General features: G+C 45.2%; 2 protein-coding genes across 2 annotated transcripts; one reads left to right on the top strand and one right to left on the bottom strand.

The window, feature by feature from the left end:
- Positions 1-28011: 28011 nt before the first annotated feature.
- On the bottom strand, positions 28012-52808 carry LOC139358900 (nephrin-like). The gene is given in 31 exon segments (XM_071080939.1): positions 28012-28291; positions 32478-32590; positions 32673-32766; positions 32916-32988; positions 33096-33120; positions 33235-33277; positions 33279-33355; positions 37259-37315; positions 40753-40934; positions 41022-41133; positions 42875-43026; positions 43296-43452; positions 43551-43718; positions 44608-44757; positions 45266-45406; positions 45482-45622; positions 46959-47125; positions 47251-47386; positions 47614-47800; positions 49015-49139; positions 49226-49370; positions 49607-49764; positions 49949-49965; positions 49967-50115; positions 50204-50331; positions 50518-50621; positions 51338-51419; positions 51934-52062; positions 52233-52355; positions 52428-52643; positions 52751-52808. Coding segments are annotated over 31 exon segments (3741 nt in total). The 3' UTR covers positions 28012-28159.
- Positions 52809-58140: 5332 nt separating this feature from the next.
- Positions 58141-62595, top strand: LOC139358378 (kin of IRRE-like protein 2). The gene is given in 10 exon segments (XM_071078916.1): positions 58141-58192; positions 58358-58507; positions 59403-59552; positions 59699-59859; positions 60473-60623; positions 61245-61350; positions 61465-61613; positions 61849-61976; positions 62063-62195; positions 62480-62595. Coding segments are annotated over 10 exon segments (1296 nt in total).
- The last annotated feature ends 9494 nt before the right edge of the window (positions 62596-72089 follow it).

Here is a 72089-nt window from a genome sequence, read left to right on the forward strand (position 1 = left end):
CTGATGATTTTCTTTCAAAAAAGAGAATAAGTATACTGACTGGCACAGTTGCCCTTGATAAAAAACAAAACAAAACAAAACAAAACAAACACATATGCACAATGGGCTTATTCAGACTAACAAAGACAAATTACACATGTAACAATTATGCATGTAATTAGTTCCCCATGACTAAAATAATGGAAATACTTTCAATTTTACCAAGTGTTGTGTACCCTTTTTCTATTTTTCTTTTTATAGTTTTGATCCAAACAGAGAAACTATAAGAAGGAAACACCATTGTGTCTTAAATGTTATATAAGAGTTTTGAAAATTCCTAAGGAGAAAAATTGAAGTACCCCTGAGGTATTGTTTTATTTGTTTGTTTTTGAAAACAGTATGGTAAGTGAAGTGTTGAAGATGGTATGGTAACACTTGTTAGACTTCTTTTCAGTTCTAATTGAGATAATACAACTGTACATACTTTTCCTGATCACAAAATTATTAGATTGACCCACATGAATACAGACATGTGTCCTGTATTATATTGGGCATACATCTATTACTGCATTTTTCAAAATAATTTATTCTCATAAGTAAATGAATAATCAAATGCTATATGATTGAAGAAGACTGATGGGGAAGGGGTTTATTAAAAAGAAGATACTCTTTTTTATTGACAGATGGAATAACCTTCAAATGTCATAAGAAATATTAAATGCACTTTGAAAGGTATACATTAATCAGTTCAAAATGTGGAACTAGAATGTCTCAGCAAGGTGAATTACTCATTTAAAGTACATTGTTCAGAAAAGAATAAATCATATTCAACAGAAGATGTATGATTCATTGTTACCATAGAAAATAATTTTGGTTGGTGTGAGTGGGCATATTCCATAGAATTCAAATGTGAGACAAGTAATCGAAGTTGGTCATTTTGAAGACAAAATATTATGGTCAGTCATCATTTATTGTGTGCTCACTTGGCTATGGCACATTTCTAATTCTTTTAATGTTTTAGCTAATTTAATTCTTCTAGGCATCCTAGCAGGCACTTATCCCTATTTCACAAAAGAGGTAGTAGAGAAAACCAACACCAGTGCTATTATTGCCTCCACAATGACATTACCTCCAGTACTACCACCACTATCACCCTGGCCTCCGACTACCCCATTCACTATCATTACTACGACCACATCCACAACTGCACTGCTCAATACTACTGCCATGATGACTAGCACTTCCACCCTAGCCCACTCCAACACCAACACCAGTCTGAATTAAGCCGTCATCAACTCTTCTTTGCGTACAACAGCTTTGCCCTAATTGGTCCTCCACCTGCTATTAATACTCTTTCAAATTATTTTGTACATAGAAACCAAGGAAATCTTCTAAAAGGTAAAACTGATCACCTAAGTGTCTCATTTAACAATCTAGTGACTTCCTATACTATTTAACAATAAATTCAAACTCCTCACCATGCTCTACAAACCCCCATATGATCTAGCTTTTGTCCACTTTTCCAAATTATATCTGGCCATCCTCACCTTCCTTTGCCTTACCAAATAATTTGTCTTTTCCACTTTGTCTCAAATACACAAAGCTCACCTTACACCTCGGGAACTTTCAAACTCATATTGTTCTGCCTGGAGTAATTTCTTTCCAACTTTTCCATGATTCTCTTTCACACTTTATCCAGGGATCTGTTAAAGATTCATGTCTGGCAGAATTCTTCCCTAAGCAAGTACAAAAACGATGTCCTTGTACCTGACCACGTGGCCTTCCTTTCCTCTTAATCCATGACCCTTTTAAATTTCCTATATAGTATTATAATACTATTATTTGAATAACTACATTGTGAGCTATTACATTGGACTAGGCTGTGGAGGTATAGCAATGAACAAATGAAAATAAAAGAAAAAAGATGCAAACTTTACCTTCACAAAGAATATATTCTAATCTCTAGAGAGAAAACAAGAACCAAAAATAATATTTAAAAATTCATGATGTCTTAGAAATGAAAGCAATTTCTATTTGGCATTGCAATTTATAAGAAATACTTCAAGTTTTCGTGGACCTATTGGGTCACTGGGGCAAGATCATAGAACTATTTGTGTTATGTATTTTAATTTGACTGACTTATTTTGCTTTGGAGTTCACTCAAAAGTGAAAGAGTCTAGGGTCACGAAGGAAAAGAATCTGAGCAGCACATTCCAGTGTGATATTTATTGCTTCCAAAGGTCAAAGAGGTCCATCAAGCATTGCTCCCCACTGTTCAAAAAGTAGTGCTACAGGATGTAAGAACTAATAAATTATCTTTTATCTGGAGTGGAATTCCTAAAACATTCCAACTGCTGAACACCCAGAAATGCAAAAGTGTAATATATCTGTCAGTCTCTGTCTTCTGTAGATTTTACCAAAATATATAGGGCACCCACTACTTGTTAACCTCATTTTATAATTAGCATGATACAATCACAGTAATAGGTGATCATGATACTCCATAGAATTATATGTATATATGTTTAACTCCTTATGGGCAAAACTGACATCTTACAATTTACATATTTCTGTGATTATATGGCAAAAAAACAAGGTCTTCTCGTATAAAAACTTTCAAAAATACTTTATTTGACTGTTGAAAAATAAATTCCTAGATAAGTATCTGTATACTATGTGCCAGATATATTTACTCAAACACACTGAAACATAGCTAAACACATATGGAGGAGGAGTTAAATATGTTTAAGAAGATCCAATAAACTTATTCAATTCTGTCTTTTGCAACGGCAAAAGAAAAATAACAATACATGATACACACTTTGCACATACCTGATAGTGGCACTGTTGGCTGAAGTTTTCTTAGACATTTAGGAGGAGTTTTCATTTACTATTTTGGTAGAAAAAGAGAGATTCCAGGGCTTCTACTTGACTCTCTCTAACCATGAATTAGAAAGGGAATGTGTAGATTCTGTAAGTTGCTAAGCAAAATAATTCTAGCTTTACATTCAGTAACTGAGTACATAAGCACAACATTCAGAATCAAGCGGATGCACCTTGAACTGGACTTGAAAGTTACATTAATTGCCAGAACCCTGTTAAACATCTCTATGGGCTGATTGACAGTGATATACCAGCTTCTCACATATTTGTGTTAGCTAGGGAGAGTTTCCAGTAATAATTGATTTTTCTAAGTAGTTCCCAATCTCCCATGTGTAATTACTATGACAATTGACCTTAGATATCTTTAAAGGCCAGAAGAAGTATTTCCAGCAGACCTCTCATGTTCTCACGTGATTCTTCCTAATGACAATATCCTTAAGTTTCATTCAGGAAGCTTTAGGACTACATAATAGTTGAAATCTAAGAACTGGGTGAGACACCATGGTGATAGTTCAAGTCTGGAATATCTTCCCAATGTAACTGCATATAAAGCCCCTTCCTCAATTATCCTTTGACACATAGTAGGGCCTTTGTAGTTAGCCTGGTAGTTTTTGAAAATCTGTCATCTATTCTTCCCAAAGTTTTTGAATGTCTTCTCAAGGAATACTTGTTATTTCAAACTTATTTAGCTTTTGTTTGCTCTGGGATAGGGCTTTCAATCAACCACACAGTAAATATAATTACTAGTAACGTATGAGCAACCATAGGGGTCAGCAAACTACAACCTGAATGTCAAACTCAGCCCACTCCCTGTTTTTATAAATAAAGTTTTATTGGACCTTACGGATAGCTTTATGTATTATCTATAACTCTTTTCTGACTACAATGGCAAGGTTGAATAGTTATGACAGGAATCATTTGGTGTCTAAAGCTTAAATATTTACTATGTGGCCTTTGGCAGAGAAGAATTATCCACCCCTTAAATAGTGCATTGAATTCAGAATGTCCAGTGTAATATGCATATCTCTTCTCATGCTATGTTTTATCTTTAAGGCTCTAAAACCCCCAGGATTTCTTCCCATAGACATTCTTGACATTTTTAGTAATATCATCTAGCAAAATCTTCCAATTATTTTGCCATGAGACATAATAATTCACATGTCTGCTCCACTTCAACTACTCTCAAGCAAACAGAAGCTAATTTGAGTCTAAAAGGAACCATGAAATGAGGCCATGGTGAGGGCTGAAGAGTAAGGACATGCCCAGCAAGTCCTTTCCCAAGGTGTGTTATTGTAGAGCATTTAAGCAACAGAGAAGCAGACACATGGGGAGTGGGAGAGGAATAACTATTGCTGGCAACAGAAATTCAGTGAGGTTTGGGGGTGGGCTCTATTCTGAATGGTCTACCTCCTATATCACTCCATTCCTATTCTCCAGGTCACACACTTTTACAATAATTCCCTGAGTTTCAAATAAAAGGTTGGTGAAGCTGACAATTCAAATAGCATTATAATTCAGCCACCTTTGGACCTGATTTGGGGCTACTTGTGGCACAGCTATGGACAATTCCTACTTATCCGATCATCCCAAGAGTTAAGAAATTAGGGAAAGCAGTCATTATCTTTCTCTAAGGCTGAGTACAATCAGAAGCAATCAGCTTATCCCACAGAGCTTTTCCTTATGCCAATGTCATAACTCTAGAAACTGTTAAGTATAGATGTATTACATCAGTGATCATAGTTGAAAATTTAAATAATCCTTTCATTACTGTCTGCCAGGGACAGCAAGAATCACATCTTTTCAATATAAGATGAATTCTTTTACCCTGGCAATATAATCAGACCAGATAACTAGCCCTGGATTTTTATTTCCTTGAGGCTCCATTGCCTGTAATTATGTTTGGCACCAATTTTTACACGATGAGGATTCTTTTGAAAAAACAAAAACAGAACAAAACAAAACAGGGTCTCACTCTGTTGCCCAGGCTGGAGTGCAGTGGCACAATCTGGGCTCACTACAACCTCTGCCTCCCCAGTTCAAGTGATTATCTTGCCTCGGCCTCCTGAATAGCTGGGATTACAGGCGTGCACCACCACACCTGGCTAATTTTTGTATTTTCGTAAAGATGGGATTATGCCATGTTGCCCAGGCTGGTCTCCAACTACTGACCTCAAAGTCATCCTCCCTCCTGGGCATCTGAAAGTGCTAGGATTATAGGCATGAGCCACTTCACCTGGTCTACCAAAAAATTTATTTAATGAAATTTTAAAAATAATGGAAAAAAGAGGAAACTAATTGAAGTAAAAATGGAGTCTACTAAAAGACATTTGGATCTTCGGGTGGGTCATGAAGTCAGTCACAGAAACTACTAAATGGCCACAGATCCCAACATGGGAATGTTCCAGTGAGGATCCTACAACTGGCAAGAAAACAATTACACTGGAGTCACCACAGCTCACCCTCATGATGCCGGCACTGGAGGTCAAAACGTTTTTCATGTCTGGCCTTGAAGTCCAGGTCATTCTGCCATCACTCTTACCAGACAAGATGGATATGTATGGAATTTGCCTCCTATATTGTTCTTTTCTGGATGAGAGTCCCATATTTACAATTTGAAAGACAACATTACTGCAAAATATTTTAGCTATTAAAAAAGAGGCTACAAAAGCAAATTTCTGACTTTTGCTTTGGTGAAAAATGTTATGACATGAGAATTTTTCCAAACATAAATAGGAAGTGTTCAAAATTTGCTGTGTAACTAAAGGTGTGACAAATTTCTCCCATGCCTTTTGGAGGAAAAAAAAAAGAAATGGGCAATAAAACAGAATTTTGACATCTTTAGAATTGTCTTAGTGTATTTACTCTAGAAACGATAACGTGTTTGCTACTGTTGGGTGAATCATAAAAACTCCACATCTGTTCCTTAAAGAATTTGACATGATCTGGTTCAGTAATTTTTACATAGTGATTGTTGTTCTTCTTTAAAACATCAGTGAGCATACTGAAATGCCAAAGTCACTGACTCTCTTTCTATGTTACAGAGTCACTTTGATTTCACATTTATTAGAAATAAGTGCTATATTTCCAGTTTCTGTATCAGGTTGTATTTACATTCATACAACCTGATATATTGTTCTGACAATACCCTATAATTACAAGATAGGGATGACTGGAGCCCCTTTACGTTGTTGGCAGTGATTTCAGTTTTGATAGTATTTAAGAATAATTTGGGGAGCAACTTGACAAAATATCCAAAAAGCCATATTATTACCAACTTTTAAAAATTATATATCCATTTTATTACTTTTGGGATATATTGTTGTTTATAGTGTGGTTATTTTGGAATTTTGTAAAGTTGTTCTACATATATATATTCCAAAACTATTTCATACATGTCTCTCTTTTTGTGCATGTATATATATTTCCAAGGTACAGTTACTATATATCCCTATATATCACATATATGTTTGTGTGTGTATATCTTCCCAAAACTATTGCTCAAGTGGATAAATATATTACATCGCAGTTTATTATTACAATGATGTCTTGCTAGTAATTAAAATAAGTAAATTTTTATATAACCTCATCAATTAAGTATGAAATACAGTGCTGTATGGAAAGAAAATCTCAACAATTTAGTTAGAATTAGATGTTGTACTTTTCAAGTCATACCGACTAGGGATCTGCCTTTGAGAAGGCAGGAGAAAGAGTAACAAGGATTAAACAATGCTAGATGTCAGCAACTTATCATAGAATTTTGGTCAAGGTACAGTTGACTGTTACATGTCAGCAGTAAGGAAAGGAGTAGAGGCCGTGTTCCACACCATCATTCAGTCCTTCGATCATGGGGTTCTGCAGCTTTTACAGTCTCCTACTCCTCTGTATTCAGTCAGTAAATGTTGGATAGAGAGTGTGGAGGGTTTTCTGTGATCTTCTCAATAGGCTTCATCTTAGGTGGTGCAGGTTGCTTTTGCTCACGTCATATCAGACATACTCAGTCTCATGAAAGCAGCTAAAGACAAGACTTGTGAATATAGTCAGGCACTAGGATTTGTAGGTAAAGGAAATAGATAAACTGTAAAATCTAATTACATAAAAATACAATTAAAGGTTTTTGCAAACATACATTTATAGTGGATGTATATTTGTTTTAGTTTCCTAGTGCTGCTATAAAAAATTAGCACAAACTTAGTGGATTAAAACAACACAAATATACTCTAATAGTTCTATAGGTTAGAAATCTCATTGTCCTTCAATCAGCGTTGGCAAAGCTGCATTCCTTTCTGGAAGAACAAATTCAGTTCTCTGCCTTTTCAAGCTTCTAAAGGCTGCCTATTTTCTTGACTTAACAGTCTTTCCCTCCATCTTTAAAGCCTACAGCATAGCATCTTCAAAAAAACCTATCTGACTCCTCTTCTGCCTCACTCTTACTTTAAAGGACACGTGTGATTGCAGTGGGCCCACTAGGATAACTCAAAGATAATCTTCCTATTTTAAGCTAATCATCTAATTTGCAAACTTATTTCCATCTACATCCGTAATTCAGCTTTACCACATAACACGATTTATCCATAGATTGTAGGGATTTGGGTCTGGCATCTTTGGGAGGGGACATTCTACTTATAACAATAGGTAGAAAATTACTGCCTAATGTAAACAAATTGTAATATTTATTGTCTCTCTCTGGATATATCCCTAAAGCACTTCATCTGTATCTGCAATCCTATGTTTATTTTTAAAATATAGCTGTGAATAAACATCACAAAATTATTGGTCAATTTCAGTGGTGCATTCATGTTTTGATATTAATCTTTATAATTTCCTGCATTTTAACTAGTGGAAATAAAAATACATCACATGTAAATAAATATGAATGCAGTGAAATTATTATAGAGAACTAGTTCAATGAAAACGAATAACTTATCTTTCTTTTAAGCATAACATCTATAAATTTAAGTGCAGTTTTAAAAGGGGAAAATGAGTAGAAAAAAATAAAAGAATTACGTAATGTACAACAATTATTAAGGAAAAAAGCCCATTTGTCAGAAAAGAGTAAGTTATATGCCATTAAAGAAATTAGAAAGTATCATTCAAATAAAAAAAAATGAGATCTACGTGAATGTAACTTGACAAAACAGCAAGAATTTCAGATATATTCAACATAGCCATGTACACAGAGAAACTTCTACCTTAACTTTGAAGTTCAAAGTTCCTCCTGAGCTTAGGGAGGGTGTTGTGCAGTTCCAGGGAAGAAACAAGTCCAATTACAATCTGTAAAGTTTTCCACTACCAACAGTAGGCTTTTGATCTGAGATTGCCACACATGGTTTATGTTCTGTGAAAGGCAGATGTACAAATAGGAAAGCTCTGTACTAAGTCTTGGCAAATGCCATCAAGAAGGTAGGAGGGCTGAGTAACAAGCGAAGTTGATACTATAAAGAAAGTATAAATTTATGTCTCTTTGTTCCAATGAAAACGGCCATATTGAAAAAGATGCAAACTATCGCAAGAACAGAAAACCAAATACTGCATGTTCTCATTCATAGGTGGGAACTGAACAATGAGATCACTTGGACACAGGAAGGGGATCATCACACACCGGGTCCTATTGTGGGGAGGTGGGGAGGAGGGATAGCATTAGGAGATACGCCTAATGTAAATGACGAGTTAATGGGTGCAGCACACCAACACGGAACATGTATTCATAAGTAACAAACCTGCACGTTGTGCACATGTACCATAGAACTAAAAGTATAATTTAAAAAAAATTTTTTTAATTTAAAAGAAAAGAAAAAGATGTAGAAATGCAAGGTGAAATGGAGAGGGGAGCAGTAGGAGACTCAATTGCAAATTAAATTACAATTATGTAAATTTTGAGATAACTGTAGCCTTTAAAATATTTGAATAAATATTTTTATCTCTAAATGAAATATTATTCAAAAATTTTTTTTCACAGATGTGTCATGGCATTTAGATATTTTGTAGTTAGTATTGCATGTCCAGAATAATTATAATTGCAACCACCTCACAGAACAAAGTAATTATAAAAAGTAGCATTGATTTTTCAGCCAAGAATTTTTAAGTGTCTTAAAACTCTTCATTGAAAAGCTACTTTCTTTGGTAAATTGATTAAGGTCACTCCAGTGACCTGTGAGACGTTTATTAAGCTGTACTATTCCAATGCTTTTTGAGGGTATGTGTACTGATACTCCTTAAATAGCCATGACTGTGGCAGTGAGATCTGGATCACGTTTGCAGGGTGTTTTCCTAAAAAGCATGTACGCCGGTTTTTTCCTCTTATTTCTCTTTAATTTTGGACATTTTCAATATCTTCATTGCTTTGAAAAGTCTAAATGACTGAGTATTAACATCAATTGAGAAAATTATTGTTTCTATAGAAAATGTATGTCACAGTGCAGCTCTTTAACCTTTCGTTTTTGGGTTGTTTAAAGGTAACATAATTTTAAAAACCAGGATGACTTATTTTTCTATGTGCAGGGAAAATATCAGAGCTAAAGGGTTAATGTGAATATTACATCTTTAAAGCCAAAAGGAAATTCAAGGAGGCCATCAAGTTGCTTTAGACTCAGCTATAGTTTCATTTCCCTTTTGTTTTAAATTTTGTTTTATACTCAGCAATATTACAGTTTATAGACAGATTTTAAATTTTACCTTATTTATTTTAAATTCTACTTAATGGCAGAAATTTTATTACTGGAATAAAATTGGACATTATTCTGCTTTTCAGAAAATAAGAAAAGATTCTTATGACACAACAATATGGTTAATTATTAACCTAAAGACAAAGTCAGAGAACATAAAAATGAAATAAAGCAACATAAACATGAAATTCTACAAATGGAGGGTGATACATGGAGAGAGCCAAGATTTATGCTGAGGCCTAAAAAAGATGAATAAAAATGACAGGAATTAATTAAGCGGTATGGATTCTCCCTTATGTTAGCTGCTATTTCTACTAATAATGAATAATCTTGTAATAAGTACTGTCACTTTCAACTGTGAGGTAAGTTACACTCATCATGGTTCACATTATTATTTTAATTCTTTATGTCCAAACACATCATTGTGGTTACCTCTCTCTTCCCATACTTCTATTATTGCTTTAACTTTTAGCACCACCAATCCATTCTGGATTGCTGGAGTGATCTTTTCAAAAATGTAATTTGGATTAAGTACTCCCTGACATAAAACAATTTAAGTTCATATTACATTATATTTGTGACTATGGGCATACTCAAAAACCAGATAAACATTTCAAGTTATTGTTAGGAAACAAAAGCTAAAACTATGAGTCTGCTTAATTTTCCTTCAAGGAATAGGTGTTGAGTTTTATTCCTGGTGGGTAAGTGGCCATGCACTGCAGAAAATTAAAACCAGGCTCACAACTCTAAATTCCTCACTGAATTGGCCTTTCTTGCACCCAGGAACAAAGACCCAGGAACAAAAACATCAGAAACGGAGCCCCGTGGCTGTGCCTTTTATAGATATTGCTCCCCTGTGATAGCGAGACAAAAAATGACAACCATTAAACTTTGTCTTGGGCTAGGCTACTTGAGACATGATCTCTCCCTAGTTACTGCTGAACAACAGCCCCAAGTTGCAGGACTCAGGGATGGGAACAGGCGACTATTAATTCATGGGTTGGGAAGAAGTGAACACAGATCTTAAAAAGTAACAGCCTTTCCCCCCACAATGTGGAAACTGAAACCTTCTGTAGTGAGTAATAAGCTGACAAATAAAGGTTTCAAAGTAAGTGAGAGAAAATAATGGTTTTAAAAAGCCCCAAAAGCTCTCATTAAGATAACTTACAGATCAATTCAACAATAGACTGTGTTTGCATGTGTGCGTGTGTGTGTGTGTGTGTGTGTGTGTATACACTATATTGTCCTCACTATGTTGCGCAGGCTGGAGTGCAGTGAAAATCTTCAATTTTACAGTGTTGAGAAGTGGGATGTTTAAGGGATGATTAGGTCATTAATAGAATGATGACAGTATCCTAGGAGTGGGTTAGTTATTCCAACAGTTGGTTCCCGATGAAAGAATAAATTTGGGCTTCTTCCACTCCCTCTCTCATGCACTCTTCCCATTCTGCTTACTGCTGTGGGAAGATGCAGAAAGAAGGCCCTTGCCAGATGCTGGTACCTTGATAAGAGACTCCAAAACTATGAGAAATACATTTATTTTCTTTAAAAATTACCCAGTAATTTTTAAATTTAAAAATTACCCAGTAATTTTTAAATTTAAAAATTACCCAGTCTGTGGAATTCTCTCATAGCAACATAAATGGAGTAAGACACTGGCCCAGCCAAGTTGGCATATAAAATTAACTATCACAATCACAATGACAAAATCACAGAGTAAGCTGGCAGAATACCAGAATACACAGAGGAAAACAAGGCTTGAGAGACCTTTTTTAAAATTATGTTTTTAAGATTGGAAAGAGTAACACCTTTTCTTTCACCCAATTATCTGCAAGATATTTCATGATCTAAAGTAGTAAAATTTGAAAAATTCTTAGAAAGCTACTTAAGAAGTCAAGAGGACAGAGATAATTCATCCTAAGAGATAATCAGTAAAGTGGTGTCTTGTTTGTGAAAACACATGATCTGTCTCTCTCTCTGAAAACTACATGGTGTGAAGACAGGGACTCTGTACGATATATCTACTGCTGTTTCCTCATAATATAATAGCATGTCATGTATATACAAGAGTTAAAAATGAAACAAAAAACCCCACAAAACCATAAATGAATGATATAAGAATGTATCGAAAGATAACAAGAAGATGTCCTCACTAAGGTAATACCATGTAATACAAAGGGTTAAAATTAAAATAAGTCTAACTATGATGCATGTGCATAGACCAATCAATACCTCCATGTAGAAATTCAAGGTATAGACCAATACTACATAAATATTAGACAAATAATGCTGATCAATAGAAAAAAGACTTTATCAAAAAGTTTTAAAATATTTTTAAATGCAGTTAATAAAATATTAATATAGCAATTCTAAGAAATTGTAAGAATAGCAATTGTAAGCAATTTCAATACATTTGAGCTTTTATATATTCAAGATGTCATGCTGGGCATTTTGCAAACTTAGTCCATTTATTTCTTTAAAATGTACCAGTATTTTACTAAGACAGATGACAAGGCTGCAAGTCCCTACCAAAGAATTTTGATTCATAGATTTGCTGTGGACTTGATAATATGCATTTCTAACAAGGGTCACATTTAAGAACCGCCGATCTATATACATTTTAACATATACATATATTTTTGAGACAGACTCTTGCTCTGTCACCCAGGCTGGAGTGCAGAGGCACCATCTCAGCTCACTGCAACCTCCACTTCCCAGGTTCAAGCGATTCTCCTGCCTCAGCTTCCCAAGTAGTGGGGATTACAGGTGCCTTCCACCACGCCTGGCTAATTTTTGTATTTTTAGTAAAGACGGGGTTTCGCCATGTTGGCCAGGCTGTTCTCGAACTCCCAACCTCAGGAGATCCACCTGCCTTGCCCTTCCAAAGTGCTGGGATTACAGGCACAAGCCACCACACCTGGCCAATACAACAATTTTTAAAGCTGCTTTAAGATAAATTTTAAAAACCACATTGCTTTCTTCCACAAAGTATGCTTAGTTTCAAGATATTATTAACAATTCTCAAAATATTCCATTCTATTTTATATCACCTAGGATTTTGGAAAAAGAAATCACTATTTCACATAAAAATCCATATTCACTTATTTTGCCTTTATTAATATTTTAAAATTAATTACACAAATCCATAATTGATTATTAGTTTTATGGTCTTATCAAGGCTTTTGTTTTCCCTATTGATAATGTGTTTTATTTGTGATACTCTATTTTATTATTCTTTGAATTAATTCTTAAATGTGGTCTTATTCCTTCTGGATATAAAACTGACACCCATACATGTTGGGAAATGGAGTAATTATTCTGTAAATTTTGTGGAAACATCTGTGTTTCTTTGAATGTTCACTACTTGTATCTAGTACTAGTTATTTGATTAACTGAAGAGACTACTTTCATTTTTTCTAAAAAGAGCAGCTTTTTAAAAGTTATTTACTATAGTGTACTAACATCTGATTTTCCCTCTGACACCAAAATTTATATGCAGTAATTTGTATTCACCATTTATAAATTAAATTTATATTATTACATATTCTTAAATAAATAACTATTTACTGGTAAATATAAACTGCAATATTACCTAGAGAGGGATGATAAATTATAAACTATTTGAAAGTAGTTTCTGAATAATTATGTTTGCTTCCTTTCCTACTTAAAACTATAAATGTATAAACCTTTCTGTAATTATTTAGTGATAATTAGGTGATTATCACAATTTTTCTATCAGAAGAAAAGGCAATACTATTAAACTTATAAAAGTTAATCTTAGTGGACAATATTTCGAATTTCAGATTTATAGTTCAAAGTTAACATATTATCCTGGAATATAATATGTTTGCCTCTAAATACGTGAAGAGTAAATATAGCAATAGTGTTTATGATTTAAAATAAATACTTTACATGCAACAGCTTAACCGTCATCAATATGCAAACTAATAAATATTTCTCAAGAAAGCATTCAAGACAAAAATATTTATATTTACTTGGCCATTGAGTTGTCAGACATCAAAAAGGGTTTTTTGGACACAAAGAGATAGAAGTAATTTAAAAAGGCCACAGAAACCTCAAAGCTGAAAAATGCAATGGATGAACTGAAAAATGCATGAGAGGGTCTCAACAGTAGAAATCTCAGCACAGTGGTATCCATATATGACAAAGCTCCTCGTCTAAGATCTGGAACAAGTGTGGCTACTTTTATCACTTTTATTCATCACAGTACTTGAAGTCCTAGCTAGAGGACTTAGGAGAATGAAATAAAAGGCTTCCAAATTGGAAATAAAAGGAAGTCAAATAGTCACTGTTTGCAGGTGACACGTCATATATATATGGAGAACCCTAAAGATTTCACAAAAAAACCTACTACAAATAATAAACATTTCACAAAGTTGCAAGATACAGTATCAATATATAAAAATGAATAGCACACCCATGTACCAATAGTGAAACACTTAAGAAAGGAAACAAGAAAGCAATTTCATTGCAGTAGTTACCCAATGCCCCCCAAAAAAGATACCTAGAGATAAACTTAACCAAAAAGGTGAAAGATCTCACAATTAAAACTATAAAACATATATGAAACATATTAAAGCAGACACAAGTAAATGTAAACATATCCCATGTCCAAGCACTAGAAGATTATTGTTAAAATATCTTTATCACCCTATGTGATCTACAGAATCAATGGAATCCATGTTAAATTAGGAAAGATATTCTTCATAGAAATAGAAAAGAAAAAAAAAAAAGAAAAAAAAAAAACGGCCGGGCACGGTGGCTCACGTTTGTAATCCCCAGCACTTTGGGAGGCTAAAGCACATGGATCACAAGGCCAGCAATTTGAGGCCAGCCTGAACAACATGGTGCAACCTTTTCTCTACTATATATACAAAAATTAGCTGGGCATAGTGGCACACGCCTGTAATCCCAGCTACTCAGGAGGCTGAAGCAGGAGAATCACTTGAACCCAGGAAGCAGAGTTTTCAGTGAGCCGAGATGATGCCAGTGCACTCCAGCCTCGGAGACAGAACAAGACTCCGTCTCAAAAAAAAAAAAAAAATTTCCTAAAATTCACATGGAAATGCAAAATACTTCAGATAGACAAAAGAATCTTGAATACAAAAAACAAAACTGGAGGCATCACACTACCTGATTTCAAAATATACCACAAATCTAGTAACCAAAACAGCATGGTAGTGGCAAAAAAAAAAAAAAAAAAAAAATTAGGGGAGAGACAGAAGAGAGACAGAGAGAACAGTGACAGACCGACATAGACAAATGAAGCAGAATAGAGAACTCAGAAATAAATTCAAGCTTTCACAGTCAACTCTTAACAAAAGCACCAAAAACACACATTGGGGAAGGACAATCTCTTCAATAAACTGTGCTAGGAAAACCCAAAATCCACATGTACAAGAATCCATCTAGGCTGTTATCTTATTCACAAAAGTTTACTCAAAATAAAGATTTAAATGTAGGATCTGAAACGATGAAACTACTAGAGAAGAAAACATAGGAAAATGCTTCGTGAAACTGGCTAGGGCAAGGGATTTCCAAATATGTACATCAAAAGCATAAGCAACAAAAAGCAAAAATAGACAAAATACAATTGCATTACACTCAAAAGCTTCTGTAAAGTAGCGGAAGCAATCAGTAGAATGAAGAAGCAATCCACAGAATGGAAGAAAGTCTTTGCAAACTATGCATCAGGCAAGGGGTTAATGCAACACAAAATATATAAAGTACTCAAACTACTCAAAGCAAAAATACAAATAACCTGATTTAAGAAATCAGAAAAAAGATCTACCCAAAAACTTTGTCCTCCACCTTCTTCTCCCAACCACCTTTGACCCCCTCCCTCTCGTCACCCTTTTTCTTCCTCCATCTACCCCAAAACTTTTTTCCCATTATTTTTCCCCACTGTCATTTTGCAAAGCCTTCTCTACTCTCCCGCTCACCACTCTTTATCATCCATCTACCCCAAAACATTTCCCCACTGTTTTCCCCCACTCACTGGACACCCTCTTTTTCTCCCTTCTGCTCTCATCCCCTTCTTTTGTTCCTCCATTTATCCAAAAACTTTCCCCTCGTCTTTTCCCAACGCCTTCTCCCCACTCCTGCTGCTCACCACCCTCTTTTCCAACCTCCATCTACCCAAAAACTGTTTTCCCCATCGTCTTTCCCCCCCGCTTCTTGCCACCCTCTTTCCATTCTCTATCTATGCAAAACGTCTCCCCACTGTCTTTTCAAAGCCTTCTCCCCACTCCTGCTCGCCACTCCTTCTTCCTCCACCTACCCCCCAAAATTTCACAAAGCCTTCCCCCACTTCCCACTCGCCCTCTTCTTTCCTTAAGCCTTACCCATCCTCTTTTTGCCCTCCATCTACCCCAAAACTATTTTCCCCATCGTCTTTTTCCCAAACCTCTTTCCCTGCTCCCTTTCACCACCCTCTTTTCTCCTCCCACTTGCCACCCTCTTTTCCCACTGCATCTACCCGCTTTTTACCCCCCGTTTCTGTCTTTTCTTTCCCCACCATCTGTCTTTTCTGCCCACTGTGTTTTGGCAAAACCCTGCCTCCCTCCCAGTTGCCACCCTCTTTTCCCCCTCCATATACCGAAAAACTTTTCTCTGCCCACTGCCTTTTCCTCATTGTCTTTTGGCAAAACCTTGTCTCTCTCCGACTTGCCATCCTCTTTTGCCCCTCCTGCTCACCACCCTCTTTTCCCACTCCGTCTACCAAAAACTTTCTTCCTCACTGTCTTCCCCCCCCACACCATCTCTTTGCAATCTCTTCTGCTCACCACCCTCTTTTCCCCACTCCTGCGCCTCCTCCTACATGCCACCTTCCCGTAGCCCTCCATCTACCCCAAAACTATTTTTCCATCGTCGTTTTCCCAACCCTCCTTCCACCCTCCCGCTTGCCATCCTCTTTCTGTCCTCCATCTACCCAAAAACTTCTCCCCCACTGTTTTTTCTCCCAATTGTCTTTTTGCAAAACTTCTCTTCCTCCTACTCGCCACCCTTTTTTCTTCTCCTGATCACCATCGTCTTTTTCCTCCATCGATCAAAAAAAAAATTGTCCCTACCATCTCTTCACAGAATCTTCTGTTTCCTGCTCACCAGCTTCTGTCCCTTCCCCTTCTCTCTCTGCACCCTCTCCTTCCTCCTCCCACATGCCACCCTCTTTTCCCCCTCCGTCTACCCAAAATCTTTTTACACATCATCCTTACTTTCCCCACTGTCTTTCTGTTTTCCTCACCGTGTTTCTCCTCACCATCTTTTTGCAAACTTTCCTTCCTACTTGCCAGTTCCCCCCCAACCCTCTCTTTCCTCCTCCCACTTGCCACCCTCTTTTCCCCCAATATCTACCCAAAAACTTTTTTTCCCAACCATCTTTTCCCCACCGTCTCTTTGCAATGCCTTTTCCTGATCGCCATCCTCTTCTTCCCTTTGCCGCTAACCACTCTCTTTAGCCCTCCACCTACCCCAAAAGTACTTATCGGCTCCTACTGCTCCCGCCGACCTTCCGTCTCTGTCACCAGCACCCACCACAGGGAGGCGAGCTGTGGTGCCGCTCCCACAGCTCCAGCCTCCAGCCGTGGCAAGTGACGACGACTTCTCCTGGTCCTCTAAGCCTTGCGCGGAGCAGCGCGGCAGGCAGCCATGTAAGAACCTGAAATGGTGGGATGCCCCCGCTGCATGCTTTATATACTGAGGTTATGCAAATGAGGTTCCTGGACTACATGTTCTGATTGGATGAGAGAAAACCTCTGGGCCTATTCTGATTGGACTTTACTTTCAAGCTGTGATTGGCTGTCCTAAGACTTGCTCTCATCCAATCAGAATTGAAGCTGGGAGCCCAGCTTAGAGAACCAGAAGTGGGATCCACATACCCAAAGCTGGAGGCTTGAGCGGGGCACCTAGGCTCGCTTCACTGCGGTTGGTGGAGGTGGTGGAGATTGCAGCTTGGCCAGCATGGTAGAAAGGTGTCAGGGTAGGTGAGCTCTCCAGGGAGGCACTACCCTGGGTAGGGGCCTATCAAGGTCATGTTGCGGGTGGGGGTGTGAGGGACGTGGGATGGCGGTGTTGGCTGTGCTATCGGGTGCTACACTGCCTGGTGGTGGGGGTGGTTGTGTGTGGTACTGCGGGCTGCACCACTAGCTGGGAAGAGGGTTAGGGGCGCTATCAGCTCCTATTCTGTTATGACGGGGGCAGGTTGGGAGCGCTATCTGGGCTGTCACTACCCCCAGCAAGGGATGGTTAGGGACATTATTCCTGGCTGCACAGATGGGGGCAGTGAGGCGGTTTGGGGGCACTATCAGGTTTACATGCCCTGTGGCATGGGGCGGGGGAGCGCTATTGGGGGTTGCACTACACTGCTGCTGCTAGCAGCGGTCTACAGAGGTGGCAGCCATAGCTGTGGCCTCCGAGGAAGGGGCCATTCTCCTCTTCCCAGACTCTAGATTCTAGAGGGCAACCTCCTTCTGCTCGTACTGGAGCGTGGCAGGCACGAAGTGTTTCCCTGGGAATCCTGAGCACAGTAAGGATCCCACATCCGCCATGGTTCCTGGGCCTGCACCTTCTCACTGTGTTGCAGAGACAACCTGTGACTCCTGGGTACGGAGTAGCGGGCACCACGGGGGAACAGGGCCCCGTGGGTGGAGGCATCAGAAACAGGAACTGGCACTTGGTTGGAGGGGGCTGGCTGGGTCTGAGTTTTTGCTTCTCCTGCTCACCGAGGAGTGCAGCCAGGGTGGGACCAGCAGTTCCTGGCCAGCTCTACCTAATCAGGGGCCGGTTTCAGCAAAGGCAGTAACACCCACCCTAGTTGTGCCTTCGCTGAAACCAGCCCCTGCCACCCACTGGCCAGCATGACAAGGTGAGCCTCTAACACAGTCACTCCTTGCATCCTTTTCTAGGCATATCTGGCTTTGACCACCCAGATGCTTTGAGCCAGGAGATAGAGGAGTCATCTGTTGCATGCTGGAGGCAGGAGCCTGCAGATAGTGTGGTTCTGTGGCTCGCCTCGCTGCAATTGGTGGCGGCGACAGAAACTGCAGCTCGACTGGAATGGTAGGAGATTGTCGGCGGGGGCCAGGTGGTAGGAAGCTTGTAGGGTGGGCTGGTGCATTGAGGGCAACAGCAGTAATATTAATAAAATTTCGGATATATAGAGTTAGAATCCAACAAATCTGGAGGAAAATTGTTATATTATATAGCTGTAGAGCAGGAAATGAAACCCAGGTTCCAAGCTCTAAGGGCCCACAAGCTACCATACAAGTGCGTCAGTGACTGGGCATAGAGTCAGCAGAATTACAGGATGGTTAAAAGAGAGAGCTGTGGAGTCTAACGCTATGTGAACATAAAATTTTAAACTGCATGGTGCCTCAGTTTATCTGCCTTTACAATGAAGATAGTACTGTTTTTCTTTTACTTCTTAGTTGTCTGAATTATTTTCCTAGTCTTGTTGCCACTCTCAGTGCCCACATGAGCGGATCTGAGATAATTTCTGACAGCCTGGGACTCCACGGGAAAAACAGAAGGTGCCATAGACCCCCTTTTAGGAGAAACTTCTCTTTTCCTCATGGAATCCCAAGAACTGTAAGCAGACAGGTCCCTCTCAAAATCTAAGGCTCTGCTGTTTCACCTTACATTACCTGATCTTTTTTGATTTGGGTAGGCATAAGAAATTAGTAGGGAGGAGTGATACAAAGAAAATTGTGGATATGAAGATGTGTTTATGGTTAGAAATGTTATGAAAAAAAGAAATTTTATATGAGAGAGGATCTTGTATGGCAAATTCTTAGAGTAAATTAGTCATCCTAAAGTAGAATGACTAATTATTTAGGAAATAGGGAAAGAGGAGAAGTCAGAAAGTTCAAGCATGTCATGGAAAGTCTCCCTCTGTCATCCAGGCTGGAATGCAGTGGCATGATCTTGACTCGCTGCAACCTCCACCTCCCAGGTTCAAACCATTCTCCTCCCTCAGCCTCCTGAGTAGCTGGATTACAGGCACCTGCCAACACACCTGGGTAAATTTTTTTGTATTTTTAGTAGAGAGCATTTCACTGTGTTGGCCAAGCTCATTTCGAACTCTTGACTTCAAGTGATCCAAACAGCTTCGGCCTCCCAAAGTGCTAGGATCCCAGTGAGAGCCACTATGCCTAGCCTCATCTATGATTTTATTTCAGCTTTCTTTCTCTTTTCCTTAGTCTAGTTAAAACTTGTCAATTTTTTTTTTCAAAATCCCCCAGCTCTCCATTGACTGTATTTTTTTGCATTTTGTGTTTTTTTTTCTGTTTTTAAAATTTCTTCTGTAATCTTTATGATATTCTTTCTACTAATTTTAACATTTGATTTTTTTGTTTTTCTTATTACTTGAGGTATACTGTCAGGTTGACTATTTGAGATCTTTTTGCTTTTCTGATGTAGGCATTTACAGCTATGCACTTTTCCTATTACACCTGTTTTTGCTGCATCCCACAGGTTTTGTTATGTTGTGTTTCTATTTTTATTTGTTTCAATAAATTTTTAATTTATTTTGTTATTTTTTATTGGTTGTTCATGAACATGTATTTTAATTTCCATATGTTTGTACAGTTTTTAAAGATCCTTCTGTTACTGATTTCTAACACTATTCCACTGTGATTAGAAAAGATGCTTGATACGAATTCAGTTTTAAAAAATGTGCTGTGACTTGTTATTTGGCCTAACACATAGTCTGTCCTGGAGAATGATCCATGTGCTGCTAAGTAGAATGTGCATTGCGCATTTGCAGAGTGGAAAGCTATGAAAAGTTAGGTCCATTCAGTAGAGATTACAGTTTAACTGGTTTTTTGTCGTTTGGATTATCTGTTCATTGATGATAGTGGGGTGTTGATTATAGTAGAGTGTTGAGGTGCTCTATTATTGCATTACAGTCCATCTGTCTCTTAAGATCTGTTAATATTTGCTTCTGTGTTTAGGTGCTCGAGTGTTGGTTGCATTTGCACTTATAATGGTGATACTGCTGTGTTGATTTGTTTCTCATTATACAATTGTGTTTCTGTTTTATCGAATATATGTATAGCTACTGTGCTTTTTTGTTTCCATTTGTATGGGATATCTTTTATCATCTCTTCATTTTCAGTCTATGTATATCTTCATATGTGAACTGAGTTTCTTGTAGGCAGTATATAGTTGGATCTTGTCTTTAAATCCGTTCGGCCACTCTGTCTCAATTGGAGAATTTAATTAATTTATATTCAAGGTTATTACTAACAGGTAAAAATGTACTACTGTCAGTTTTACTTGTTTTCTGGTCGTTTTGCTACTCTCTTTTGTCTTTTGTTATTTCTCTGCTCGTTTCTTCCTCTTTCTCTTCTCTCTCTCCTTCTTTCTTTCTTCCTTCCTTTTCTTCCCTCCTTCCCTTTCTTACTGTCTGTATTTATAGTGAGGTAATTTTCTCTGGTAGTGTGATTTAATTCCTTGCTTTTTAGGTGTCTGTTATTTTTAAGGTGTCTTATTACTGAATTTTGTTTTCCAGTTACCATGAGGCTAAGGAATATCATTGTAACAAGTGATTTTAAACTGAAGAAAACTTAACTTTGATTGCAAAGAACAAAAAAGAGAGAAATGAAAAGATATAAACATTTACCCCGTAACTCTATCCCCCTCAACACACCCACACATTTTGACATTTGGATCTTTTCAGTATCTTTTATATTGCCTCTCAATTTAAAAATTGTTAGGTTATTATTATTTTAATAATTTTGTATTTTAGCCTTTTGTTATTGTTAATTGCTGTTTGCACCATTGTTCAATCATGTCTTAATTTGTTCTAATAAGTACATGATACATATATATATACACACATATATATACAAATTTCTTAATGGCATGGGCATTTTCTTCAGCATTCTTTTTCCAGCCTCTAGTTCCTATTGCCTAGCAAGTAGAACACTTACACTAAATGCTTGTATGATGAGTAAAAGAGTTCTTTACAGTGAGTAGATCTTAACACGTTGCTATATGTAATTTGATTTGGAATAATTTTCCAAGAATTTAACTCATTTTGTTCTTTTTTAAGCTTCTATTTTTAGATCGGGGTACATGTGTAAGATATGCAGGTTTGTTACATAAGTAAACGTGCATTATGGGGGTGGATTGTACAGATTATTTCATCTCCCAGGTATTAAGCCTAGTGTCCGTTAGTTATGTTTCCTGCTTCTCTCCTTCCCCTAACCCTCCATCCTCTGATAGGCTCCAGTCTGTGTCGTTCCTCTCTATGTGGCCGTGTTCTCATCATTTAGCTTCCACTTAAAAGTGAGAACATGCAGTATTTGGTTTTCTGTTCCTGCTTTAGTTTGCTTAGAATAATGACCTCCAACTCCATCCATGTCCCTGCAAAGGACATTATCTCTTTTTTTTTTTTTTTTTTTTTTTTTTTTTTGTGGCTGCATGGTATTCCATGGTGTATATGTACCACATTTTCTTTATCCAGTCTATCATTGGTGGGCATTTGGATTAATTCCATGTGTTTGCTGTAGTGAATAGTGCTGCAAGGAACATATGCATGCATGTGTCTTTGCAGTAGAACAATTTATTATCCTTTAGGCATATACCCGTTAATGGGATTGCTGTGTGGAATGTTAATTCTGTCTTTGGGTCTTTGAGGAATCACCACACTGTCTTCCACAATGGTTGAACTAATTTACACTCCCACCAACCGTGTAAAGTGTTCCCTTTTCCCCACAATCTCACCAGCATCTGCTGTTCAACTTTTTAGTAATAGCCATTCTTACTGGCATCAGTTGGTATCTTACTGTGGTTTTGATTTGCATTTCTCTAATCAGCGATGTTGAACTTTTTAAATATGCTTGTTGACCGCATGTATGTCATATTTTGAGAAGTGTCTGTTCATGTCCTTTGCCCCCTTTTTAATGGCCTTTTTTTTTTTCTTGTAAATTTGGTTAAGTTCCTTGTATATGCTGGATGTTAGACTTTTGTCAGATGCATATTTTGCCAGAATTGTATCCCATTCTGTAGGTATCTGTTTGTTCTGATGATAGTTTGTTTTTTCTTTCTGCTGTGCAGAAGCTCTTTAATTTAATTAAATCCCATTTGTCAGTTTTTGCTTTTGTCACAATTGCTTTTGGTGTCTTTATCATGAAATCTTTGCCCATGCCTATGTTCTGAATGGTATAGCCTAGGTGGTCTTCCAAAGCTTTTACAGTCCACAAACCACTGCCCAAGGAAATCAGAGATGACACAAATATGAAAAACATGATGAGAAGAATCAATATGGTTAAAATGGTCATACTGCCCAAAACAATTTATACACTCAATGCTATTCCATTATACTACTACTGACATTCTTCACAGAACTAGAAACATCTATTTTAAAATTCATATGGACCCGTCAACGAGTCCAAATAGTCAAGGCAATCCTAAGCAAAAAGAATAAAGTGGGAGGCATCACACTACCCGACTTCAAACTATACTACAGGCCTACAGTAATCCTAACAGCATGGTATTTGTACAAGAACAGACACATAAACCAGTGGAACAGAACAGAGAATTTGGAATAAGACCACACATCTGTAAACATCTGATCTTTGACAAACCAGACAAAACCAAACAATGGGGAAAGGACTCCCTATTAAATAATTGATGCTGGGATAAGAGGCTAGCCATATAGAAAATTGAAACTGACCTCTTCTTTACATCATATACAAAAAAATTGACTCAAGATGAATTAAAGACTTAAATGTAAATTTAACTCATTTTGATATTGTTTCTTATGCATAAAAAATTTAATACCTCTTCAATGTACTATATCCATTTGCTTGCGTTTGTGATTATACTTCCATAGATCCAATCTCAGAAAAATTATTCTGTGTTCAATAAAGGCAATAAGATGGATGGATGATTTAGTTCGTACCTTCATTTTCCCTGTCTCGAGGTCACCGTCCTATCCTATCTGATGTTCACTGTCTGAAGACCATTGATACGTATATTTTATCAAAAATTTCTTAGTTTATTTAAGCCAAGAATGCAAACCTAGTCCTTATTGTGCCATGTGTCTGGAATAAGTTCCAGTGTTATAAAAAACATATGAAGTGTAATGTGAATACCAGTCAAAGTAGACTTCACAGGAAAATCAGTACAAAAGAGAAAGAGAAACATTTTATAATGATAAAATAATTGATTCATTTAAAAGACAAAACAATTTGAAATGCGTATGCTCTTAATAATATAACTTCAAATTATATAAAGTAAAATTTTATATATCTAGAAAGAACAGCCAAATTCATAATCTAATGATATCAAGTGGGTTTTATACCAGGGATGCAGGGATGGTTTAACATATACAAGTCATAAATGTGATACATCACATAAACATAATTAAAAACAAAAATTGTATGACCATCTCAATAGACACAGAAAAAACATTTGGCAAAATTCAGAATCCCTTTATGATTAAAATCCTCAGCAAAATTGGCATAGAAGGGGCATACCTCAAGGTGATACAAGCCATCTATAACAAACCCACCGTCAGTCAACATCATACTGAATAGGGAAAAGTTTAAAAGCATTCCCCCTGAGAATATGATGCCTGCTCACCACATCTATTAATCATAGTTCTGGAAGTCCTACCCAGAGCAATCAGACAAAAGAAAGAAAGGGCATCCAAATCAGTAAAGAGGAGGTCAAACTGTCACTGATTTCTAATGATAATATTATATCTAGATAACTCTGAAGACTTATCTAAAGAGCTCCTAGATATGATAAATTCAGTTAAGTTTCAGGACACAAAAATCAATGTACACAAATTATTAGCACTGCTATATACCAGCAACAACCAAGCTGAGAATCAAATCAAGAACTTAATCCTTTTTCCAACAACTGCCATATATTTATACATACATATATACATATATATGTGTGTGTGTATATATGTATATATATGCATATGCATGTGTGTGTGTATATATATGTGCGTGTGTGTGTATATATACGTGTATATATATACACTTGTAGTCCCAGCTACACAGGAGGCTGAGGTGGGAGGATCACTTGAGCCCAAGAGTTGGAGGCTGCAGTGAGACATCATCGCACCACTGCACTCCAGCCTGGGAGACAGAGCAAGACACCATATCAAAAAAAAAAAAAAGAAAAAGAAAAGAAAACAACATTATGAACATTCTCACCCCAAGCCTTCCTGGTGTCAGTTTCAATAACCATTCCCCTCTCTCCCAAAGGTAACCAGACTCTTTGTTTGTTTGTTGAGACAGGGTCTTGCTCTGTTGCCCAGGCTGGAGTGCAGTGGTGTGATTATGGCTCACTGCAGCCTTGAATTCCTGGGCTCAAGCAATCCTCCTGCCTCAGCCTCCTGAGTAGTTGAGACTACAGTTGCAAACCACCATGTGCAACTGATTTTTGTATTATTTTGTAGAAATGGGGTTTCACCAATTTGCCCAGTCTGCTCTCAAACTCCTGGTCTCAAGCAATCTACATATCTTGGCCTCCCAAAGTGCTGGGATTATAGGCATGAGCCTCCACACCCGGCTCAGGTTATGCACTTTTATAGTCAGTAGTATTAGTAACATGTGGTTGTATCCTTCTCCCTATTTTTTTTTTTTCTAAGACAGAGTCTCACTCTGTCCCCCAGGCTAGAGTGCAGTGGCATGGGTTCGGCTCACTGCAGCCTCTGCCTCCTGGGTTCAAGCAAGTCTCCCACTTCAGCCTCCCGAGTAGCTGGGATTATAGGCACGCGCCACCACGCCCAGCTAATTTTTATATTTTTAGTAGAGACGGGGTTTTGCCATGTTGATCAGGCTGGTCTTGAACTTCTGACCTCAGGTGATATGCCCACCTCGGCCTCCCAAAGTGCTGGGATTACAGGCATGAGCCACCATGCCCAGCCTTTTCTTTCTTTGTTTTTTTGAGACAGAATTTATCTCTGTCACCTAGGCTGGAGTTCAGTGGCACGATCTTGGCTCACTGCAACCCCCACCTCCTCGGTTAAAGCAATTTTTGAACCTTGGCCTCCCAAGTAGATGGAACTACAGGTGTGTGCCACCACACCCAGATAATTTTTGTATTTTTATTCTTTTTTATTTTATTTTATTTTATTTTTGAGACAGAGTCCACAGCCCAGGTTGGAGTGCAGTGGCGTTACTTCAGCTCACTGCATCCTCTGTATCCTGGTTCAAGAGATTCTCTTGCCTCAGCCTCCCGAGTAGCTGGGATTACAGGCATGCACCACCACGCCCAACTAATTTTTGTATTTTTAGTAGAGATGGGGTTTCGCCATGTTGGCCAGGCTGGTCTTGAACTCCTGACCACTTTGGGAGGATGAGGCAGGTGGATCACAAGGTCAGGAGTTCGAGACCTGCCTGATCAACATGGTGAAACCCCATCTCTACTAAAAATACAAAAAGTTAGCTAGGTGTGGTGGTGAGCACCTGTAGTCCCAGCTACTCGGGAGGCTGAGGCAGGAGAATCACTTGAAACAAGGAGGCAGAGGATGCAGTGAGCTGAGATCGCACCACTGCACTACCAGCCTGGGCGACAAAGTGAGACTCTGTCTCAAAAAAAATAATAATAAAATAAAAAAATGTTGTAGGTTTTTTTTTTGAAAAGGAAAATATACAATTACATGTTGTTGGCTGTGGATTTATTTGAAAAAAAAAAGAAAAAATATACAATTGGAAAAATTCTACTGTTAGGAATGAAGTCACCTCTTAGTTACAGGGAAATCATTTAGATCTTAATGTATTGTGTATTCCAGTGCTGTGGTGTAAAAACTTATTTTAGTCTGTGCTGATAAAAAATAGCATTGTCATTCAACAGTTGGGGTGTATTTGTAAAAAACAAAACCAAAGAAAAATAAATATATTGACAAAAACGTGAACTAGAAAATTTTGATAATATGGTTAATCAAGTAGAAGTGGTAGTGTGAAGAAAGTCCGTTCTTCATGGAAACAGGTAGACTTCTCAGCTATCCTGCTATTCAATAGAAAGATGGAGCCGGGAGTACTGGCTCATGCCTGTAATCTCAGCACTTTGGAAGGCCGAGGCGGGCAGATCACTTGAGGCCAGGAGTTTGAGGCCAGCCTGGCTAACTTGGTTGAAACCCCATCTCTACTAAAAATACAAAAAACTAGCTGAGCCTGGTGGCAGGCGCCTGCAATCCCAGCTACTCGAGAGGCTGAGACAAGAGAATTACTTGAACCTGGGAGGTGGAGGTTGCAGTGAGCTGAGATCATGCCATTGCACTCCTGGGTGACAAAGTGAGATAAGAAAGGAAGAGAAGAGAAAGTAAAGGGAGGGGAGAGAAGGGAAGGGAAGGGAGGGGAGGGAAGGGGAAAGAGAGAGAGATAGAGAGACGGGGGGGGAGAGAGAGAGACAGAAAGAGAGAGAAATAGAAAGAGAGAGAGAGACAGGAAAGAAAAGAAAAGGAAGGGAGGGAGGGAGGAAGGGAGGGAGGGAGGAATCCTCTTACTGGGCTTCTATTATGAAGCCTGTTTTTAAAATCACTTTTATTGAGACAGCATTTATGTACAATAAAAATGCACCCATCTTAAGTGTACAGTTCAATGAGTTTTGACAAATCTGTGCATCCATGCAACCACCACCACAATCGTGATATAGAATATTTCCATCACCTCAGAAAGTTCTCCCATGCCTTTTTGCAGTCAATCCTCCTCTCATGGCCCCAGGAAACCTCTGCTCTGCTCTCTGCCACCATAGATTAGTTTCACCTATTTTAGAATTTCTATAAATGAAAGCATACAGTATGTATTATTTTCCTCTAGCTTCTTTTGATTGTCTGTTTATTTTAATGATTATAGAGCAAACTTATGTTTACATGTGCCATAGTTTATGTCTCCTGTGTTAGATAACTGTGGGAAATAATAAAATAATAGGTAGGATACAACATGGGTTCATAAATTCTACTTCTTATTAGCTATTTTAGATGTCATGGAATGCAAAATGAACAGAGTTTTTAATATGTCTTTTCCCACTTCTGAAAACTTTACTTCATGAAGCACATAGGGACCCTCAGAATAGCATTTTATTTATTTATTTTTATTTTTTGAGACAGAATCTCACTCTGTCACCCAGGCTGCAGTGCAGTGGTATGATCTTGGCTCACTACAACCTCCACCTCTTGGGTTCAAGCGATTCTCGTGCCTCAGCCTCCCAAGTACGTGGGACTACAGGCATGCACCACTATTCCTAGCTAATTTTTTATATTTTTAGTAGAAATGGAGTTTCACTATGTTGGCCAGGTTGGTCTCAAACTCCTGACCTCAGGTGATCCACCTGCCTTGGCCTTCCAAAGTGCTGGGATTATAGGCGGGAGCCACCGCACCTGGCAGCATTTCATTTCTGAGATGCCATTTACGATCTGCCCTGTCCTTTTGGAAAAGTTTAGAATCTAAAGCCAACCCCAGGATATACCTTGTTTCTAGTCTGGTACCAGCTTCTGTCACTCAGCCCCTTCCATGTCCTCTCCTGACAAAGCCGAGTCCCTTTGCATTTTATAGAGCTCACCTAACCAGCTCGGCTCAGGCTGTAATGAAAGGGACCAGTGGAGTGTAAATTCCTGCAGGTGCAGGACAAGGGGGTTGAGAGGGCTCTCACACCAGATGTCCCCTCAGCTCGAAGGGCAGAGAATCAGGTTCCAGAGTGTCCAAGTCTCCTGCCACCCGGTCATAGATTCCTCTTGGATCCTGATATGCGTCTTCAGGCCAGCGGAGGTTCCAGAGGCCCTGACAGGCAAAAAGTGGAGTTAGAACCATGGAGAGATGCCCTGTAGGTCTTCATTGAAGATCTGGGGGATACACGCCCCTGCTTAACTTTCCAGACAAAAACTGTTTTAGCTTTTACTAAACCCCCAAAATATACAAAAAAGGAGTGCGTTATAATGAACGCCTATGATGAACCCCATGGGCTTATCGCCTGACTTCAATAATATCAGGCCAGGCACGGTGGCTCATGCCTGTAATTCCAGCACTTTGGGAGGCCAAAGCAGGAGGGTTTCTTGAGACCAGGAGTTCAAGACCAGCCTGGGCAACAGAGTGAGATCCTGCATCTACAAAAAATATATATATATTTTTTTCTTAGACAGGGTCTGGCTCTGTCACCCAGGCTGGAGTGCAATGGTTGCTCCCTGCAACCTCCACCTTCTGGGCTCAATCCATTCTCCTGCCTCAGCCTCCCAAGTAGCTGGGACTACAGGCACACACCACCACACCCAGCTAATTTTTGAATTTTTTTTTTTTTTCAGAGACGAGGCTTCCATTGTTGCCCAGGCTGGTCTTGTACTCCTAAGTTCAATTGATCCACCCGTCTCAGCCTCCCAAAGTGCTGGGATTATAACTGTGAGCCACTGCACCCAGCCTATAAAAAAGATTTTTTAAAAAATTAGCTAGGTGTGGTGGTGAGTGCCTATAGTCCTAGATACTCAGGAGGCTGAGGTAAGAGGATCGCTTGAGCCCAGGAGGTCAAGGCTGCAGTGAGCCGTGATTATGCCACTGTACTCCAGCCTGGTTGATAGAGTGAAACTGTCTCAAAAAAAGAAAAAAGAAAAAACCAGTAGCAATCCTTGCTCAATTGATTTATCTATATTTCTATCTTATTCCTCTCCCACACTAACTGGATTATTTTGAAGCAAGCCCAAGATATCCAAAGATTTCATGTTAGAAAAATAATGTAAATGTCAGAAATATAAAACCTTTAGGCTGAGGATGGTGACTCATGCCTGTAATGCTAGCATTTTGGGAGGCCAAGGCAGGCGGATCACTTGAGGTCAGGAGTTCAAGACCAGCCTGGGCAATGGGCAAAAAAACCCTGTCTCTACTAAGAATACAAAAATTAGCCAGGCATGATGGTGCATGCCTGTAATCCCAGCTACTTGGGAGGCTGAGGCAGGAGAATCGCTTGAACTTGGGAGGCAGAGGTTGCAGTGAGCTGAGATTGTGCTACTGCACTCCAGCCTGGGTTACAGAGCGAGCCTCCATTAAAATTTTTTAAAATGAACACTTTAAAAGTCCATGTTATCAGCTATGGCAACTATGGAATGTAAGTTATGATTCTATTGTCCTATGAATTTCCAAAACAGTTCCCTAATCATAATAGAAGAGAAAAACAAAACAAAACAAACAAACAAACCAAAAACATTAAAGGTGGCCCTAACTGGGGATGTGTTTTGTTCTAGGGCTGGGAGAAAATGATTATTTTAGTTCAGCAGACTTCAGAGCAAATTGGCCCATACTCCAAATATGGCCTGCCATCTGCTTTTTTTTTTACTGCCCAAGAGCTAAGAATGGTTTTCATTTATTTTTCTTTTTTTCTTTTCTTCTTTTTTTTTTTTTTTTTTTTTTTTGAGACAGAGTCTTTGTCTGTTGTCCAGGCTGGAGTGCAGTGGCGCAATCTTGGCTCACTGCAACCTCTGCCTCCTGGGTTTAAGCAATTCTTCTGCCTCAGCCTCCCGAGTGGCTGGGACTGCTGGCGCCCGCCACAACGCCCAGTTAACTTTTTGCATTTTTAGTAGAGATGGGGTTTCACCATGTTGGTCAGGTTGGTCTGAAACTCCTGGTCTCAAGTGATACGCCCGCCTCGGCCTCCCAAAGTGCTGGGATTACAGGAATGAGCCACCGTGCCCAGCCCTGTTTTTCATTTTTTAATTGTTGAGGAAAAATGAAAAAAGATAACATTTGTGACACAGAAAAATTACATGAAGTTCAGATTACAGTGTCCAAAAATAAAGTTTTGTAGGAACATAGCCACACTCATTCATTTATGCATCGTCTATGGCTGCTTTTACTTTACAGTGGCAGAGTTTGTGTAGAGTTTGAGGAAGACCGTATGTCTCACACAGCCCAAAGGGTTTACTATCTGGCCCTTTTCGAAAAAAGCCTGCAGCCTCCATCTGCGGATCTCTTAAAGAGAGCGCATATGGTCCAGCACCATGGACAGCGCTCTGCACCATGCTGGTGAGGAGCTAGGATCTGATAACAGTGCCTTGTATCGGAGGTCGTTCACAGAGACAGAAGGAAATCCTTGGACCAGAGGTGCCAGAGCATCAGCCAAGGCCACACAAGAAATCAGGGGTTCTGTCCCATCTCCCTAACTGTGCAGCAATGGGTGGGGGTTGGCTGGTGGTCAAAGTGCCTGTCTGTTGTTTTTGCCTGTACAGCCACCATCCTCACTTCCCTGCGAGCTCTCTGTCCCTCTCCCATTCTCAGCCCAGTGAACTGAGTGGGGCTGGCCCCTACTCCCTGATCGCATGGTGAACTGACCCAGGCCTCTCCTATTAGCATATTCCATCCCCTGACTCAGGGATGTGTTCAGGGATGAGAATGTGACCCAAACTAGACCAATAAGTGTCAGCATTGGGCATTTGGGGCCACTGGAAAATAGGCGTTCTCTTTCTTTGAAGATTTCTAATCTCGTAGGATACAAATCTAGATTTTCTAGGAACATTTTTTCCCTTTCTTTTTTGAAACATGGTCTCTCAGGCTGGAATGCAGTGGCCCAGTCAGGGCTCACGGCAGCCTCAACTTCCCTGGCTCAGGCGTTCCTCCTACCTCAGCCTCCTGAGTAGCTGGGACCACAGGCATGCATCACTATGCCCAGTTAGTTTTTTAAACTTTTTTTTTTTGACACAGAGTCTTGCTCTGTTGCCCAGGCTGGAGTGCAGTGGCATGATCTCTGCTCACTGCAACCTCCGCCTCTCAGGTTCAAGCAATTCTCCTGCGTCAGCCTCCCAAGTAGCTGGGATTACAAGTGTGTGCCACCACACCCAGATAATTTTTGCATGTTTTGTAGAAACAAGGTTTCACCATGTTAGCCAGACTGGTCTCGAACTCTTGACCTCAGGTAATCCACCCGCCTTGGCCTCCCAGAGTGTTGGGATTACAGGCGTGAGCCACCATGCTCGGCTTTTTTTTTTTTTTTCAAGATGGGGTCTTATTATGTTGCCCAGGCTGGTCTCCAACACCTGGGCTCAAGCAATCCACCTACCTCAGCCTGCTGAGATTAGAGATGTGAGCCGTGACCATGCCTAGCCATAATAGCATTTTTGGGGAGGAAAATTCTGGGCCCAGCTGGGCCTGATGACAATTGTATGCCTTGATTTTTCAGTTGAATGGGCCCCCAAACTTTCTCTTTCTCTCCCTTTAATCAGTGGAGTAGATACGGCTAATTATCTAAAAATATTCATGTCTACTTCCTTCCACAGCAGCAGAATTTCAGCAAGGCACATCACTGCCAAGCTAGACCGTATTTTACAGCCTCCTTTGCCATCAGGTGTGACCGTGTGACTCTCTTCTCATCAGGGGAGTGAGAGCAGAGTGGTGTGCACCATTTCTGGGCCTGGGCCACAAGGCAAGGTTGTGCCTTCTCCACATTCTTTCACCTTTTCCCATGGGTTGAACCCCCAGTGAACTAGCCCATTCATTTAGACTCAGATGACTTGAGCAGGGCCGCTTGTGTCTGACTGTGAAAAAGAAATAGACTGCCATCCTTTTTTTCACAGACAGGGTCTTGCTCTGTTGCCCAGACTGGAGTGCAGTGGTGCCATCATGGCTCACTGCAGCTTCTAACTCCTGAGCTCAAGGGATCCTCCTGGCTCAGCCTCCTGAGTAGCTGGGACTATAGGTGCACACCTCCATGCCTGGCTCGTTTTTTTAATCTTTTGTAGAGACAAGTCACTATATTGCCCAGGCTTGTCTCAAACTCATGGGCTCAAGCGATTTTCCTGCCTTGACCTCCCAAAGTGTTGGGATTACAGGCATGAACCATCATGCCCAGCCAACTGTCTTCTTTAAACCACTGGATCATGGTCAGGCCTCTTTGTTACAGCAGCTAGCTGGCCCTAACTTAATACAAGCAGTAGGAGGTAGGCTCCCAGCACTAGCCAGGAAGGATGGCTGCTGATGCAAAGCTCCTCACCATCTGCACTTCATCGTAGAGGGGTCCCCAGGCTCCAGACAGGGGGTACGTTCTTTCTGCCTCATCATACAAGTGCCCAGGGAAGGCCATATCCTCATCTTCACCTGTGAAACCTGGAGTTGGAGTGGAAGGGAGACATGATCAAGGCACCTGGTCCAGGCGTTGGGGGTACCTCTGAGTGGGGTCCTAACTCACCTTGGGAATAAGACACCTCCTCCTGTGTCAGGGGCAGCTGGGGGCTGAAGTCCCTCAGGGAGCGGTAATACGGCTCTGCCTCTGTTGTGCTGACCTGTTCCCCACATGCAAAACAGACAAAGCCCTTTCCATCCTCTGACCCCACGGTCCCAGGAAGGGCAGTGATCAACCTGATGCTAACGGCAGGGTTTCAGTCACCGTTGGTGCCCTGACTGTGGGGTCTCCAGGGCCACCCCCACTCACCGTGGAGCTCTGAGTGTCCTGCTCTCTTGTCCACTGGCTCTCCTCATATTCGTTCCTGACTCGGTCCTCTGACCTTCCAGGATGGAGGTGTGGAGGGCAGTTGAGTGCTGCCCCCCACCACCCATCTCCCCCAAACCTCCTCCCTCAGAGCCTTCTTCACAGAAAAATATCCCCACTTACTCTGCCTCTGTCTTCCCTGAGATGCCTGAAGGAAACAGGAATAAAGGGCTCAGTGACCCCATACAAGCCCCTCCCCTGGCCCCAGGAAGTTCCCCATCACCCTCAGGTCTCCACCCCCACAGGGAAGGTCTCTCCTCACCCTCAGCAAGACGCCTGAGTCTCCGCTGCCAGAGGACCCCCCCCGACACAGGAGGCATTGGAGAGGAGCAGAAGTCCCCCAAGACCAAGCAGCACAGGCAGCAGGGGCAGCCCCGAGGGTCCTAGGGGTAGAAGATACCCCTCAGTGAATCCCAGACAACAGGCTGTAGGCCAGGAGTGGGTCTCCCTGAGAAAGCCTACCCCTGAACCAAGTCCCTCCCCCAGGGTCAGAGAAACAGATGGGGAGGGGTCTCTGTGTCCAACCCTTCTGCCACCCAAGGGCAGGTGGCCTCTTAAGTCAAGCCATTAACAAAATGTCCTCCCTTTGCTTGAACTCTGCAAACTCAGAACTGAACTCCGGACTCAGGAGGGAGCTTCAGCTCCTTAGCTGGGCACTGAAGACTTTCTGTGGTCCAGCCTCTTCCAACGCCTCCAGCCATGTCCACTGAACTTAGACCCTGGTACTGGATTGTCCAGCCACACAAACCAAACCAACCACTAGCTGTTTCCGGAATCACTGAAGCAAATTCGCACCTTAGAGCTTTGGAATTGCTAAGTGTTTGTCCTCAAATGTCCTTTCTTCTCAAGCAAACTTCTGTTTGCCTTTCAAATTCCATCTCAAGGTCAGGCGCTGCGGCACATGCGTGTAATCCCAGCACGTTGGGAGGTCAAGGTGGGAGGATCGCTTGAGCCTAGGAGCTCAAGGCCAGCCTAGGCAACATAGCAAGGCCACTTCTTTCCAAAAAATTTAAAAGTTTAGCAGCATGGTGGTGCATGTTTATAGTCCCAGCTACTCGGGAGACTGAGGCAGGAGGATTGCTTGAGCCCAGTAACTCAAGGCTCTAGTGAGCTATGATTGCACCACTGCACTCCAGCATGGGCGGCAGAGCAAGACCCTGTCTCTGGAAAAAAAAAAAAAAAATCCCATCTCAAGGACTTCTTTATTTTATTTTATTTTTTAATTAAGATAGAGTTAGCTGGGCGTGGTGGCTCACATCTATAATCCCAGCACTCTGGAAGGCCGATGCAGGTGGATTACAAGGTCAGGAGTTCAAAATCAGCCTGGCCAACACAGTGAAACCCCGTCTCTACGAAAATACAAAAAATTAGCCGGGTGTGGTGGCAGGCATCTGTAGTCCCAGCTACTCGGGAGGCTGAGGCAGGGAAATCACTTGAACCAGGGAGGTGGAGATTGCAGTGAGTCGAGATCACACCACTGCACTCCAGCCTGGGTGACAGAGTGAGATTCTGTCTCAAAAAAAAAAAAAAAAAAAGAGTTTGTTTCACTCTGTCACCCAGACTGGAGTGCAGTGGCACAATCTCAGCTCACTGCAACCTCTACCTCCCAGGTTTGAGTGATTCTTCTCCCTCAGCCTCCCAAGTAGCTGGGACTACAGGCGCATGCCACCACACCCAGCTAAAGTTTTGCTTTTGATTTTTAGTAGAGACAGGGTTTCGCCATGTTGGACAGACTGGTCTTGAACTTTTGGGCTCAAGTGATCTGCCCACCTCAGCCTCCCACAGTGCTGAGATTATACGCATGAGCCACCACGCCCAGCCTCAAATGACTTCTTTCCACTAACTTCCATCCCAGTCAATATCAGGCTGACTTGGCTGCTGTATCCCTGAGGACAAGTCTGAATCCCTCTAAGTAGGCATCTGTTAGGTGGCCATCTCCCCTATCTTCTACTAACAGCACTTTTTTCCCCTGGGGAGAACAGCCACTCACCACTCTCAGTCTTGGGCCCAGGCAGGACTCCATAGTGGGCACATGGCCTGGCCTGAACAATAAGAGTCTCCATTCCTCTCTCCACAGTGATTGTTTAGACACAGGCATTTGACCCAACGTGTGTTTTTAACAAAACGTTTAGGACAATTCTACTAGCTGTCAAGAAGACAGAGGTTGGGGAGGGCTTCTCTGCCCCTCTGATTGAAGAAACTCAGAAAGAAGCCAGCACAGATGAAGACAAAGTTGAGAGAGGGTGAAAAACAGATCGCTGGTGAGATTTTTGAGCACCTGAAAGTGGCCACACTTGGAAGTTTTATTTCATGTACCAAGCCTTTTTTTTCCCCTTGAGACAGGGTCTCACTCAGTTGCCCAGGCTGGAGTGCAGTGACGTGATCTCGGCTCATTGAAGCCTCAACCTCCTGGGCTCAAGAAATCCTCCCGCATCAGCCTCCTGAGTAGCTGGGACTACAAGTGTGCACCACCATGACTTGCTAATTTTTTTGTTTTTGTTTTATAGAGATGGGGTTTCACCTCGTTGCCCAGGTTTGTCTCCAATGCCTGGGTTCAAGTGATCTACCTGCCTCAGCCTCCCAAAGTGCCAGGATTATAGGCATGAGCCACTGTGCCCAGCCAAGTCATTCTTTTATGTGTTTACAAAACAGCTGTATTTCTGTCACTTGCAACCTTTTTCTCAGGCTCTGAAGGGGATTGTTTGCCAAACGGTTGCAATCCTCTCCTGGTAGTCACATCCTTGAGTACAGGGCCTTTCCACACTGACTCTGTGTTGAGCCATGTCTCCAATGAGACAATAGTAACTGGGACAGAATCAGCTAGTAAATTGGAATGTACTCTCTTGCTGCTTTTGACCCCTGTGACCACCTTCATGTGAAAAAGTCAAGAAGAGACACGTGCCCAGTTATCTCCATTGTTCCAACCAAGAGGCCAGATGACCATCAGACATGTGGGAAGGGGGCAACCCTAGACCACCCAGTCCAGTGGAGCTGCCAGCTGACTGCAGAGATTACTTAAGCCAGCCCAGACCAGCACCGTTCTGCCAGACTCTTAGAATCATGAGAAAGAACGTTGCTATAAACACCCATGTTTGGGGTGGTTTGTTATACAGCAAATACAAACTGATGCAGGCTTCTTACAGGACATGGAGTGAGCTAATTTTTTCAGAATTAAACTAAATTTGGAAGAGAGAAAAATTTATCACTCCAGGCAAGAGAAAGATCAAAGAAAAAAAAGTGGCCAGATGCAGTGGCTCACCTCTGTAATCTCAGCACTTTGGGAGGCTGAGGTGGGCGAATCACGAGGTCAGGAGTTAGAGACCATCTGGCTAACACGATGAAACCCCATTTATACTAAAAATACAAAAAATTAGCTGGCTGTGGTGGCACATGCATGTAGTCCCAACTACTCAGGAGGCTGAAGCAAGAGAAGAAACTGGGAGGTGGAGGTTGCAGTGAGCCGAGATCGCACCACTGCACTCCAGTCTGGGTGACAGAGCAAGACTCGGTCTCAAAAAAAAAAAAAAAAGCCGGGTGCCATGGCCCATGCCTGTAATCCTATAATCCCAGCACTTTGGGAAGCTGAGACAGGCAGATCACTTGAGATCAGGAGTTTGAGACCAGCCTGGTCAACATGGCAAAACCCTGTCCCTACTAAAAAAGTACAACAATTAACCAGGTGTGGTGGCGGGTACCTGTAATCCCAGCAACTCGGGAGGCTGAGGCAAAAGAATTGCTTGAACCTGGGAGATGGAGGTTTCAGTGAGCCAAAATTTTGCCACTGCACTACAGCCTGGGCAACAGAACGAGACTATGTGTCAAAAAAAAAAAAAAGAAAGAAAGAAAAAAGAGGAAGCTCTAAGGGGTCTGCAAGTCTGCAGGGAGAGAACTAAGCCTTTTTTATTTTATTTTTTTGACATAGGGTCTCCCTCTGTTCCCAAGGCTGGAGTGCAGTGGCTCAGTCATAGCTCACTGCATCCTCCAACTCCTGGGTTTACATAATCCTCCCACCTCAGCCTTCTGAGTAGTCGGGACTACAGGCACATGCCACCACAGCCAGCTATTTTTTATTTTTGCAAAGATGGAGTCTCACCATGTTGCCCAGGCTGGTCTCAACTCCTGGGCTCAAGAGATCACATGCCTTGACCTCCCAAAGGCATGAGCCACTGAGCTCGGCCAGAACTAAGTTGTTCAGCAGCTGTGACTACGAGCAGAGCAGGTAGGGTCAAAGACAAAGAGACGTCTCCTTTGGGGAGACGGGAGGGATCAGGGGACAGAGGACTTGCCTGCAGGCGGCTCTATGGGCAACTGGTCTTCAGGTTCTCTGGAAGGCTGGTCCAGACCTGGGGAGTGGATATAGAGATTACAACTTAACACTAAGTCGGTGAGCTGAGATTGTATCACTGTACTCCAACCTGGTTGACAGAGCAAGACTCCATCTGCCTGCCTCAGCCTCCCAAAGTGCTGGGATTACAGGCCTGAGCCACTGCGCCCAGATAATTTTTTTTTTCCCTGAGACAGAGTCTTGCTCTGTCACCCAGGCTGGAGTACAGTGGCGCAATCTTGGCTCACTGCAACCTCCATCGCCCAGGTTCAAGCAATTCTCCTGCATCAGCCTCCCAAGTAGCTGGGACTACAGGCGCCCGCCACCACACCCGGCTAACATTTTTAGTAGAAATGGGGTTTCACCATGTTGGCCAGGCTGGTCTCGAACTCCTGACCTTGTGATTCGCCCACCTCGGCCTTCCAGAGTGCTGGGATTACAGGCATGAGCCACTGTGCCTGGCCAATTTTTTTATTTTTTATTTTATTTTATTTTTTAAAGAGACAGAGTCTCACTCTGTGGCCCAGGCTTGAGTGTAATGGCATGATCATAGCTCACTGCAGCCTTGACCTCCTGGGCTCAAGCTATCCTCCTGCCTCAGACTCCTGACTAGCTGGGACTACAGGCATGCACCACCACGCCTGGCCCAAAAATTAATTGTTGATGAGCACTTTCAGTGTACAAGATCCTTTTCACCTGAATTATCAATTTGTTGAGTTAACCAAAAAAGACTTTGGGCTCTCGATCCCTTAATAGAAGTATAAGTTCTAAAGCAAAGGAGGCAAGTGTCATACTTTATGTTTTAGTGTTCAAAGGGAAGACAGGAATGGGGTAGGGGGAAGAGCAGAGAAGATTGTAGAGATGAGAAAGTGTCCTTCCTTACATTGAGAAAAAGCCTGCTCTGTCAGGAAGAGGAAAACAGAAAGAAGAAGCTTGCAGCCGGGAGTGGTGGCTCACCCCTGTAATCCCAGCACTTTGGGAGACTGAGGCAGGTGGCTCACCTGAAGTAAGGAGTTTGAGACCAGTCTGGCCAACATGGTGAAACCCCGTCTCTACCAAAAATACAAAAATTAGCCAGGTGGGGTGGCATGCACCTGTAATCCCAGCTACTTGGAAGGCTAAGGCAGGAGAATTGCTTGAACCTGGGAGGCAGAGGTTACGGTGAACGGAGATCATGCCACTGTACTCCAGCCTGAGTGACAGAGCAAGATTCCGTCACACACACACACACACACACACAAAAAAAAAAAAAAAAAGAAAGAAAGAAAGAAAGGGAAAAAAAACGAAAGAAAGAAAAAAGAAAGAAAAAGAAACTGAGCCACAAAGATCTGTGCTATATAATATATTTTTAGAAACTGAGACACTTGCCTATGGTCACACAACTAGGAGGTAGCAGAGAGGGGATTTGAACCCAAGCTTCTCTGAACCAGGCTCTGTAAGGATTAACCATTGCAATACTGTACCTATCAGAATTGTAACATATTCATCATATTCAAGGAATTTGTCCTTCTTATCCTACTTGCTGAATTTATTGGAATAAAGTCATTCATAATATTCCCTTATTATCCTCTTAATGTCTGTGGAGTCTGTGGTAATATCCTTTCTTCCATTCCTGTTATTGGTAACTTGTATCTTCTCTCTTTTTTTGTCTTAATCAGCTTCATAAATGTTACTGATTTTTTTTCAAATAACCAGCTTCCGGTTTCATTGATTTTTCCCAATTGTTTTTCTGTTTTCTAATTCATTCATTTCTGCTCTTACCATTATTATTTTCTTCTTTCTTTTTACTTTGGGTTTAATTTGTTTTTATTAGTTTCTTTCTTTCTTTTTTCTTTTTTTTTTTTTTTTTTTTTTTTGAGATGGAGTTTTGCTCTTGTTGCTCAGGCTGGAGTGCAATGGCATGATCTCCGCTCACTGCAACCTCTGTCTCCCAGGTTCAAGTGATTCTTTTGCCTCAGTCTCCCAAGTAACTGGGATTACAGGCATGTGCCACCACGCCCGGCTAATTTTGTATTTTCAGTAGAGACAGGGTTTTTCCTTGTTGGTCAGGCTGGTCTCGAACTCCCAACCTTAGGTGATCCACCCGCCTTGGCCTCCCAAAGTGCTGGGATTACAGGCATGAGCCATGCTTTCTTAAGATGAAAACTTAGAATATGCATTCGAGGTGATTCTCAAAAGAAAAAAAAAAAAAAAACTAGGCCAGGCGTGGTGGCTCACACCTGTAATCCCAACACGTTGGGAGGCCAAGGCAGGTGGATCACTTGAGGTCAGGAGTTCAAGACCGGCCTGGCCAACATGGTAAAACCCCGTCTCTACTAAAAATACAAAAATTAGCCAGGCGTGGTGGCGCATGCCTGTAATCCCAGCTACTTGGGAGGCTGAGGCAGGAAAATTGCTCAAACCTGGGAGGCGGAGGTTGCAGTGAGCTGAGATGGCACCATTGCACTCCAGCCTGGGCAACAAGAACAAAACTGTGTCTCAAAACAAAAACAAACAAAAACTGGCCAACCATGGTGGCTCATGCCTGTAATCTCAGCACTTTGGGAGGCCAAGGCAGGTGGATCACTTGAGGTCAGGAGTTCAAGACCAGGCTGGCCAACATGGTGAAACCCCGTCTCTACTAAAAATACTAAAATTAGCCAGGCATGGTGGCACATGCCTGTAATCCCAGCTACTTAGGAGGCTGAGGCAGGAGAATTGCTTGAGCCAGGGAGGCGGAGGTTGTAGCGAGCCAGGATCGCACCACTGCACTCCAGCCTGGGTGACAGAGTGAGACGCCATCTCAAAAATAAAAAATAAGGCTGAGCGTGGTGGCTCAGGCCTATAATTCCAGCACTTTGGGAGGCCGTGGCAGGTGGATCATGAGGTCAGGAGTTCGAGACCAGCCTGACCAACATGGTGAAACCCCGTCTCTATTAAAAATACAAAATTAGCCAGGCATGGTGGCACATGCCTGTAATCCCAGTTATTCGGAAGGCTGAGGCAAGAGAATCGCTTGAACCTGAGAGATGAAGGTTGCAGTGAGCCAAGATCGTACCTTTGCACTCCAGCCTGGGCAACAAGAGTGAAACTCCGTTTCAAAAAAATAAAATAAATAAAAAATAAATAACTAAAATAAGCACTTAATACTATATATTTCCCTCTAAATACTGCTTTAACTGCAACCTCAAATTTTTATATGTTTTCATTTTCATTTAATTCAAACTGTTTTCTAATTTCCCTTGGTCATTAATCACATTCAGACAGTATGGGTTGTGGTTAACGGCTGGTCTCCAGTTCATCTGCCCGAGTTTCAGTCTCGTCTTTATCTTTTACTAGCTGTGTGACCTTGGACAATTTGTTTAACAGCTCTAGGCCTCAGTAACTCATCATAAAAAGGGAATTGTATTGATTTCAATGTACTACCCTACACATCCTCTGAGGCACACTCCAACCTGCTCAAGCCTTCTTTCCCACCTGGGGTAGTGATGGGAAGCTGGGTCCCCTAGTCAGCCAGTCCACTGTCTCCCAAGGCCTTGCTGGCCAGCAGCCAGACCTTGTATCGTGTAGAAGGCTGCAGACCAGTCAGTGTGAAGGTGGTGGCCTGGGGTGGTAGGACATCCATATAGTGGAACCCTGGAGTCCCCAGGGCCTCATACCTGCAGGACAGGGGGGATAGTAAGTTCAGGGAAGTGCCCCAGCCCATTGGCTGCCTCCCCTTCCTTCCTGCCTCGACAAGGACCCACTTGATGCAGAACCTCTGTGGCAGGCCCCCATCAAAGCCAGGCTTCCACTCCAACTCCACAGAGTGTGGGGTCAGACTCACAACCTTTAATCCTGATGGAGGGTCAGGGCGGCCTATGGGGAGAAAGATGGGAAAGCAGTCAGAGGATACAGAAGAATCCCAGAAGATTCTGTCCAAGTTTTCCCTAGGAATGATTTTAAATATACAATTGCTTCTCATTGTTCACGGTATAGTCATGTTCTATAAGGTCACTGTGAACACTCCTCTGGCAAACATCAGACTGTTCCTAAAATCCCAGTACTTTGTGAGATCAAGGCTGGAGGATTGCTTGAGCCCAGAAGTTCGAGACCAGCCTGGGCAACATAGCAAGACCCTTTCTCAAATTAAACATTACAATTAAAAATAATGTTAAAAAGAAGTAAGTGAAAACAAAACCAAAAGAAACAGCAAAAAAAATTCAAGACCGAATGGTTGCTTCTATGGAAAATGAAGGTTAGGTTTCTTTCTTTTTTCATTCTTTTTTTTTAGATAGAGTTTCACTCTTATTGCCCAGGCTGGAGTGTAGTGGTGCAATCTTGGCTCACTGCAAACTCTGCCTCCTGGGTTCAAGCAATTCTCCTGCGTCAGTCTCCCAAGTAGCTGGATTACAGGTGCCCGCCACCATGCCCAGTTAATTTTTTGTGTTTTTAGTAAAGACGAGGTTTCACCATGTTGGCCAGGCTTGTCTCGAACTCTTGACCTCAGGTGATCCACCCACCTTGGCCTCCCAAAGTGCTGGTATTACAGGCATGAGCCACCGTGCCTGGCTTGGTTAGGTTTCTTTTCTTCTTCTTTGAGATGGAGTCTTGCTCTGTTGCCTAGGCTGGAGTGCAGTGGCCTGATCTCAGCTCACCGTAACCTCCACCTCCCAGGTTCAACAATTCTCCTACCTCAGCCTCCCGAGTAACTGGGATTACAAGTGTGCGCCACCACGCCCAGCTTTTTTTTTTTTTTTTTTTTTTTTTTTTTTTTTTTTTTTTTTTTTTTTTTTTTTTTTTAGTAGAGACGGGGTTTCACCATACTGGTCAGGCTGGTCTGAAATTCCTGACCTTGTGATCTGCCCACCTCAGACTTCCAAAGTGCTGGGATTACAGGCGTGAGCCACCACACCTGGCTAATCCTAGTATTTTTATACCACTGTTAGGAAGAGAAAGAATTCTGTTTCCTCTGGGAATCTAACAGACCACTATGAGGGCCCTTAGAATAAAGCCAACACAGAGGTATGCAAACATAACAATGGAGAGGGCTGGGTGTGATGACTCACACCTGTAATCCCACCACTTTGGGAGGCTGAGGCAGGCACATCACCTGAAGTCAGGAGACCAGCCTGGCCAACAAGGTGAAACCCCATCTCTACTAGAAATACAAAAATTAGCTGGGTGTGGTGGCGGGCGCCTCTAATCTCAGCTACTTGGTAGGCTTGGCTCCAGAAGGAGCCAAGATTGCACCATTGCACTTTAGCCTGGGTGACAAGAGTAAAGTTCTGTTTCAACAACAACAAAGAATGGAGAGTTGCTGATGACAGCTGAACCTAGCTCCAGAAACCCCTGAAAATCTATTTTTCAGTTACTTGAGCTAATAAGTACCCCCTCTCCATCTTTTTTTTTTCTTTTCTTTTCTTTTTCTTTTGCCTTTGTTGTGGGTCTCCCTGAAGATCCAGTCTCCACTAGGATTTTCAGGGCAGGCAAAAACTCCAGCCTCACATATACACATATTCTCAGGTTTCAGAAACATGGGCAGCCCAGGGCCAATCAGGGATGTGAGAATGGATCCAAGGAGCACCCCCTCCCCAACACCCTCACAGCCCCTCCATACTGATGCTGACGAATTGAATGTTGGCTTGGTCCGAGCCTAGGGGGTTAGTGGCTGTGCGTGTGAAGAGGGCGTAATCCTGGGCTGCAGACACATTGGCAATGGTCAGGAGGCTGCTGTGGACACCACCCTGGTGGTATGTGTGCTCTGTGTACCTAGAGAGAAGGTAGGGCACCACTCATCCTTTCATTCACCCCACCACTTATGCTTGGAATCATCTATACAGACATCCATTCATTTAACCATCTGCCTATCTATCCATTCATCCATTAATCTTTTCATCCACTCATCCATTCACTCACTCATTCCTCCATGCATTAATCTTCCTTCTCTGCACCCTTCTCTGCAGGGACTCAGGGAGGGGAAATGAGGCTGGAGGTCCAGACCTGGGGCTGGAGTGCTGCCTGGCTGGGCCTGGGCTCACCTGGGATCTTGGAGATCCAGAAGGACCCCATTTTTGGTCCAAGTGAAAACAATGTTGGGGACACCTCGGGCACGGCAGTGGAGGGTGGCAGAACTGGTGCTGTCCCCAGCTGCAGCCACCTTAGTTAGGGGAGTGGGGTGCTCCACCTGGGGGGCAACTGGGAGGGGATGGGAGGTCAACATGAGCTATGTGGGAGGCATGAGGGCTGTGGGTTCAGTGGCAGGTCTTAAAGTCAGGTGTTTGGGTGATACCCACATCTGACAACAAGACGGACCAGCCCTCGTGCTGGAGGCGCCACCCCATTGTCCACGATGCACTGGTAAGCACCAGCCTGGGCCAGTTTGGCCTGGTGAATCTGCAGGTGCCCCGTGGGTCCCTTGGATATCTTCGCCATGTCATCCAGGCTCTGGTCCTCCTTCTCTTCTCCCCGGAGGCCCGAGTCAAGAATTGTCCTCCCAGTCTAGCCCCAGATCCATCACTGCCCAAACTGTCCCTTTTGTAGCCTCATTCTCCTAGACACAATCACCCTCCACAGAGGTACTGAAGAAAAAAAAAATTCTCCTGTCATCCATCTGTCCATTTACCCAATCCATCTTTTTATCCACCAATCCAGGCAACCACCTACCCATCCATTCACCCAACCACTTATGCTTGCAACCATCTATCCATCCATTTATCCATCTGCTTATCTATCCATTCATCCATTTATCTTTCCATCCACTCATCGGTTTACTCATTCATTCCTCCGCCCATTTGTCTTCTTTCTCTGCACCCATGTATCCACCCTTGTAGCTCTGCACCCATTCACACAACTATTCACTCATGCTTGCACACCCATAAATGCATGCATCTGTTCAGATATTTACCCAGCTACTTATTTATTCATCTCTCCATTGATCTTTCCACCCATCCATCCATCAATTCATCCATCATCCTTCCATAGATATCTTTCCTCTGCTGGTGTATCCATTCATCCATCTACCCTCTATCCACTGATTTTTCTCCTTCAATCATCTTCTCACCCATCCACTCACCCATTTATCCATCCTTTCATTTGTCCATCTGTTCCTCCATCCACTCACTCATTCATCCACCTGTTCATCCACTTACCTACCTATCGACCCATCTATCCATCTACCCACTCACTCGCCTGACTGTCTACCATTCATCCATCCATTCATTTTGCCACCAACAGTTATTCGTTCTGGGAGCATTCCCTGACGAGTATATAGTTATACAGGATCATACAGATGTAGGTGGTCCCCACTCCCAAGGAACTCACAGTCAAGAAACCACAACCCTTGGACCCCACCTCCTTTCACCAAAGGCTGGGTCCTCACCAGTCTCTCCCAGCTGAACATGCCTGGGAGAATGGGATTGGCATCAACCGTGCAGACTGTATCCACAGAACCCCCAACGTTCACCTCAGTGGGGTCCTGGAGGGCACGGATGGTGGGAGCATCTGGTGGAAGGCAGAGGCTTAGGGAAGGCACTTGGGACCAGACAGGTCTCTGTGGGAGAGGGCCCCAGGTGGGAGGGATGTCTTAGGAGTTCCAGGAAAGTTAGAGATGTGGACCCAATCTGCCCTTAATAGGAAAGAGTTGGAGGAGAGTTCTCAAGGTTAGCGAGGTTGTCTCCACCCTCCACTATGCCTCTGTGATAGAGTGGGTTGGGTGGGCTTCCAGAATTGTGAGGGGGGGCCTTCTACAATGGGCTCCCATTCCTGACGGGAGCAGCTTCCGAGTCTACGTCGGCCCCCTCTCTGGGCAGAGATTCCACACTGGGTCTCTCTAGTGGAAGGGGTTCCGCCGTGGGCGTGGTTACACCGCGGCGGGGACTACCAGAGCCAGAGCGGGAGGGTTCCAGGATGGGTGGCTATCCCCGGATGGTCGGAGTTCCCACAAGGAGGAGACTCCACATTGGGCAAGGTTCCTTTGGTGGGTGTGGTTTCCATGGTGGGCGGGACTCACAGTGCCCGTCCAACCGCAGCAGCGCTTCCGAGGTCCCCTGGGAGTTCTGGCAGTGCAGCTGATAGAGGCCGTCGTCCGCGCGGGTCACATTCCACAGATGCAGAGCCCCGCTGGACAGGATGCGATGCCGGGGGCCGCCCGCTGGGGAAGGCCAGAATAAAGGATCTGGCAGGCCCTCCCATTCCCGGGACCCCTCCTCATGCCCACTTCCCTCACCTGGACTGAGGCGATAGGCGCAGAAGGTCCAGTTGAAGGCCTCGGGGGCGGGGTTAGCGGACACGGACACGGGCAGCAACGCCTCACCCTGCTCCACCGCGGTCACCACCAGCACCTGCTCCCCCAGGAACTCTGGACGGTCTTCAGAGGGGGCGCCACAGGGAGTCAAGATTGTTGTCAAGGTCAGGATCAAGGACAGATTGGAGATCAGGCACAGGTTCAAGGGTTAAAGTGGGGAGATCACTACGGGTTTAAGGTTGTGGACAAGGCAACAAGTTCAGAACTGAATTCAAGGGTAAAGTTCGGGATAGAAATTAGAATACAGTTTAGGAAAAGAGTAGAAGCCAGCATCAGGTTGAAGGATGGAAAGAGGGGTCATGATAGGGATCGGGGTTAGGAGAGAGGACAAAGGCAATATGGGAGTGGACAGGATAGGATTTGGCCCAGGACTACTGGTCAGGATGAAGGTAGGGAGTTTCAAGTTTCAGGATGCGGTTAATGATAGAGTGATAGTGTCAAAGCAAAGACCCAGGCCAGGCTCAGTGGCTCACGCCTCTGCTCCCAGAACTTTGGGAGGCCAAGGCAGGAGGATCACTTGAGTCAAGGTGTTCAAGATCAGCCTGGGCAACTTAGAGAGATACCATCTCTATTTAAAATTAAAAGTACAAAAAATCAGCCTAGTGTAGTGGGATGCGCCTGTAATGCCAGCACTTTTGGAGGCCAAGGCAGGAGTATTGCTTCAGCCCAGGGGTTGAAGACCAGCCTGGGCAACATAGTGAGGCCCTGTTGCTACAAAAAAAAAAAAAAAAAAAAAAAAAAAAAAAAAAAAACTAGCCAAAAGTGGTAGTGCACACCTGTAGTTTCAGCTACTCAGGAGGCTGAGGTAGGATCACTTGAGCTCAGAAGCTGGAGGCTGCAGTGAGCTATGATTGCGTCACTACATTGCAGCCCCAGCCACAGAGGGAAACTCCATCAAAAAAGAGAGAGAAAGAGGAAGGAAGGAAGGAAGGAAGGAGGGAGGGAGAGAGGGAAGGAGGGAGGGAGGGAAGGAAAGAAGGAAGGAAGCCAGCCATCCAGCCGGGCGTGGTGGCTCACGCCTGTAATCCCAGCACTTTGGAAGGCCAAGGCGGGCGGATCACCAAGTCAGGAGATCAAGACCATCTTGGCTAACACGGTGAAACCCCGTCTCTACCAAAACTACAAAAATAAAATTAGCCGGGCATGGTGGCAAGCAACTGTAGTCCCAGCTACTCGGGAGGCTGAGGCAGGAGAATGGCGTGAACCATGGGAGGCGGAGCTTGCAGTGAGCCCAGATGGCACCACTACACTCCAGCCTGGGTGACAGAGCCAGACTCCATCAAAAAAAAAAAAAAAAAAAAAAAAAGGCGGGGAGGAGGGCAGGGGGCGCGGCGGAGACGCAAGGAGTAGGTTAGGGTCAGGAAGGCATCAAGAGGACCTTTCCAGCCAGGGCACATACACAGGACGTTGAGGCGATAGAAGGAGCTCACGGTTTCGCGGAGCTCGGCGCTGTGGGCGCGGCAGGTCACGCGTTGGCCATGATCAAGGGATGACACTTGCAGAAGGACGCTTCTGGCCGTGGCGGAGCCTTTGAACGGGGCTCTCCGGGGCGGGACGGGCCAAGCCCTCCAGCCTGTGGACCCGGGGTGAGGCCAGGGCTGCGAGCAGAGCCAGAGGCTGGAGAGGGGCTAGGCACTGGCCGGACATGCGTGGAGCGGGGCGAGGCCAGAGAGGGGCGGGGTCCCTCACACTCCCACCTCTCGCCTTCCTTGCCCCAGGACAAGGTGACCGGCGGGTTGCTGCTAACGCTGATGCATGTCAAGTTTAAGGCGTCCCCCGGGGGCAGTGCGGATGCGTTGGCCAGGATGGTCACGTTAGTTGGGGGAACTGGGAGAGGGGGTTGGAGGAGCGAGACTCAGAGGTTAGGGGCGGCCTGGTCTGCGTCCATCCCGCCTGCACCCCAGGCTCCGTCCAGTCTCGGGTGCCCCACCCCGCCCCCGCCCGCACCCCGCGAGTCCAGGGTTCGCTGGGTCCCTGCCCCACCTGGCTCTGTCCTCCACCCTGTCCTGCCCCGGCGGAGTCCGCCCCCGGGCCTCAGCCGTGCGCGCCCTCACACTGCACCGCCAGCTACGTGGACGCGCTGAGCTGGCCAGCCTTGCACATGAACTTGGCCTGGTTGTCCCACGGCCCTGTGACCAGCACCAGCTCTCGGGAGAAGGTGCTCCCAGATTTCTCCACGTTGCCGAGCTGCATGCACCGCGGCTCCTGCAGCAGCCGCGACTCAGTCACAGTGCGCGAGTCCTATGGGGCGGGAGTGACTGGGGGCCGCAGGCAGCCCTGCTGCTTCCACCAACCCCCAACTCCCGCACCCTGCCCACTGGGTTGGTGCTGCCAGCCCAGACAAAGCCTTTTGGTGATACGGAGAAACACCGCCATCAGCGCCACCCCCCTAGGGCAAAGCAGTGGGGAGTGGAACTGAGTAACCCCTGCCCTGGAGTCTCTCCGGCCTCCCCGGATCCCTGTGCACGGCAGTTTTGGGGATCTGAATCCCTCTTCTGTACCACACCCAAACCCCCGCTCAGCCTCTGCAGCCACCTGCGGGCCGTCAGCGCACTCCTCAAAATCTATTTCTGCTCTGTTTACCCAACACCAAGTGCAGGAAACTCCCTTGAAATTCCCAGGCCTTTCCCAGAATGCCTCAATTCCTTTTCTTAAAATTCCCACTGTCCCCAAAGAATTCCTTTGAAATTTTCCTTAATTCCAGTGCATTTCCATAGATTACTTTCTTTCTTTTTTTTTATTGTTGCTGCTGCACAAATTAAACTTTCCATAGATTCTGAATATTTCCCGATATTATATCTTATAATCCCAGTCTTTTAACAGATTCCTTTATATTGCCCAGATTCTCAGCACTTCCCCAGAATTCCATCCTATTAAAATGAAATTCCATTGTCATTTCTATAATTCCTAGTCTTCCCCCCAACATTTTCAACCAGCTCCCTAACTTCTCAGGATTTTCTTAGAATTAGGCTTCTCTTTCATTTTAACGAAATTTCATTTTCTTACCTCCAAATCCCAAGAATTTGATTTAATACTAATGAGTTTTCGATAGTCTGTGGAATTACTAGCTTTTCTCCAAATTTTCTTTTTCTTTTTCTTTTTTTCTGGGATTCAAGTCTTTCCCTAAAATTCCTGACATTTCAACTGAATTCTGAGATTTTTCACTAGAATTTTCCTTAATTTTAACGAAATTACCTTTTCTCTAGAATACCTAATCTTGATTCAGAATTCCAATTTTTATCCTAGAACTCTGTTTCCCCAGAATTTTCCTAGGATTCCATTTAATTCTCATGGCATTTTTTGTCTTTCCTGATTCCCTGCCAAACCTCAGAATCTCTAGTACTTTTCCAGAAATTTAATCTTTTTCTAAGATTGCCCAAGATTCTGAAGGAAAGAAGGGGGCCTGGTCCTTCCCCCACATTCCTGGCCACCCCCATAGCCCTGGTGGCACCAACCTTGTACCATGTGAGGGAGGGCTCTGGGTTGCCCCTGATGGCCAAACACACCAGCCTCACCCGGGTCCCAGCCCGGAGCTTCTGCCCCTCTGGGGCACACTCAGTCCACAGTTTCTGGGCGGGATCTGAGAGGAGAGGCAGGAAGAGTGACTTTTTCTCTGGGCTGGGTCCTGAGGCTTGGGGGCATTGCTGGGTAAGGGCAGACACTCACATTTTACGTTCAGGGTGAGCAACTTCTTGAAGGTCTCCTTGGCAAAGGCTTCACTGAAGGCCTCACATGTGAGGGTCAGACTGTTGTCCTCCCGCCGCACCAGGAATGTCAGGTTGGACATGGAGATGTAACCACCATGTAATCCCTGGCAGGGAATGAGCTTCAGATGTGGGGACTGCAGCACCCCCATCCATTGTGTTAGAGGCCTGAGTCCATCTCAGTCTCCAGCAGGGACACATGAGCCATCTCTAACACCCCTCTGTTGGACCCATGGTCCTCAAGGAGAAAGCCCCCAGGCTGCTGGACCCATCCCCTTCCCAATCCACGAGTCATGCCCTGCACCCCCCATGCTCAGACCCAGGAGCCTGGCCCCCGCCTCACATCCATGATCGTCTCCTCCATGGGCAGCAGCTGCTGCCAGCCCAGCCACCATCGTAGCAGGACCCGTGGGCGACTGGACTTGCTGACACAGGAGAGTGTCACGTTCTTGTTCTCAACCTGGGATGCAGATCCCAGGATAGTAATGGCACTAGGGGGAACTGCAGGGACAGAGAGGGAAGACATTAAGCTGAGCTGAATTTCTCACATACCAGCCCAGAGAGAACAACAGGACTGGAGACACATGCTGAGATCTTTGGCATCCAGTAGGCATAATTTGGGGGCACACATAGATGGTTCTCTGAGGCACAGACCGACAGGTGGGCAGCTGGCACCAGGACTCACAGGTGACCTGCAGCATGATGCTCCTGGGTCCCTGCAGACACGCTGTTATGGGCCTCGCAGCTGAGCCGCGCTCCATGGTCTTCTGGCCTCACGGTCATCACCAGCACACTGCGGGCCACGGCCTGGGTGTGCTCTGTGCCCCACACTGTGGATGCCGGCTGGCTATTCTGGAGACAGGAACAGGCCTGGGCCAGCTCAGGACCAGCTCCCGGCCTCCGCTCTCCCCACAGTTCCCATGCCCGCGACTGCCCTCACCTTCAGCCACTGCAGTGTGGCTAAGGGATTCCCCCCTTGGGCCACACATGGCAGCTCCAAGCTCTGTCCTGCCCGCACATGCCCCTCATCCAAGCCTGGCCACTCGATGACAGGGGGTCCTGGAGGGACTGGGAGATATCAGTCACTCAATGGGCCTGGAGTAGCCCATCCACTCTTTCCAGGCCCCACAACCTGCTTTTGAAACCCCATGTTTCTCTGAGTGCCTGAATTTCCATAATTCCTGTGATTCCCCTACACCCCCCAGTGCCTGCTCCCCATCCTCAGCGCCCTAGTTGGCCCAGTTCTCCACTTACACAGAACATTCACGGTGAATGAGGCCTTGATGGGGGCCTCCAGTGCTGGGCTAGACGCCTCACAGACTAGCAACTGCCCATTATCCGAGCTCTGGGGTGTCACCCTGGGATGAGAATTCATGGTTCTGGAGTCAGAGTCATCATCCGAAATCTGGGAGTCAGGGAGAAGAGGCGGGGATGCCGGCTCTGGTCCCCACACCTGGTCTAAGTCCCCATGGCGATCTCCTCTGGGATCCGGGGTTCCATGGGAGAGATTCTGGGAGTGAGCAGCGAGAACTGGAGCCTAGAGAGACCCACATCTGATCAAACTTTAGTGCCTGGGACTCTGGAACTGAGGTTCCCATGAGGATTTTTTGTTTATTTGTTTGTCTTTTGAGACAGAATTTGGCTCTGTCGCCCAGGCTGGAGTGCAGTGGTGCGATGTCAGCTCACTGCAACTTCCACTTCTTGGGTTCAAACAATTCTTCTGCCTCAGCCCCCTGACGAGCTGGGAGTATAGGCATGTGCCACCACGCCAGGCTAGTTTTTGTATTTTTAGTGAAAACAGGGTTTCACCATGTTGACCAGTTGATCTTGAACTCCTGACCTCAGGTGATCCACCCACCTCAGCCCCCCAAAGTGTTGAGATTACAGGCATGAGCCACCACCCCTGTTCCCTGTGAAGAAGCTTTGAGAGTCAGCTTTGAGAGTTCCCCATGAAGAAGCATTGGGTCGCAGATGTTCATACGTAGCCCAAGCTTCATGCTTTCATCCCTGGGGTCTGTGGTTCCCATGGGGAAAATTAGGGGTCATGGTTGGGGTTTTTTTTCAGTTTCCACACCTGGCTGTGGCCTCCACAGTGAAGAGCTTCTGCTGGGAGCCCTCGTTCATGTTTGCAGAGATGTCGGATATTGTCTGTCCACCTTGGGGCAACAAGAGGGCTAGAGGGGTTCTGGGCTCCCCGCAAGATAGATTCTGGGGAGCATGGCCTGGAAGTCCTCAGAGTGGATGTGATGCCCCCTCCCTCCTGGTTCTAGAGGACAAGGGCCTGGGGCACAGCTGGATCCCCTCCCGACTTTCTGGACTGCCTGAAGGCTGCAATCTTCAGTGCTGGGTCCTGGGCCTCCCCACTCCTCTCAACTCCTTGCTGGGTTGTACCATGTACCCCATCCCTCAGCTTCTCATGTCTGCACCAGCGCTACTGCCCATATCTCTATCTGGTCCTCAGTCTTGTGCTGGATGCCGCCTCCTCAATGTGCCCTCCCATCCACTGTGTCCCACACTGACCTCAGCATCTCCTCACACCTTCTCCTGGGTCCCCATCCCAGGGATGACATCTTTTCTGGGGCCCTTAGGAGGGCACTGGTCAGGGACACACACCCTTCCCACTCCAGAGGCTTCATGCTGCCCCCTGCCACCCAGTTCACCCTCACTCACTCAGGAGAATGGTGATGTCAGGTGCTGGCTTTGCGTCCCCAGACAAACAGCTGACCACGTACCCTTGCCCAGCTACCCAAGGGACCATGGTGCCTGCCTCCGGGGTCAGGTGGAGCAGCGTGGGAGGAACTGGTGAGAAGGGTCTGGGGTAAGCTTCCAGCACTGAGAAGGATTTGAAGATTGGAGCTTGGTACCAAGGGTCTGGGAGAGGAGAAACCGGGGGCTTGGACTCCTGGGTCCTGGGGTAAGGGAGGGCTTGAAGCCCAGACTCGTGGGTCCTGGGGGTCTGTCACCCATACCCAGGATGGAGAGGATCACTCTGGGAGACACGAACTCGGGCCCCATCATGGAGTGGCCGACCTGGCACTCATACTGCGCGTCATCGCTGAGGTCACCAGCCTCGATGTGGAGGTGGAATTCACCTGCAGGGGGAGCCGGAGGTCAGGGTTGCAACTTGGGCTGGTGGCTGAGGGTCTCAGGCTCTGATCCCTTACCTCTAGCAGGGTCCCCTTCCAGGCGGTACCTCAGGAAGCCTGGGATCCTGGGGTCGGGGCCCAGGAGCAGCCCGTCTTTGGCCCATTGCACCGCACTGCCAGGGGTGCTGACCCCACACCACAGCTCCACCGAGGCCCCCTTCACCACTGCCAGGTTTTCAGGCAGGGCCCAGAAGCCCTGGGGGATGGAGGCAGGAATCGCCAACTGTGTCAGGCCTGGGGACACAGCAGGGTGCAAGGAAAGGGCAGAGGGTTTGTCTAGGGAAGGTAAGTGGGAAATGGGGGCCACTTGGCACTGGGTACAAGGCTGGGATCCCACTCACCTTCAGTCAGCAGCCCCAGGAGCAGGAGAGGAGCCTTGAGCATTGTCCCCAGGGCCATCATGGGTCCCCCTACTGTTACCCCCACAGTGCCCACAGCCAGCCACCTGCGTCTGTCTGGCTCTCTCTGAGTCCCTCTCTCTGTGTCTCTGCCATCTGCTTTTTTTTAATCTCTCTTTCCATTACTCTCCTCCCTTTCTCTGTTTTCCTCTCCTCCTGTCAGTGTCTCTCTATCTCTGTCTTGCTCTCTCAGTCTCAATCTCTGAGTCTCTTTCTCTGTCCCTTTAAAATAATTTTTTTTCTTTTTTTTTTTTTTTTAGAGACAGGGTCTCACTATGTTGGCCAGGTTGATCTCAGACTGTTTCCCTCAAGCCATCCTCCCACCATGGCCTTCCCAAGTGTTGGGATTACAGGCATGAGCCAGTGTCCCTAGACTGTCTCTTTATCTTTTCATCTTTCTCTCTTTGTCTAAGGCATTCTCTCTCATTTTTTCTCTGTCTCGTTCTCTCTCTCTCTCTCTCTCAGTCTCTATCTTCTCTGCTGCCACCCCTCGCCCCTGCTCCTTGTCTCACTACTCACGGCCTCTCAAGAAGGACCTGCAGCCCAGAGTCTAGCAGGCCAGGAGCCCAGGAGAGCAATGAGGCTGATGCAGGCACTGGCAGAGTTGGCCCTGCTCTCTGACCCAACTTGAGCTCATCCTCACAGTGCAACCTCCCCCAGGTGCCCTCCAGAGCCCCCAGCTCTGGCCTCTGCCCAGCAGGCTCCTCCCAGCCAGCTGGGCTGGAGCACAAAATCCCCTGTCAGCACAGGCCAGGCGTGTTCCTCGGTGCCTCCCCAGCCTCCATGGCCCCAGGGCCTGGCTTAGGCTGGGAGGATGGGAGAAGTCAGACCTAGGTGGTCTCCCAGCTCAGCAGGGGAGCAGCCAGCTGGGCCCCCAGCTCTTCCCTGCCCTGATACATGACCTTGGGAAGTCCCTTTCTTTCTTTTTTTTTTTCTCAAGGTAGTCTTGCTCTGTTGCTCAGGCTGGAGTGCAGTGGCATGATCTCGGCTCACTGCAGCCTCCACCTCCCATGGCTTGAACCTCCCAAGTTCAAGCAATTCTCCTGCCTCTGTCTCCCAAGTAGATGGTACTACAGTCATACACCACCAGTCCTGGCTAATTTTTGTATTTTTACTAGAGATGGGGTTTCATGATGTTGACCAGGCTGGTCTTGAACTCCTGACCTCAGGTGATCCATTTGCCTCGGCCTCCCAAAATGCTGGGATGACAGGCATGAGCCACCGCACCTAGCCTCCCTTCCTTTCTTGAGTAGACATTAGCGACTAAATGATGTCAGGGATCTCTGCTGGGGAGTATGCAAGAGTGAGTGTGAGAGACTGGGAGACTGTAGGAGAGAGGGAAGATATCTGTGTGTGTACATGGGTGTGAGAGTGGGGAAGGTTAGAGTGAACTGTGATCTGTAATAAGCACATGGAGAGCGTGTGTGTGTGTGACAGAGTCCTACATGGGAGTGCACAGGGTGTGGGCAGGAGTAAAAGGCAGAGTCCAATTCTGCCGGCCCCCAGTATGGGTGCAGTGTGAGCCCAGAGTAGACGCCCTTTGGCAAGGACTGCATGAGCTTTCTTCTGTCTCTTTTTCTTGCCATCTCCCCCATCTCTTCTTTCCTTCTCCATGTCTCTCTCTCTTCCTCCCTCTATCCATCTTGACTTATCTTCCTTTCTTTTGAGATGGAATCTTGCTCTGTTGCCCAGGCTGGAGGGCAGTGGCATGATCTTGGTTCATTGCAGCCTCAACTTCCTGGACTCAAGTGATCCTCCTGCCTCAGCCTCCTGAGTAGCTGGGACTACAGGTACGCACTACCACTCCAGCTAACTTTTAAAAATTTGTTTGTAGAGACAGGGTCTTGCTCTATTGCCCAGGCTAGACTGTAGTGGTGTGGTCATGGCTCACTGCAGCCTCAAACCTCCTGGGCTCAAGTGTTCTTTCTGCCTCAGCCTCCTGAGTAGCTGAGACTACAGGCCCACATCACCATTCTGTTTTTTTTGTTTGTTTGTTTGTTTGTTTTTGAGAAGGAGTCTTGCTCTGTCACCCAGGCTGGAGTGCAATGGTACAATCTTGGCTCACTGCAACCGCTGCCTCCCAGGTCCAAGCGATTCTCCTGCCTCAGCCTCCTGAGTAGCTAGGAATACAGGCATCAGCCACCATACCAGGCTAATTTTTGTATTTTTAGTAGAGACGGGGTTTCACCATGCTGGCCAGGCTGGCCTCAAACTCCTGACCTCAGGTAACCCACCTGCCTTGGCCTCCCAAAGTGCTGGGATTACAGGTGTGAGCTACTGCGCCTGGTCACTTGGCTAATTTTTTTAAAATGTTTTTGCAGAGACAGTGTCTTGCTACGTTGCCCAGGCTTGTCTGGAACTCCTGGGCTCAAGCAATCCTCCCATCTTGGCCTCCCAAAGTACTAGGATTACGGGCATGAGCCACCGCACCCAGCCCTGCCCTTGATTTGTCTTTCTTTTTTTCTTTTTGTTTTGTTTTCTTTTCTTTCTTTTTTTTTTTTTTTTTTTTTTTTTTTTTTTTTTTTTGAGATGGAGTTTCGCTCTTGTTGCCCAGACTGGAGTGCAGTAGTGTGATTTCGGCTTACTGCAACCTCCGCCTCCTGGGTTCAAGTGATTCTGCTGCCTCAGCTTCCCTAGTAGCTGGGATTACGAGCATGCGCCACCACGCCTGGCTAATTTTTTGTATTTTTAGTAAAGACGGGGTTTCTCCATGTTGATCAGGCTGGTCTTGAACTCCTGACCTCAAGTGATCCGCCCACCTCAGCCTCCCAAAGTGTTGGGATTACAGGTGTGAGCCATCGTGTCCAGCCGATTTATCTTTCTATGTTTCTCCATCTGTTTGAGACTCTCTCTCTCTCTGTATGAAGTGGTTAAGTCTCAGTCAATCTTTATTTCACTGTCTCTCCGTCTCTACATGTCTCTGTTCTTCTGTTTCTCTGTCTCTGTTCTCACTTCTGTCGCTCCCCTCACCCCACACTCTGTCTCACACACACCAGGAGCTCCATAAATATTTGTTCTTAGCCACACTCTGACCACGCCTCTTTCTCTTATGTGTCTCTCCATCTCTGAGTGGCTCCCCTCATCACATCCCTGGATTTTATAACCATATGCTGGTAGGCCTGCCCTCCCCGCGTGCACATACACTCGCCTGGGATAAGCTTCTTCTGCCTGCTTATCTCCTGCGGGAATCGGAAATGCTAGTTTTCTCCCCGCCTCCCCAAGAACTCGGCCCCACCTGCGTCTCGTTCCCCAGGAACCAGATGAGGCATCTGGCCCCAGCCCCCAGCTTCATCCTCCATGCTGGCCTTCCCTCTTCCCTCACATGCTTGACCCCTTGCCCTGCTCCCACCTCCCCTCTCCCAACTGCCCCCTACACCCCCTGGGAAATGGGCTGGATGCCGAGCTGGGGGGGCGGTGGCTCTTTCCTGGGGGCCCTTGCCAGATGGTGTCCCAAGGGGCCAGAGCATGGAGCTGTCCCTTGCTGGGGCCTTTAATTAGCACAAACCTTCCACCCTCCACCTTGTCTGTTTTCCTTCTCCCAGTGCTCTTGGGACCTTGGGCTCTCCATCTTTCCATGTACATGGCCCCAGAGAGCCAGGAAGGGGAAGCTGCACCAAGTGCCTGGAAAAACAGTCCCACTACTTGAGTTCCTCCCCAAGACTCAGGAGTTCTGGGCCCATGCCATCCTATTTCAAAATCCATGCACTAGATATGCCACATAGAAGCCAGGAGTGTAGGCCCCCAGACCCCTCCCCTCTCAGACCCTGGGGTCTCAGTCCCTTCTCTCCAAGGACTCAGGAATTTGGGCCTCTGATCCTCCTGGCCACCCTACCCGCCCCTGCATCCCCCCGCCCCCCACCAGCCCCATACACACACACACAGACACACACACACACACACACACACACACACGACTTAGGACAGATGTTCACCGTCTGATTTCCAAATCCTCCTGGGCCCATGTGGGGGTGGGGAGAGATTGGCAGTTAAATCCACCGACTCTTAAGACTTAAGACCAGATATTCTGACCCCTGTCACCCTCTTCCAAGTGCACCATGCTGCAAGCAGGAGACCTAGGAGTTGAGTCTCCAGCCTCTCAAGGAACCAGGAGATCAGGCCATCAGCGTCTCAGCCAGCAAAGGCCTCAACCACCAGTCCCTTACAATCCTGTAAGTCCAACCCCTACTCCCAACCCCACCCCGCCATTTAGGGACACAGAGTCTGAGCCTAAGAACAGCGTAGAATTTGAATGTGGACCCCCCAGTTCTTACAGGTCCAGGAATGTCAGATCAGGGTCCCAGCTCCCCAGCCCTCCTTCAGGCTGCTCGGGGTCCCTCCCACCTGCTTGGCCAGCTGCCAGCGTGGGAACGCCCCAGCTGGGCTGCATGGAGCATCAGGACAAGCTGCGCGGTTCCCAGCCTCCCTGCCTGCCCTGGCCAGGCACCGCCGCCTCCCAGCCGTCGCCAGGCAACCAGGCCGAGGTGCCCGCCAGCGGAGTGGGGAGAGGGGCTGGGCCGGGACTGCGGGGTCCTGGGAAAGGAGGGGCCGGGGTCCTGGATTCCTCGGTCTTAGGACGTTTGCAGCCATAACAAGGGAACAGCCCTCTGTTCCCCACTTTGAGGAGGGGTTTTGAGGCTGGGGGAGTCAAGGCAGGGGTCCCAACTGTCCCCCAGGTATCGGCGTGCCCTCTTCCCGACCCGCAGGCCAGAGGAGCCCCGGACCCCGCCTCCCCAGGGCGCGGAAAGTGGTGAGGCCCCAGAGGCCCCCATTTATAGCTCGGTTTCCACTGAGCGCAGTCCCTCCAGGACCTGGGCTGAGCAAGTTTCTTCCACTCTTTCCCTTCCCTCCTCCTCACCCCCATGCCTGCCCCGCAACCTTGGCAGGGCGCAGGTGTCCAACCCAGCCCGGACCCCCTCCTGGAACCCAGGTGTTCTGGCTCCCAGACCCCAATTGAACTGGGGGCGTCCACCCGCCGGGGGACCCCGCCCTGCATCCCCCATTCATCCGCGTCCAGCCCCGGGAGTTTCTCAATGGGAAGAGGGCGGAGCTCCCAGGAGGCGGACCCGGGCAGGGCGAGCTGGATTGGGCCCTCTTGGGGTCTCCCAGAGACCCAGGGCGCGGAACTGGCAGGCGTTTCAGAGCGTCAGAGGCTGCGGATGAGCTCACTTGGAGGACTCCAGGCCAGAGACAGGGGTTCTCTAGGCTGGGGCGAAGAGTCGAGCGCGAAGGGGGCTCCGGGCCAGGGTGACAGGAGCAGTGCTTCCGAGGAAGAAGTTGACAGGGAGGCCCGTGCGACTGCAAATCTCATGAACCTTGGGGGACACACGCTCAGGATGCTGGTCCCCGCCCTCCTCGTCCTGCTCTTCTGCTTCAGAGGGAGCGCAGGTACCGCACGAAGGGAGCGGATGAATATGGGGTGGGTGTGGGGGGATTGCTTGCGGGCTGCCCCTTCACTAGGGAGAAGGGAGTTGGGGGCTGGGACCCCTGGGTCCTGAATGAGGGGGCTCTTGAAGGTGCTAAGCTCAGCCCTGCTGTCCCCAACTTTCCTAGACCCGTCGCCCCATTTCCTGCAACAGCCAGAGGACCTGGTGGTGCTGCTGGGGGAGGAAGCCCGGCTGCGGTGTGCTCTGGGCGCCTACTGGGGGCTAGTTCAGTGGACTAAGAGTGGGCTGGCCCTAGGGGGCCAAAGGGACCCGCGAGGTAAGACGGTTCTCTCCACGCTGGGACGGGCTGGCTAGGGGTAGAGTTGCTGGGCTCGGCTGTACCTGCAGTTTCTATTTTGACATTTTAAGTTTGGGAAATTTTACCCAGGGCTTGGGTAAACATTTAGGAGTCCTGATTTTTGAGCTGCTGCTTTGAGGGTGACTCATAGAGTTTTGGAATTATTATGTTATTGCGAAATAGTAAACAGGCCAGGTGCGGTGGCTCACGCCTGGAATCCCAACGCTTTGGGAGGCTGAGGCCAGAGGATAGCTTGAAACCAGGAGTTTGAGACCAGCCTGGGCAACATAACAAGACCTTATCTCTAGAAAAAAATATATATATTTTAAACAAATTAGCCAGGCATGGTGATGTGCATCTGTAGTCCCAGTTACTCAGTAGGCTGAAGTGGTAGGATTGCTTGAGCCCAGGAGTTCAAGGCTGCAGTGAGCCATGATCAAGCCACTGCACTCCAGGTAATGGTGAGACCCTGTCTCAAAAAAAAAAAAAAAAAAAAAAAAAGGAAAAGGAAAAGAAAGAAAGAGAACATAAATGCAAAAAATACAGTAAACATAAACGGAAGGTTTACCAAATAATATAGACACTCACACAGCCAATACCCAAGTCCACTGCCAGCTCCCCAGAAGCCCCCGTATTCCTTTCCCCTATCATAGCCCCCCTCCCCCTCACTCCAGAAGTAGTATCTAACCTAACTTTCATGGCAATCATTTTCTTGCTTTCCTTTCTGAATTTATTACCACCAAGTTTGCAGTGACTCTGGGTTGGGAGGGAGTTAGAGTCTCTATGGGCCCAGTACACACTCTTTAATAGTGTCTTACCACCAAATGTGTGGACCGGTCAGAACCATGGCGTGCTGCCTCCTCCCTGACTCCAGGGTGGTCCCGGTACTGGATATCAGGGAATGCAGCCAATGGCCAGCATGACCTCCACATTAGGCCCGTGGAGCTAGAGGATGAAGCATCATATGAATGTCAGGCTACACAAGCAGGCCTCCGCTCGAGACCAGCCCAACTTCACGTGCTGGGTAAGGACCTCACCCACTTGTCCCCTGGGAGCTCAAGGGGGCAGCCAGTACTAGCTGTGAGTAGCAGAGTCCAGGGAGCCCAGGGGAGTGGTCAATTGGAGCTGAGAGGATCAGGATCCATCTCTGACCCCAAATCCACCTTGCAGTCCCCCCAGAAGTCCCCCAGGTGCTGGGCGGCCCCTCTGTGTCTCTCATTGCTGGAGTTCCTGTGAACCTGACATGTCGGAGCCTTGGGGATGCCCGCCCTACCCCTGAATTGCTGTAGTTCCGAGATGGGGTCCGGTTGGATGGAACCACCTTCCATCAGGTCAGGTCCAAATTCCTGTGCTAGCCATTGCCCATTCAGGAAAACTTGGGGTACACTCTGACCACAGGCTCATCCCGAGGAGAAGAAGACATGGGAGGGCAGGGGTTCAAGGGTTTGGACTCTTGAAATATGATGCAGGGTCAAGATTCTAGGGCCAGACTACCTGGGTTCAAATCATGTCTCAGCCACTTGCTAGTTGATTGATCTTTAGTTAACCTCTCTGTGCCTCAGTTGCCTTATCTATACAATTGGAATAATAATAGCATGCATGTCATAGGGTATGGTGAGGATTAAATAAATAAATACCTATAAATGCCCAGAAGAGTGCCCAACACATAGTGAACCCTATATAAGTAAGGCAAGCTTATCCAACCTGTTGCCTGTGGGCTGCATGCAGCCCAGAACGGCTTTGAATGTGGCCCACCACAAATTCATACACATTCTTAAAACATGATGAGACTTTTTTGTAACTGTTTAGCTCATCAGCTATCATTAGTGTTAGTATGTATGGCCTAAGACAATTCTTCTTCCAATATGGCCCAGGGAAGCCAAAAGATTGGACACCCCTGATGTAAGGGGTAGATGGCATTATTATTCTTATCCATCCCTCCAGACCCTGCTGAAGGAAGGGACCCCTGGATCAGTGGAGAGCACCTTAACCCTGACCCCTTCCAGCCATGATGATGGAGCCACCTTGGTCTGCAGGGCCTGGAGCCAGGCCCTGCCTGCGGGAAGGGACACAGCTATCACACTGAGCCTGCAGTGTGAGTGCAGCTGGCCCTGGGAAAGAGGGGTGTGGGGCCCTGACTCCTGGGTATGAGGAAGGAGGGGACTGTGGCCCCTGGGGAATGAGGAAACTGGGACCTGGATTCCTGGATCTAAGAGAGCAGGAGAGGGCCAGGTATGGTAGCTCATGCCTGTACTCCCAGAACTTTGGGAAGCCGAGGCGGGCGGATCATCTGAGCTCAGGAGTTCGAGACCAGTCTGGCTAACATGTCGAAACCCATCTCTACTAAAAATACAAAAATTTGCCGGGCATGATAGCACACGTTTTTAATCCCAGCCACCTGGGAGGCTGAGGCAGGAGAATCACTTGTACCCCAGAGGCAGAGTTTGCAGTGAGCTGAGATCCTGCCACTCGGCAACAGAGTGAGACTCCGAGCAGGAGACGACAGATGGCTGGGGGTCCCTGGGGAAAGAGGAAGCTGGGCCTTGACTCCCTAACTGGGGGAATTGGGAACTGAAAGCCCAGACTCCTGACTCAAAGGGAGAAGGGGATTAGGGGCCCAGACTCCTGGGGTGGAGGAATCAGGCACTGGACCCCTAGGCCAGTGACAGAGGTGTTCCTGGTCCTTGCCCACCTGACCATTGTCCCACCCTCACAGACCCCCCAGAGGTGACTCTGTCTGCTTCACCACGCACTGTGCAGGAGGGAGAGAAGGTCACTTTCCTGTGCCAGGCCACAGCCCAGCCTCCAGTCACAGGCTACAGGTGAGGACGAAGACCACCTCTCCCTAGCCCCAAGAGTGAGCTTGGGAAGGGCTGGGACCTGAGTAGGTGTGCCAGAGAGCAGGGACAACGGTAACAGCGCCACCATTTCCTCAGGTGGGCAAAAGGGGGCTCCTCGGTGCTCGGGACCCGCGGGCCAAGGTTGGAGGTCGTGGCAGGCGCCTCGTTCCTGACTGAGCCCGTGTCCTGCGAGGTCAGCAACGCCGTGGGCAGCGCCAACCGCAGCACTGCGCTGGATGTGCTGTGTGAGCTGGGGCGGGGCTGTGGGTGTGGTCAAAGGTGGGCGAGGCTTTCAGGGTTGCTGAGGGGCGGGGCTTGGAGGGGCGGGGTCAGGAGAGTGGGCGTGGGGTATTAGGAGGAAGAGAGTGGACTTGGGGCATATTCTTGCCCCCTAGAGGGTGTGGTGTTTCTATGGGGCTGATCCCGGGTCAGGGACTGCATTCCTCTCCGGCCTTGTGACCCCTCATCTCCTTCGTCCAGTTGGGCCGATTCTGCAGGCAAAGCCGGAGCCCGTGTCCCTGGACGTGGGGGAAGACGCCTCCTTCAGCTGTGCCTGGCGCGGGAACCCGCTTCCACGGGTAACCTGGACCCGCCGCTGTGGCGCGCAGGTGCAGCCCTAAATCTTGAGGCGGTGGCTGGCGGGGGACCAGGCTTCCTTGCAAATCCGGCTTCTGACGCCCCTTCCCTGTCGCAGGTGCTGGGCTCTGGAGACGCACTGCGCCTTCCGTCGGTGGGACCACAGGACGCAGGAGACTATGTGTGCAGGGCTGAGCCTGGGCTCTCGGGCCAGGGGGGCTGTGCCGCGGAGGCTCCCCTGACTGTGAACGGTGAGAAGGCGGGGCTTCTAGGGGATCTAGCCCGTCCTGGGATAGGGAGTGGACAGAGGGGGCAAGGGCTAATGCAGTGGGAGTGGCCTGGAAGGAGCCTTACACCCAGCGGGGCCTGGAGACCAACCTATTAAAGGCGAGGCTTTTAGAGGAATCAGAGTTTGGAGGCAGCATGGCCTGATAGATTAAGGTTAGCGGAGAGTGCGCTGGCCAGACCAGGCTTTGTTACAGCCTTTGGGGAGAGCAAGGCCTCTCCTCTGAGTGACCCACCGTCTCCATCCCAGCTCCCCCAGTAGTGACAGCCCTTGAGTCTAGCCATGGAACTAGTCTCGACAACAGTGGGTTGTCATCTGGGTCCCAAAGAGATCAACAGCTTGCTGACAAAGCTTTTCTTAATTGAACTAACCCTGCCCAGATAGCAGAGCCCACCTGCTGCTCATTGCCCTTATGAGCCACATCTTCATTAAACCAATTCTAGGTCCGCTTCATTTGCTTTTTAAAAATTTAACAAATGAGCTTAGGTAGCTCCTTCAACAAATATACAAAGCCACAGATGCAGTCCTATGTCTGGCCAAAATATTTTAGACCACCAAATCAACTCAGTGGGGTTGGAGCCTGGTGTCATGTGTTATTGACACTGACAGCACCTGCAGATGGCTTTGTTTTTCCTCCCACGGGCAGCAGTCACACTAATAAAACATGGAGGACTTTGTTGCTTTTCCAGTATGCTAGCTTTTCTTCTCAGGGAAGAGAGGATTTATGGAGCTCGAGAGCCCTGCACCCTAAGATCCTTGCCTCAATCACTCAGCAGGTGCCAACACTCTAAAACCAACAGGACACCAGCTCAGGTAATGGATGCCCAGCCCAGAGGCCTTGAAACCTCTCCATGAAATAGTTTGCCCCATTATGGTCCAACAAATGACAAACTCTCATACAACCACAAGAAGGGATTCACAGAAAAGCAGTGTGGAAGCTTCAGATAATGTTTTGATGTAAGAAAATTCAAAATAGCAATATTCAGAATGGCCATACACTCTGGATTCAACAATGCCAAAATATTTTTGCAAGTGGAACCTAGTGGGAACATAATAGATAGAAATCCATTATTTTACTAGCGTGTTACAAAAATAATGTATTAATTATTTCATACTTTTAAATGTTATCAGTTTGGCCAACGTCGTATAAGATTTCAAACATAAAAGATTTATAATATCCATTATGGCTTTTTTTTTTTTTTTTTTTTGAGGCGGAGTCTCGCTCTGTCGCCCAGGCTGGAGTGCTGTGGCCGGATCTCAGCTCACTGCAAGCTCCGCCTCCCGGGTTCCCGCCATTCTCCTGCCTCAGCCTCCCGAGTAGCTGGGACTACAGGCGCCCGCCACCTCGTCCGGCTAGTTTTTGTATTTTTTAGTAGAGACGGGGTTTCACCGTGTTAGCCAGGATGGTCTCGATCTCCTGACCTCGTGATCCGCCCGTCTCGGCCTCCCAAAGTGCTGGGATTACAGGCTTGAGCCACCGCGCCCGGCCATTATGGCTTTTGTATAGGAAGGAAATTCATAGCCATTGATTATGTATGACATGTCAAGGGAGGTACATAAAATATTGCAATTAACCCTCACAGCAAAATTATAAAGTTAGGTAGTATCATCTCCTTCTTTCAGATAACACAAAATAACTTGCTAGTAGTTGACTACAGTAGACTGTCATATGGTTCCAAGTCTTTACTTCCCCCCAGTAATAGGATCATCTGTCTATACTCTTTGCTGTGTAAATTCACAGTGCCCCTTTGACTATGGATTTAGCTATGTGTCTTGTTTTGGCTGACGGGATGTTAGCAGATGGGATGCAAACAGAGGCTTAGAATGTGCTTTTACAGTTGGACCTGCTCTCTTGCCCCTCTGCCATCATCAGTCTAGCCTTCCGGTCCCAAAAAGACACCTAAAACAGAGCCACCCCCACTGAGCCATGCCTAGATCAATCTATCCCGTACCCAACAAACTCCCAGGCTGCCCCACCAACACACGAGCTAAACTAGTCCTTACTGTTGTATGCCACTGAAATTTTGTGATTGGTTACTACCTAGCACTAGGTTCTGGCCAAGGTAAACTGAAAAGTGACTAAGTTAGAAGTCAAACCCAGACCTCAAAATCCATAGTCTATTTTTCTGAGTAACACAATCAAAGTCTAAAACTTTTTCAAAATCTCACTTGATACATGGGCAATCAGGCTGAACCAAATGACATATTGAACAAGTTAGTCTTTTTCATGCTTCTTGCTTTCCCACTATAACCTCCCACACCTAAATATTCAAATTAGGCTGGTCCATGCCCTACAAATGACGGTAAAGTCTATTAAACCTGTTCCAATACAAGTCTTGCTGTGGTCTTCACGTTTAAATGTTATCAGTTTGGCCAACATCATGTAAGATTTTGAACATAAAAGAATTATAATCTATTTTCAAGTTTGTTAATTTTCTTTTTTTTACTACTTCAAATCCACTGTTGAGCCACTCTGGTAAATGTTTTATTTCAGTTATGTAATTTTAAACCCCAGAATTTGCTTTTGGTTCTGTTTTGTAATTTCTGTTTATTAACGTTCTCTATTTGATGTCACATTGTCATGCTACCTTCCTTTACTTCTTTAATCACAGTTTCCTTTAGTTCTGTGAACATGTTTGTATAATGGCTATCTTAAAGTATTTTGTTACTAAATATGATATCTGGTTATTCTCACAAGCAGTTTCTATTGCCTTCTTTGCTCCAGTGTTCCTCCAGTGTGTGGCTTGCAATATTTTTTGAGACTGAACATTTTAGATAATATATTGTAGCAGTGCTGGGTACTGGAATTCCCCTCTAAGACTTGTTTGTTATTTTCTTGTTTATTTTTCAGTGATTAGATTTGAGTGAAGTCTATTTCTCCCACCCCCTACTCCCTATCCCTACTCCATAGTGTTAAACCTCTGATGTTGCTCCTTAGGGAGATACAGACTTGGGTATGACCACAGTCACCCTGAGATGACCGTAGGATGAATCATATTGGTTCAGTTCTCTTTCTTTCCCTGTTGACTCCTAGCTGTTTAACTCTGCTAATTGCCTGCTGATCATTCTGTTGTTTTCAGCAATTCCCTAGGGCATAAATTTCTTTATAAAGTAATCCAATCAAATTATGACTCCTTTGGAGACACAGTTCCCGAGGTTCATGTTTGAGATTTGTTCTGACCCCAACAGGATTTCTCCCAACTGTTTTATTCTCCAGTTCTCTCCTGCAGACAAGTTGGCCTACCACGTAGACAGTATTGTCTTAAGACTTAGACCCATATGCATCAATTGCCTCTCACCAGAGAGGGCCCTTAGGTTTGAATTTCTCCACTCTCTATCGCAAATGAAGTCAGTTCCTTTGGGAAGAGATTAGGAGCTACTTGTTGTATGGCCTGCTTCTCTCCCAGGCAAAGTCTCTGAGACAGCTCTCAAGCTGGAGTTGAGGATGATGACAAGCTTCTTTCTGCTCTAGCTGAGTCCTCAGTGGAGTTGGGGGATCAAGGGTGTGACATCAGACTGGGGTCTTCTTGGTTTACCTCTTCTGATATGGAACCATCAGCCCACAAGCTGCGGTGGCACAAGAGTGATCAGGGCCCTAGTATTTTCAGCCTCCTCTGTTGCATAGCACAGGCTGAGAGGAAGAAGGGAGCCCTCACCTCTCACCAGCACTTGCCTGGAACTAAGCCTGGGCAACAGGCAGCTGAGGGCAAGATGAGAAATGCTGATATCCTGCTCCTCCCAGGAAGAAAGCAGTGGGAGCTGGGGGAAGAGAGAACCCTGTGTTCTTGGCCGCAGCCATCTGGAGTGGAGTCTCTACACTCAGCTGAGCAGGAGGGATGAGGCAAAGAGCCTCACTGAGCTGGGAGGGGAGAGGAAGGAAGAGGTCTTGGGGCAGATACCAGAGACTTGCTCCTTTCCTGCTGAATATTCATAGACTTGCTTGAAGATATTTTTCTTTCTTTTTTTTTTAAATTTATTTATTATTATTATACTTTAAGTTGTAGGGTACATGTGCATAACGTGCAGGATTGTTACATATGTATACTTGTGCCATGTTGGTGTGCTGCACCCATCAACTCGTCATTTACATCAGGTATAACTCCCAGTGCAATCCCTCCCCCCTCCCCCCTCCCCATGATAGGCCCCGGTGTGTGGTGTTCCCCTTCCTGAGTCCAAGTGATCTCATTGTTCAGTTCCCACCTATGAGTGAGAACATGCGGTGTTTGGTTTTCTGTTCTTGTGATAGTTTGCTAAGAATGATGGTTTCCAGCTGCATCCATGTCCCTACAAAGGACACAAACTCATCCTTTTTTATGGCTGCATAGTATTCCATGGTGTATATGTGCCACATTTTCTTAATCCAATCTGTCACTGATGGACATTTGGGTTGATTCCAAGTCTTTGCTATTGTGAATAGTGCTGCAATAAACATACGTGTGCATGTGTCTTTATAGCAGCATAATTTATAATCCTTTGGGTATATACCCAGTAATGGGATGGCTGGGTCATATGGTACATCTAGTTCTAGATCCTTGAGGAATCGCCATACTGTTTTCCATAATGGTTGAACTAGTTTACAATCCCACCAACAGTGTAAAAGTGTTCCTATTTCTCCACATCCTCTCCAGCACCTGTTGTTTCCTGACTTTTTAATGATCGCCATTCTAACTGGTGTGAGATGGTATCTCATTGTGGTTTTGATTTGCATTTCTTTGATGGCCAGTGATGATGAGCATTTTTTCATGTGTCTGTTGGCTGTATGAATGTCTTCTTTTGAGAAATGTCTGTTCATATCCTTTGCCCACTTTTTGATGGGGTTGTTTGTTTTTTTCTTGTAAATTTGTTTGAGTTCTTTGTAGGTTCTGGATATTAGCCCTTTGTCAGATGAGTAGATTGCAAAAATTTTCTCCCATTCTGTAGGTTGCCTGTTCGCTCTGATGGTAGTTTCTTTTGCTGTGCAGAAGCTCTTTAGTTTAATGAGATCCCATTTGTCAATTTTGGCTTTTGCTGCCGTTGCTTTTGGTGTTTTAGACATGAAGTCTTTGCCCATGCCTATGTCCTGAATGGTACTACCTAGGTTTTCCTCTAGGATTTTTATGGTATTAGGTCTAACATTTAAGTCTCTAATCCATCTTGAATTAATTTTCGTATAAGGAGTAAGGAAAGGATCCAGTTTCAGCTTTCTACTTATGGCTAGCCAATTTTCCCAGCACCATTTATTAAATAGGGAATCCTTTCCCCATTTCTTGTTTCTCTCAGGTTTGTCAAAGATCAGATGGCTGTAGATGTGTGGTATTATTTCTGAGGACTCTGTTCTGTTCCATTGGTCTATATCTCTGTTTTGGTACCAGTACCATGCTGTTTTGGTTACTGTAGCCTTGTAGTATAGTTTGAAGTCAGGTAGCGTGATGCCTCCAGCTTTGTTCTTTTGATTTACGATTGTCTTGGAGATGCGGGCTCTTTTTTGGTTCCATATGAACTTTAAAGCAGTTTTTTCCAATTCTGTGAAGAAACTCATTGGTAGCTTGATGGGGATGGCATTGAATCTATAAATTACCTTGGGCAGTGTGGCCATTTTCACGATATTGATTCTTCCTATCCATGAGCATGGTATGTTCTTCAATTTGTTTGTGTCCTCTTTTATTTCACTGAGCAGTGGTTTGTAGTTCTCCTTGAAGAGGTCCTTTACATCCCTTGTAAGTTGGATTCCTAGGTATTTGATTCTCTTTGAAGCAATTGTGAATGGAAGTTCCTTCATGATTTGGCTCTCTGTTTGTCTGTTACTGGTATATAAGAATGCTTGTGATTTTTGCACATTAATTTTGTATCCTGAGACTTTGCTGAAGTTGCTTATCAGCTTAAGGAGATTTTGGGCTGAGACAATGGGGTTTTCTAAATATACAATCATGTCATCTGCAAACAGGGACAGTTTGACTTCTTCTTTTCCTAACTGAATACCCTTGATTTCTTTCTCTTGCCTAATTGCCCTAGCCAGAACTTCCAACACTGTGTTGAATAGGAGTGGTGAGAGAGGGCATCCCTGTCTTGTGCCAGTTTTCAAAGGGAATTTTTCCAGTTTTTGCCCATTCAGTATGATATTGGCTGTGGGTTTGTCATAAATAGCTCTTATTATTTTGAGGTACGTTCCATCAATACCGAATTTATTGAGCGTTTTTAGCATGAAGGGCTGTTGAATTTTGTCAAAAGCCTTTTCTGCATCTATTGAGATAATCATGTGGTTCTTGTCTTTGGTTCTGTTTATATGCTGGATTATGTTTATTGATTTGCGAATGTAAGGACCATTTATAGAGGCTTTAGTTTGTTTGGCTTTTTTTTTTTTTTTTTTTTTTTTGATGATTTTCACCCACTTCACTGGTGAGCAGGTCACTGGAGTTCCTTATGCTGTCATGCCAGAAGTGGGACTCCAATTACTAGTTTTATATATATAACTTTTGTAATTAATGAAAATGTAAAATGAGAAGGAAACAATCTGGAAGTTTTGTTTATACCAAACCTGCTAATTTATACATGTAGAAACTGAGGTCTAAATTCAGTGGCTCAAGCTGATTAGTAGCAGGGCTTAGACCTACATCTATTTCTATGTATACTCATGTTCTTTTTCTTGCATCAACCTTGACCTTCTTCTGCCTCAGCCAACTTCTTCTGGTATCGTTACCCTGTCCCCTGGCCCCAGGCCCCTTTCTAGTACTAGCCATACCTCTCTTGCTCTAGGATAGCATGCCCCAGGGGTTTCTGTTACTCTTCAGCTACTTCTTTTTTATTTTATTTTATTTTTTTCGAGATGGAGTCTTGCTCTGTCACCCAGACTGGAGTGCAGTGATGTGATCTCAGCTCACTGCAAGCTCCACCTCCCAGGTTCTCCTGCCTCAGCCTCTCAAGTAGCTGGGACTACAGGCGCCCGCCACCACGCCTGGCTAGTTTTTTGTATTTTTAGTAAAGATGGGGTTTCACCATGTTAGCCAGGATGGTCTTGATCACCTGACTTCGTGATCCGCCTGCCTCAACCTCCCAAAGTGTTGGGATCACAGGCTTGAACCACCGCGCCCAGCCTCTTCAGCTGCTTCTTACTACAGGGAGCTGCTGCAATGTAATAAGGCAACAATATTCCAGTCCACTATAAAACCATACCGCTCTTACCTGTACCCAGTAGGTAGAAAGGTATTAAAATTAATAAATATCTTGGGGGAATGAAGGGGAAAAAAGTATTTAAGTGTATTTATTACCATGGAACTCTATACTTATAATGATAATTGTGGTAAATTATATTTATAGTTTTCCTAAATAAAAAAAAACTTAATAAATGTTGGTCCCAATGGTGCACAAGAAAATGTATGCCTGTCGTGGATAAAGGGGGATGTGATCATTGTAAAGAGTGTCTGCAGACCAAGGAGGATTTTCAGGACAGTGAAAATGCTCTGCGTGCTATTATAATAATGGATACATGTCATTACACATCTGTCCAAACCCATAGAATGTACAACACCAAGAGAGAATGCTGATGTAAGCCGTGGACTTTGGGTGATACTGATGTGTCAATGTGCCACTCTGTTGGGGCATGTTGATAATGGGGGGAGGCTATGCAGATGTAGGAGCAGGGGTTATATGGGAAATCTCTATACTTCCTGTCAATTTTGCTGTGGGCCTAAAGCTGCTCTTAAAAAATATTTAGTCTTAAAAAAGGGGTATCTGCCCAATGGCTCAAGAGAGGTACCTAAAAAGTATATAGGCTGCAATGCAGGTGCAAATTAAAACCACATTGAAGGCGGGGCACTGTAGCTCAAGCCTGTAATCTCAGCACATTGAGAGGCCAAGGCAGGTGGATGGCTTGAGGTCAAGAGTTTGAGACCAGCCTGGCCAACATAACTAAACCCCATCTCTACTAAAAATACAAAAATTAGGTGGGCATGATGGCATGCATGTGTAATCCCAACTACTAGGAAGGCTGAATCAGGAGAATCACTTGAATCTGGGAGGTGGTGGTTACAGGGAGCCATGACCGCACCACTGCACTCGAGCCTGGGTCACAAGAGAGAGGCTCAATCTAAAAAAAAAAAAAAAAAATACCGCATTGATTGAAATATCATGACCCCTATTATACTAGCTAACATGTAAAAGAGAACTAAATATTGGTGAGGATGTGAAACAACTAGGACTCCTGACAAGAAGGTAAATTGGTGCAACCACTTTGTTTGGCACTATCTATTAAAGCTGAGTGAGTGCTAATTCTAAAACCTAGCAGTTCCACTCTGAGATACATACCCCACTGAAATGCACACACATCTTCACCAGAACACCTGTACCAGAATGTTCATAGCAGCACTACTTCATGAAAGCAAAAAATTACAAATGATCCAAAGCCCACTCCTACCCAGAAAGCAATGCTCACATGCAGGACATTAATTAAAGAATCGTCATCCATGGCGGGAGGGGAGGGAGTAGAATTGGGCAGAGAGAAGCCGGGTGGGCTGCAATGCAGGTCATCGTGGCCTCAGCTGACCCCCACGGGAGAGCTCTGAATCTGGGATAGCGCTTCCTAGTTGTCCCAAGTTAGAGTGACAGGGCTAGGCCTTCATACCCCACATGTCAATCAGCACTGGATGTGGACTGCCCAGCAAAGGAGTGTGACCTGGGCAAAGCAGCTCTCCTCCACTGAGACAGCAGGGGAATTTGTCCTGCAGTCCTAAAGAGGGAAACTAGGCACCACGAAACAATAGAATGGATAAGTAAAGTGAAGCATATTCACCCAGCAAACAAATTAGAGTAAATTTGCCCAAGGAAATACAATGCAGTAATGAAAATAAGCAAAACACAATCATACATACATATTGATGAAGATGTGAAGAGAATAAGCAAACCGTAACCATACAAACATACTGATGAAGATATGAAGCCAGATTCAAAGGAGAACATAAGGTTGGAGCCCATGTGATGAAAGCTCAAAAACACACACACAATCCATGATTAGGATAGTGGCTTCTCTGGTAGTTGGGCTAGAAGTGAGAGGGGCCACAGGAGGAGCTGCTAAGATTCCATCTTGATCTGAGCTCAGGGGACCCCGGGTGTCACCACCTGTTGAAAGTCACTGAGCTGCACACATATGACCTGCACATTTTTCTGCACGTATTTTATACTACAATTAAAAGTTTTAGTGGTTGGCAGGGGCGGAGGAGGGGGGAAGTGGCGAGTGATGGCTCAGCAGGTACCAGGTTTCCTTTTGAGGTGGTAAAAATGTTTTGGAATGAAATAGAGATGTTTATTGTGAAACACAGAGAGTATACTAAACGCAACTGAAAGCTACACAGGGTGAGCATCCCTAATTCAAAAATTCAAAATCTGAAATGCTCCGAAATCTGAAGCTTTTTGAGTGCTACCTTGACACCAGAGGTGGAAAATTCTGCACATAAGAGTACTTACCACAAACTTTATTTTCTGTATAAAATTGTTAAAAATATTATAAAAATTACATTTAGGCTATGCATATAGGGCGTATATGAAATATAAATTAATCCCAAGTTTAGACTTGGGTCCTGTCCCCAAGATATCTCATTGTATACATACAAATGTTCTAAAATCCAAAAACATCCAAAATCTGAAGCACTTCTGGTCCCAAGTATTTCAAATAAGGGAATACTCAACCTGTCTTTTCACATGGTTCATTTTATGTTATGTGAATTTTACCTCCACAAAACTTTTAAAAATTAAGACTTTAAAAAACAGAGAAAAATAGAAGTCTCTGTTGAGTTGAGAAAAGGATGGAGCAATAGACAAAGAGGGGTAAGCAGTGAATTAATCACAAAGTGTATGTCACATAAGCAAGAGACTATTTGGCTGTTATGGC

This window comes from Macaca nemestrina, chromosome 15, assembly GCF_043159975.1.
Source record: "Macaca nemestrina isolate mMacNem1 chromosome 15, mMacNem.hap1, whole genome shotgun sequence".
Taxonomy (NCBI): domain Eukaryota; kingdom Metazoa; phylum Chordata; class Mammalia; order Primates; family Cercopithecidae; genus Macaca; species Macaca nemestrina.